We start from the raw sequence: 72,089 nt of genomic DNA, 5'->3' as shown, positions 1-72,089 counted from the left end.
GAGCGTATTGTGGCTTACATGTTCACTAGTAAGCGTCAAAATGATCTTACTAGTGAACTAGTGGGCACATTTATGGCCTAACATGTTCACTAGTAAGCGTCGAAATGATCTTACTAGTGAACTAGTAGGCGTTTTGCGGCTTACATGTCAACTAGTAAGCCTCAAAATGATCTTACTAGTGAACTAGTGTGCGTTTTGCGGCTTACATGTCAATTATTAAGCCTCAAAATGATCTTACTAGTGAACCAGTGGGCACATTTATGGCCTTACATGTTCACTAGTAAGCGTCAAAATGATCTTACTAGTGAACTAGTAGGCGTTTTGCGGCTTACATGTCAACTAGTAAGCCTCAAAATGATCTTACTAGTGAACTAGTGTGCGTTTTGCGGCTTACATGTCAATTAGTAAGCCTCAAAATGATCTTACTAGTGAACTAGTGGGCACATTTATGGGCTGACATCTTCACTAATAAGCGTCAAATTGATCTTACTCGTGAACTAGTGGGCGTTTTGCGGCTTACATGTCAACTAGTACGCCTCAAAATGATCTTACTAGTGAACTAGTGGGCGTTTTGTGGCTTACATGTCAATTAGTAAGCCTCAAAATGATCTTACTAGTGAACCAGTGGGCACATTTATGGCCTTACATGTTCACTAGTAAGCGTCAAAATGATCTTACTAGTGAACTAGTGGGCACATTTATAGCCTTACATCTTCACTAGTAAGCCTCAAAATGATCTTACTAGTGAACTAGTGGGCATTTTGTGGCTTACATGTCAACTAGTAAGCCTCAAAATGATCTTACTAGTGAGCTAGTGAGCGTTTTGTGGCTTACATGTTCACTAGTAAGTGTGAAAATGACCTTACTAGTGAACTAGTGAGCGTTTTGTGCCTTACATGTTCACTAGTAAGCGTCAAAATGATCTTACTAGTGAACTAGTAGGCGTTTTGTGGCTTACATCTTCACTAGTAAGCCTCAAAATGACCTTACTAGTGAGCTAGTGAGCGTTTTGTGGCGTACATGTTCACTAGTAAGCGTCAAAATAACCTTACTAGTGAACTAGTGGGCATTTTGTGGCTTACATGTTCACTAGTAAGCGTCAAAATGACCTTACTAGTGAGCTAGTGGGCGTTTTGTGGCTTACATCTTCACTAGTAAGCCTCAAAATGACCTTACTAGTGAGCGTTTTGTGGCTTACATGTTCACTAGTAAGCGTCAAATTGATCTTACTCGTGAACTAGTAGGCGTTTTGCGGCTTACATGTCAACTAGTAAGCCTCAATATGATCTTACTAGTGAACTAGTGGGCACATTTATGGGCTTACATCTTCACTAGTAAGCGTCAAATTGATCTTACTCGTGAACTAGTGGGCGTTTTGCAGCTTACATGTCAACTCGTAAGCCTCAAAATGATCTTACTCGTGAACTAGTGGGCGTTTTGTGGCTTACATGTTCACTAGTAAGCATCAAAATGACCTTACTAGTGAACTAGTGGCGTTTTGCGGCTTACAAGTCAACTAGTAAGCCTCAAAATGATCTTACTAGTGAACTAGTAGGCGTTTTGCGGCTTACATGTCAACTAGTACGCCTCAAAATGATCTTACTAATGAACTAGTGGGCGTTTTGTGGCTTACATGTCAATTAGTAAGCCTCAAAATGATCTTACTAGTGAACTAGTGGGCACATTTATGGCCTTACATGTTCACTAGTAAGCGTCAAAATGATCTTACTAGTGAACTAGTAGGCGTTTTGCGGCTTACATGTCAACTAGTAAGCCTCAAAATGATCTTACTAGTGAACTAGTAGGCGTTTTGCGGCTTACATGTCAACTAGTACGCCTCAAAATGATCTTACTAATGAACTAGTGGGCGTTTTGTGGCTTACATGTCAATTAGTAAGCCTCAAAATGATCTTACTAGTGAACTAGTGGGCACATTTATGGCCTTACATGTTCACTAGTAAGCGTCAAAATGATCTTACTAGTGAACTAGTAGGCGTTTTGCGGCTTACATGTCAACTAGTAAGCCTCAAAATGATCTTACGAGTGAACTAGTGGGCGTTTTGCGGCTTACATGTCAATTAGTAAGCCTCAAAATGATCTTACTAGTGAACTAGTTGGCACATTTATGGCCTTACATGTTCACTAGTAAGCGTCAAAATGATCTTACTAGTGAACTAGTGGGCGTTTTGTGGCTTACATGTCAACTAGTAAGCCTCAAAATGATCTTACTAGTGAACTAGTGGGCGTTTTGCGGCTTACATGTCAATTAGTAAGCCTCAAAATGATCTTACTAGTGAACCAGTGGGCACATTTATGGCCTTACATGTTCACTAGTAAGCGTCAAAATGATCTTACTAGTGAACTAGTAGGCGTTTTGCGGCTTACATGTCAACTAGTAAGCCTCAAAATGATCTTACTAGTGAACTAGTGTGCGTTTTGCGGCTTACATGTCAATTAGTAAGCCTCAAAATGATCTTACTAGTGAACTAGTGGGCACATTTATGGGCTGACATCTTCACTAATAAGCGTCAAATTGATCTTACTCGTGAACTAGTGGGCGTTTTGCGGCTTACATGTCAACTAGTACGCCTCAAAATGATCTTACTAGTGAACTAGTGGGCGTTTTGTGGCTTACATGTCAATTAGTAAGCCTCAAAATGATCTTACTAGTGAACCAGTGGGCACATTTATGGCCTTACATGTTCACTAGTAAGCGTCAAAATGATCTTACTAGTGAACTAGTGGGCACATTTATAGCCTTACATCTTCACTAGTAAGCCTCAAAATGATCTTACTAGTGAACTAGTGGGCATTTTGTGGCTTACATGTCAACTAGTAAGCCTCAAAATGATCTTACTAGTGAGCTAGTGAGCGTTTTGTGGCTTACATGTTCACTAGTAAGTGTGAAAATGACCTTACTAGTGAACTAGTGAGCGTTTTGTGCCTTACATGTTCACTAGTAAGCGTCAAAATGATCTTACTAGTGAACTAGTAGGCGTTTTGTGGCTTACATCTTCACTAGTAAGCCTCAAAATGATCTCACTAGTAAACTAGTGGGCACATTTATAGCCTTACATCTTCATTAGTAAGCCTCAAAATGATCTTGCTAGTGAACTAGTGGGCATTTTGTGGCTTACATGTCAACTAGTAAGCCTCAAAATGATCTTACTAGTGAACTAGTGGGCATTTTGTGGCTTACATGTCAACTAGTAAGCCTCAAAATGATCTTACTAGTGAACTAGTGGGCGTTTTGTGGCCTACATGTTCACTAGTAAGCGTCAAAGTGACCTTACTAGTGAGCTAGTGGGCGTTTTGTGGCTTACATGTTCACTAGTAAGCGTCAAAATGACCTTACTAGTGAACTAGTGAGCGTTTTGTGCCTTACATGTTCACTAGTAAGCGTCAAAATGATCTTACTAGTGAACTAGTAGGCGTTTTGTGGCTTACATCTTCACTAGTAAGCCTCAAAATGACCTTACTAGTGAGCTAGTGAGCGTTTTGTGGCTTACATGTTCACTAGTAAGCGTCAAAATGATCTTACTAGTGAACTAGTGGGCACATTTATGGCCTAACATGTTCACTAGTAAGCGTCAAAATGATCTTACTAGTGAACTAGTAGGCGTTTTGCGGCTTACATGTCAACTAGTAAGCCTCAAAATGATCTTACTAGTGAACTAGTGTGCGTTTTGTGGCTTACATGTCAATTAGTAAGCCTCAAAATGATCTTACTAGTGAACCAGTGGGCACATTTATGGCCTTACATGTTCACTAGTAAGCGTCAAAATGATCTTACTAGTGAACTAGTAGGCGTTTTGCGGCTTACATGTCAACTAGTAAGCCTCAAAATGATCTTACTAGTGAACTAGTGTGCGTTTTGCGGCTTACATGTCAATTAGTAAGCCTCAAAATGATCTTACTAGTGAACTAGTGGGCACATTTATGGGCTGACATCTTCACTACTAAGCGTCAAATTGATCTTACTCGTGAACTAGTGGGCGTTTTGCGGCTTACATGTCAACTAGTACGCCTCAAAATGATCTTACTAGTGAACTAGTGGGCGTTTTGTGGCTTACATGTCAATTAGTAAGCCTCAAAATGATCTTACTAGTGAACCAGTGGGCACATTTATGGCCTTACATGTTCACTAGCAAGCGTCAAAATGATCTTACTAGTGAACTAGTGGGCACATTTATAGCCTTACATCTTCACTAGTAAGCCTCAAAATGATCTTACTAGTGAACTAGTGGGCATTTTGTGGCTTACATGTCAACTAGTAAGCCTCAAAATGATCTTACTAGTGAGCTAGTGAGCGTTTTGTGGCTTACATGTTCACTAGTAAGTGTGAAAATGACCTTACTAGTGAACTAGTGAGCGTTTTGTGCCTTACATGTTCACTAGTAAGCGTCAAAATGATCTTACTAGTGAACTAGTAGGCGTTTTGCGGCTTACATGTCAACTAGTAAGCCTCAAAATGATCTTACGAGTGAACTAGTGGGCGTTTTGCGGCTTACATGTCAATTAGTAAGCCTCAAAATGATCTTACTAGTGAACTAGTTGGCACATTTATGGCCTTACATGTTCACTAGTAAGCGTCAAAATGATCTTACTAGTGAACTAGTGGGCGTTTTGTGGCTTACATGTCAACTAGTAAGCCTCAAAATTATCTTACTAGTGAACTAGTGGGCACATTTATAGCCTTGCATGTTCACTAGTAAGCGTCAAAATGATCTCACTAGTAAACTAGTGGGCACATTTATAGCCTTACATCTTCATTAGTAAGCCTCAAAATGATCTTGCTAGTGAACTAGTGGGCATTTTGTGGCTTACATGTCAACTAGTAAGCCTCAAAATGATCTTACTAGTGAACTAGTGGGCATTTTGTGGCTTACATGTCAACTAGTAAGCCTCAAAATGATCTTACTAGTGAACTTGTGGGCGTTTTGTGGCCTACATGTTCACTAGTAAGCGTCAAAGTGACCTTACTAGTGAGCTAGTGGGCGTTTTGTGGCTTACATGTTCACTAGTAAGCGTCAAAATGACCTTACTAGTGAACTAGTGAGCGTTTTGTGCCTTACATGTTCACTAGTAAGCGTCAAAATGATCTTACTAGTGAACTAGTAGGCGTTTTGTGGCTTACATCTTCACTAGTAAGCCTCAAAATGACCTTACTAGTGAGCTAGTGAGCGTATTGTGGCTTACATGTTCACTAGTAAGCGTCAAAATGATCTTACTAGTGAACTAGTGGGCACATTTATGGCCTAACATGTTCACTAGTAAGCGTCGAAATGATCTTACTAGTGAACTAGTAGGCGTTTTGCGGCTTACATGTCAACTAGTAAGCCTCAAAATGATCTTACTAGTGAACTAGTGTGCGTTTTGCGGCTTACATGTCAATTAGTAAGCCTCAAAATGATCTTACTAGTGAACCAGTGGGCACATTTATGGCCTTACATGTTCACTAGTAAGCGTCAAAATGATCTTACTAGTGAACTAGTAGGCGTTTTGCGGCTTACATGTCAACTAGTAAGCCTCAAAATGATCTTACTAGTGAACTAGTGTGCGTTTTGCGGCTTACATGTCAATTAGTAAGCCTCAAAATGATCTTACTAGTGAACTAGTGGGCACATTTATGGGCTGACATCTTCACTAATAAGCGTCAAATTGATCTTACTCGTGAACTAGTGGGCGTTTTGCGGCTTACATGTCAACTAGTACGCCTCAAAATGATCTTACTAGTGAACTAGTGGGCGTTTTGTGGCTTACATGTCAATTAGTAAGCCTCAAAATGATCTTACTAGTGAACCAGTGGGCACATTTATGGCCTTACATGTTCACTAGTAAGCGTCAAAATGATCTTACTAGTGAACTAGTGGGCACATTTATAGCCTTACATCTTCACTAGTAAGCCTCAAAATGATCTTACTAGTGAACTAGTGGGCATTTTGTGGCTTACATGTCAACTAGTAAGCCTCAAAATGATCTTACTAGTGAGCTAGTGAGCGTTTTGTGGCTTACATGTTCACTAGTAAGTGTGAAAATGACCTTACTAGTGAACTAGTGAGCGTTTTGTGCCTTACATGTTCACTAGTAAGCGTCAAAATGATCTTACTAGTGAACTAGTAGGCGTTTTGTGGCTTACATCTTCACTAGTAAGCCTCAAAATGACCTTACTAGTGAGCTAGTGAGCGTTTTGTGGCGTACATGTTCACTAGTAAGCGTCAAAATAACCTTACTAGTGAACTAGTGGGCATTTTGTGGCTTACATGTTCACTAGTAAGCGTCAAAATGACCTTACTAGTGAGCTAGTGGGCGTTTTGTGGCTTACATCTTCACTAGTAAGCCTCAAAATGACCTTACTAGTGAGCGTTTTGTGGCTTACATGTTCACTAGTAAGCGTCAAATTGATCTTACTCGTGAACTAGTAGGCGTTTTGCGGCTTACATGTCAACTAGTAAGCCTCAATATGATCTTACTAGTGAACTAGTGGGCACATTTATGGGCTTACATCTTCACTAGTAAGCGTCAAATTGATCTTACTCGTGAACTAGTGGGCGTTTTGCAGCTTACATGTCAACTCGTAAGCCTCAAAATGATCTTACTCGTGAACTAGTGGGCGTTTTGTGGCTTACATGTTCACTAGTAAGCATCAAAATGACCTTACTAGTGAACTAGTGGCGTTTTGCGGCTTACAAGTCAACTAGTAAGCCTCAAAATGATCTTACTAGTGAACTAGTAGGCGTTTTGCGGCTTACATGTCAACTAGTACGCCTCAAAATGATCTTACTAATGAACTAGTGGGCGTTTTGTGGCTTACATGTCAATTAGTAAGCCTCAAAATGATCTTACTAGTGAACTAGTGGGCACATTTATGGCCTTACATGTTCACTAGTAAGCGTCAAAATGATCTTACTAGTGAACTAGTAGGCGTTTTGTGGCTTACATGTCAACTAGTAAGCCTCAAAATGATCTTACTAGTGAACTAGTAGGCGTTTTGCGGCTTACATGTCAACTAGTACGCCTCAAAATGATCTTACTAATGAACTAGTGGGCGTTTTGTGGCTTACATGTCAATTAGTAAGCCTCAAAATGATCTTACTAGTGAACTAGTGGGCACATTTATGGCCTTACATGTTCACTAGTAAGCGTCAAAATGATCTTACTAGTGAACTAGTAGGCGTTTTGCGGCTTACATGTCAACTAGTAAGCCTCAAAATGATCTTACGAGTGAACTAGTGGGCGTTTTGCGGCTTACATGTCAATTAGTAAGCCTCAAAATGATCTTACTAGTGAACTAGTGGGCACATTTATGGCCTTACATGTTCACTAGTAAGCGTCAAAATGATCTTACTAGTGAACTAGTGGGCGTTTTGCGGCTTACATGTCAACTAGTAAGCCTCAAAATGATCTTACTAGTGAACTAGTGGGCGTTTTGTGGCTTACATGTCAACTAGTAAGCCTCAAAATGATCTTACTAGTGAACTAGTGAGCGTTTTGTGGCTTACATATTCACTAGTAAGCCTCAAAATGATCTTACCAGTGAACTAGTGGGCGTTTTGCGGCTTACATGTCAACTAGTAAGCCTCAAAATGATCTTACTAGTGAACTAGTGGGCATTTTGTGGCTTACATGTCAACTACTAAGCCTCAAAATGATCTTACTAGTGAACTAGTGGACACATTTATGGCCTTACATGTTCACTAGTAAGCGTCAAAATGATCTTACCAGTGAACTAGTGGGCGTTTTGCGGCTTACATGTCAACGAGTAAGCCTCAAAATGATCTTACTAGTGAACTAGTGGGCATTTTGTGGCTTACATGTCAACCAGTAAGCCTCAAAATGATCTTACTAGTGAACTAGTGGGCACATTTATGGCCTTACACTATAAATCACTACACTATAAATGGGCTATAGTGTTGACGGTGAGTCTTTGTAAATGGTTGTCTGTCTCTGAGTCCTAAAACAGTGTATGGTTTATGAAATAAATATATTTTTTCCCAATTGCAAAGCAGAGAATCTTTTTTTTTTACAACTGAGACTGTTACGGCTTTGTAATACACATTTCCCTTTGTCTATGGGGAGTCACTATTTTTCATGTCATCAAAGGGATTAAGGCCTACTCCAATAATTTAGTCATTCAAACTTGCATCATAAACTGAACTTTCTTGTGGTAAAAAAAATACCACAAACCACAGGCAGCATTGTGACTTTCCTAATTTTCTTTTCATAAAACGACAACTAGTCAAACTAAAACAATGCCCTAAGAAAGAAAATTGTAAATAGTACTGAGATTTATCCATTGTGTTCATATTATATTTAATTGAAAGATGTTTGTTGTTTTTTTTTTCTTTCGCCTTTCTTCTTTCTACATACATTCTTGCTGCTGGAGGCTGTAAATTTCCCCAGTGTGGGACGAATAAAGGATATCTTATCTTATCTTAAGTAATTGGAATGCCATTGTCATTAAACCAAAAGATAGGTTTAGAGTAGGTAGAGTGGTTTCTGGTAGCGGTGGGTGTGTGTGGGAAATGGGGGTGTCCTTTTCAAATCGGCAGAAAAACATGTTTAGTTCATTAGCAAGACCCTTATTGTTCACTGTTTGGGGGGGGGGCATTCTATAGTTAGTGATTCCTTTCAGTCCATTCCATACAGATGCAGAGTCTTTAGCAGAGAACTGTTTTTTCAGACTCTCTGCATAGCTTCTCTTAGCGATGTTAATTTCCTTTGTCAATTGGTTTCGGGCGTGTTTGTACAGTGCCCGATCTCCACTTCTAAATGCAGCCTCTTTCTCTTTCCTGAGTTGCCCGAGTTTGGGAGTAAACCATGGCGGAAGAACTTCGTTGGTACACACATGTCCTCACAGAAACTGATGTATGATGTTACAGTGTCTGTGTATTCATCCAGTGTGCCCGTTGAAGTTTCAAAGACGCCCCAATCAGTGCAGTCTAAGCATTCTTGTAGAGCTAGCTTTGCTTCATCCGTCCATTTTTTTCACAGTCTTAACAACCGGTTTAACACATTTGAGTTTCTGTCTGTATGCAGGTATTAAGTGGATTACATTGTGGTCAGAAAGACCCAATGCTGCACGGGCGACCGATCGGTATGCATTTTTGATTGTTGTATAGCAGTGGTCTAGAATGTTGCCTTCTCTGGTGAAACAGTCGATGTGCTGCTTATATCTGGGAAGTTCACGGTTAAGATGTGCTCTATTAAAATCGCCCAAAATGATCAGGGGTGACTCTGGGTATTTTAGTTCGAGTTTGTTTACTTGTTTGGCTAGCGTTTGTATCGCCGTGTTAGCGTTAGCTTGTGGCGCAATGAAAACACCGACTAGTAAAAAGGAGGTGAACTCACGTGGCGAGTAGAATGGCTTGCAGTTTAAAGAAAGCGACTCCAGGTCCGGGCTGCAGTGTGCGTCGAGCTTCGTGACATCAGTGCACCATTCTTCGTTGATATAGAAACAAATCCCACCACTTCTCGATTTCCCTGATAGCTGCGTGTCGCGGTCGGCTCGGAGAAGGCGGAAGCTGGGTAGATGTAGCGTGCAAAGGTTTTGTTGGTCTTTGTGAGAAGAAGTTCATCCATCTTAGTTGGCAGAGATCGTAGATTAACAAGATGGATCGATGGGAGCGGGGTTCGAAATCCGCGCTGCCGGAGCTTAACGAGCACGCCGGCTCGCTTCCCCCTCCTCCGGCGGCGTTTCCATGCTCCGTACAGCGCAGCCGCTCCGCTCGCGATTAGCTCCGAAAAACCTTGTGGATTTTCGTGTGCTGGTGAAAAAAGACCTAGCGTAGCCTCCTCAATGCGCAGCAACTTTTCCCTCGTGTAAGTAAGCCGCTCAGGGTCGCCAAAAACAAACGAAAATGACAAAAACAGGGATAATACTAGGGAGCGTGTGACTGAGGCTGCCATACCTGTCGGCGCCTGATGCCGTTTATTATCCGTTGTATTCTTTTCGTGCACTAACAGATGTAATGCAGAGGACCGCAGCAGCACGACTTTGTGTGTATAATGTTTGACTAAGTGGAGACCCTGTCTGAGGACGGCATGTGGCGATAACGATGCGCTGATTGGCTCCTCTGAAATGAAAGTGTGCCCATACATAAGCGTCGGCATAGACGATGCGCTGATTGGCTCATTTGAATTTAAGGTGTGCCCATACCTAAGCGTCAGCATATACGATGCGCTGATTGGTCCATTTGAATTAAAGGGTGCCCATACCTAAGCGTCAGCATATACGATACGCTGATTGGCTCATTTGAATTTACGGTGTGCCCATAAGTAACCGTCAACACGCGTCTATCCCAATACACACGCATTCAAAATGCCTCGGACGAGTAGAGAGAGGGGGGCGGCGGGAGGGCAAATGATTTTATTTTTCATTTCAGACGGCAACACAAGGTGAGTACATTTCGAATCCCGGCTTTCGCGCACATGGCTAATTTGCATGCGCGCTGGGACGTTCCGAGCCCTTGTCTGACAGTGCGTTGCAAGCTAGCGCGGTCGGAGCCGGGCAGCGGCGGCCGTCGACCCGCCGCGTGCACCGTCGAACCCGAGCGTCGCGGGGAGCAAAAAGGAGACGGCCCTACACGCCCATAGTGCGCAGGATTTTCCAACAAACTGCAAGCCATTCTACTCGCTACGTGAGTTCACCTCCTTTTTACTAGTCGGTGTTTACATTGCGCCACAAGCTAACGCTAACACGGCGATTCAAAATGGAGGATTGTGTCCGGAAACAGACGCATGCGCGACGCCACAGTGTGCTCACAGCTTCAGCCCAGGAGAGCCGCACATAGACAATTGGACAAAACGAATCGCTGGAGGTTTCCATTGTGTGCAGTTCTGCTCCCGTCTACCCAGGGTTATTTTCATGCACCCCATTATTGATTGGTTGTGAGGAGTGTTGATTTGTATAAGCTTGGCTTTACCATACTAAATGGGCATATAGCCCTGCTACTCATGATTCCCGTGCATGAAATCGGACCTTGTTCTTATTAAAAAAAACAAAAGTGGACCTTCAGCATTTCTAGTTGAGGACCACTGGCCCATTAGATCATGCTGCAACAGCGGATAGAGGTAACCTAATAAATAAATAAATAAATAAATAAATAAACTTGAGTAACTTTTTAATGCCTTTGAAAATTATACATTTTTTAAAAAGTATTTACAGTATTTGAACTGAATAAAAAAGTTACTCATTAAGGTCAAAGTAAAATTATATATAATATGTTGTGGTCACTTAACAGTCCTGAGGTTGGTTGTTAGAATCCAAGCTTGGGCCTCCAGAAGTTTGCATGCACTCTCCATGCTTTTCGGGATTTTATGCCAGTACTCTGGTGTACATTTGGAGGTGGTTGTGGTAAGTCTGCCATGTATATGTTGAATAGTGTTGGTGAAAGTACTCCCCCCTGTGGTACCCCCGTTTTCGTGTTTCTGTGTTCTGATGTTTCCCCCCGGTATTGAGTGTATTGTCTGCGTCCCCTTATGTAGTTGAAGATGTATTTGATGATGATGTTTGGGGTGTTAGTGTTGTTGAGTTTGTTTGTGAGTGTGTGTAGGTTTACCGTGTCAAAGGCTTTGGACATGTCTAGGGCTATGGCAACTGTTCGTTGTGGTGGTTTTTGTTGATTGAAACCTGTGGCTATGATGTTGTGTATGTGGTGTAGTGTTGTGGAGTGTTGTTTTCGGAAGCCGTGTTGGTGAGAGGGTAGTTGAGTGTTGTTGGTAATGAAGGGTAGTATTACCTTTTCCATTGTTTTGGCTATTGGGCTGAGTAGTGCTATTGGTCTGTAGGATGGGCCGAGTGCATGGTTTTTGTTGGGTTTTGGTATTGGGATTATTTTTGCAGTCTTCCATATTGCGGGGATGGTGTTGGTGTTGAGTGATGTGTTGTAAGTGTGTGTGAGTAGTGTTATTGCTTTGGGGCCTAGGTGTTTCAGATGTCTGATGTTTATGTTGTCTGGGCCTGTGGAGTTGTTGTTTTTGGAGCGTTGTAGTGCTTGTTTGACTTGTTGTTCTGTGATGGTTATGGGCGTGGTGTTGAGTTTTCGTATTTTGCGTTGTAGTTGTCTGTATGTTCTGTTGGTTTTGTGTTGTATTATGTTGGTGAATTGTTTGTTGAATGCTCGTGCTTTCTGTTTGTTGGATATTGCCGTGTGTTGTCCGAACTGTATTGTGGTGTTTTCTGGTGCTTTTTGTTCTTTGTTAGATAGTCTTGTTACTGTGTTCCAGAGTATGTATTGTTTGTGTCTGTGGTTCCATGCATCCGTTAAGTGTTCTTTCCATAGCTCTTGTTTGTGTTTTTGGATTTGTTTGTCTATTTCTTTGTTTAGGTCTGTGATGCGTGGGTCTTGGTGGTTTTGGTGTCTGATGTCGTTTCTTTGGCTGATGAGTGTTCTGATGTGTTGTTGTAGGACAGGAATGTCCAAAGTCCGGCCCGGGGGCCAAATCCGGCCCGCGGTCGAATTTCATCCGGCCCTCGGCCCCAGTCATAAAATCAGTGCCGTCTGGCCCGCAGGTTGTCCGCAATGGAACACGTGTTGCATTAACTGAGGTCTCGTAGACTGGTGAGTGATGTTTCATAGAGTACTGCTTCCCTCTAGTGGCTAAATGAGTAATAGCATTCACTAAATGAGTAATAGCATTTAGATACTAGAGGGCATCACTCACGAGTTAACAAGACATCATTCCGTGTTTATATTGACTGATATGTCATATTTCAAATGATCCTTGCAGTTGTGGATATGTGTATTGCTTGTTCATTTCCCTGTTGTTCGAGTCAAAGGTTTTGTGACTATTGAAAAGTCATGGTGATACATTTTATGTTTCAAATCAATCAATTTGCACTCAGGAGACTTCTGTTTAAGAAAAAGTCAAGTGAATAATAAGTTGCATGTGATATACCTGTTTCAAATGAACCAAAAGAAATTCTTAAGATTGTTGAAATTAAAATAAAAATGGAAACGTGAAACAGACTGGCTTACTAAAATTTGTTGAACAATATTGTTGTTCAATGTAAAGAATGTCAGCCAAGGTCGGCCCCCCGACATTTTACCACATAAAATCTGGCCCCCTTGGCAAAAAGTTTGGACACCCCTGTTGTAGGAGAAGTGATTTGCTTTTTATTTTTCCGTGGGGTATGTGGTGTTTGTCTGCTGTAAGTATGAGGTTTGTGAGCATGGTGTTGGCTGTGTGGATGTTGTCAGGTATGGTTAAGTTCTCCAGTGCTGATTCTATTTCAGAGGTGTATCCTTCCCAGTCTGCTTTCCTGTAATTTGTGTAAGTTTGAAGGTGTTGTTGTAGGCGGAAAGGAGCACGCGTGTTGTGTGTGATTTTGATAGGAAGGTGGTCTGAACTGAGTGCGTGTATTGTGGTCCATGTTGTTCTGTTTGTGATGCTGTTGCTGGCTGTTGTGATGCCCGGTGATGTTGGTTGTTGGTTGATGTTTGTAGGTTTTCTGGTAGGTGTGTTTGCGTTTAGAGTGATTTGTTGGGAGTTCTGTAGTATGTCTGCAATGAGGGTGCCTCTGTGGTCGTCGTAGGGAGAGTGCCATTGTGTTGAGTGAGCGTTGATGTCTGCGGTTAGAATGGTGTTGTTCAGCGAGTTTATGTATTGGAAGGTGTTGGTGATGTCTGTGTCTTCTGTGGCGTGGTCTGGTCGGGTGGTATCTCTGGGGGGTATATACATGTTGCATATGTGTAGTCTTTTGTGGTTGGTTATGTGAATCTTTACGGTTTGAATTTCTGTAGTGTTGGTGTTAATGTTGTTGGGGATGTTCATGGGAGTGAATGTGACTGATTTGTGAATGTATGTGAGCAGTCCTCCTCCTCCCTTGTGTTCTCTGTCTTTCCTAATGCTGGTGTAGTTGGTGAGACGAGGTGTGTTGTGTTGTTTTTCTAGTTTGGTTTCTTGTATGGTGATGATGTCTGCGTGCTGTTGTGAGGCGAGTTCTTCTAGTTCTGTTTTCTTGTTTTGGATGCCGTTGATGTTTATTTGTAGTATGGTCAGTGTGTGTTTGTTGTTTTTGTTGGTGGGTGTTGTTCTTTGTGGGTTGTTCGGGGGTTGTGGTGTTGGGGTGTTTGATGTTTGCGTGTGTGTTCTGCATGTCCACGTGTTTGTGTATTGGCGGGTGGTGATGCCGGAGCAATGTCTGTGTATCCAGTGTGGGTGTGTTGAGTTGCATCTGAGTGAGGTTTGTCTGCGTGTGATGATTCTATTGCAGCTATTGCAGGTCCAGGTTTGGGGGGGTGGTCTTGTGTTTGTTGTATCTCTGTTGGAGTTGTCTGTCCGTGTTGCCTTTGAGGGTAGTGTTGGTGAGGCGAGTGTGTTGTTTTGGTCTGTTTGTGCTCTGCTGCCTGTTGGTGTCCTACGAGGTGTTGTTGTTCGTGGTGGTGTTTTGGGATGTAGTCTGCATTTCCATGTTATGTTGTATTGTCTAGTGTTTATGTTTGTGCAATGTTTGTGTACCCAGTGTGGTGTGTGGTGGTTGCATCTGAAGGATGTCTGTCTTCTTGTAATCTGTTGTGTGCAAATGTCGCATGTCCAGGTAGTTTGTTGTGTGTGTGTTTGTTGCGTGCGTGAGAGTGTCTGTGTGGGCCCCGGATTTGTCTCTATGTCCCCCGCCTGGAGCAAAAGGTCCGCCCGCCACCCTGCCAGGTTCAGGGGGCGGTTAGCCGAAAAAAAAAAAAACGGCCGTAAGGGCACCCCGTTCGGGGTGCAGGGATTGGTTCCTTGATTTGTCCCCCCGTTCGGGGGGAACCCTCCAACTGCGAGTAAGCCAAGGAGTTTGGAGGTACAGCAGGTTGACAGCAGTGTGATCGAGCAGATTTTATAGAGTAGAATTTGAATGGGGCTTCACTGATTTATTTCATACAATTCATATCTAAAACACAGTTGAAAAATATTTGATTGTTAAAATATTTAAATACAAGAACTATATCAAGAAATTAACAAAACATAGTTTTTTTAGTTAGGAGAAAAGTCTAAAAACATATCACAAATGACAAACGTTGTGCCTCTCCTCCTCCTGTTCTTCAATGAAGCTGATCACCCTCCAGCTCCCGTTAGAAACATCGTGCTGCTGAAGGTGTGCCGGCAGAATGGTTGTGATACAGGAGGTGCTGTGGACTCTCCCAGAAACGAGGACCTAGTTTAGTTGTAGATCCAGTAAAACATAGTGCAAATGTGACATTATTTATAATGCACAGTTACAGTCTAGTGAATATTAAAAAATGTACTTCATGTAATGCAGGAAGCGAATATTTCAAACGAACTAAGGCAGCAAACAGTAAGAGCAAAATCGTGTTCCAAACATTAACTCTTTTTTTAAATGTCAATTAGCTTGTGAGTAATAAGACAAAATGTGACTGTCAGACAGAGAACTGTCAGAGCAAACGGCAGATTTTAGAAAGTCCTGCCGAAATAAATCTGCACCCGACTGCGACTGTCAGCGTTGAACTGCCGCCATTGCTGTCAAAGTCAGACACATCTCCAAAATTGTTGGAGCAAATTTTTAAGCAGGCTTCATCTTGATAAATTGACCACGTATTTGACATTTACACCATAACGTTACCGCCTAAAATAATCGTAAAACAAAATTTTGTGTAACAACAAGAGTAATATGTACCCCAAAAGCTTTCAAAGCGTCTGAAAGTTTTCTCCTCCGTTTTTGTTGGGGCTTGGCTCGAAATGCATCATGATTGGCCGCCCGAAGTCCACGTGTCTGTCGGACGTGGTCTCATTGGTCTACAATACCATCACGGATGAATAAATACTCAAAGGGCTTGCCAGGCAAGCCCTTTGAACCCTTTAAATACTCAATGGGCTTGCCTGGCAAGCCCTTTGAGTATTTATTCCATATTGCCCACTAGTTCACTAGTAAGGCCATTTTGACGCTTACTAGTGAACATGTAAGGCCATAAATGTGCCCACTAGTTCACTAGTAAGATCATTTTGAGGCTTACTAGTTGACATGTAAGCCACAAAACGCCCGCTAGTTCACTAGTAAGATAATTTTGAGGCTTCTAGTGAACATGTAAGCCACAGAACGCCCACTAGTTCACTAGTAAGATCATTTTGACGCTTACTAGTGAACATGTAAGCCACAAAACGCTCATTAGTTCACTAGTAAGGTCATTTTGACGCTTACTAGTGAACATGTAAGCCACAAAACGCTCACTGGTTCACTAGTAAGGTAATTTTGACGCTTACTAGTGAACATGTAAGCCACAAAACGCCCACTAGTTCCCTAGTAAGATCATTTTGACACTTATTTATGAACATGTCAGCCACAAAACGCTCACTCGTTCACTAGTAAGATCATTTTGACGCTTACTAGTGAACATGTAAGCCACAAAACGCCCACTAGTTCACTAGTAAGGTCATTTTGACGCTTACTAGTGAACATGTAAGGCCATAAATGTGCCCACTAGTTCACTAGTAAGTTCATTTTGAGGCTTACTAGTTGACATGTAAGCCACACATCGCCTACTAGTTCACTAGTAAGATCATTTTGAGGCTTACTAGTGAACATGTAAGCCACAAAACGCCCAATAGTTCACTAGTAAGATCATTTTGACGCTTACTAGTGAACATGTAAGCCACAAAACGCTCACTAGTTTACTAGTAAGGTCATTTTGACGCTTACTAGTGAACATGTAAGCCACAAAACGCTCACTAGTTCACTAGTAAGGTCATTTTGACGCTTACTAGTGAACATGTAAGCCGCAAAACGCCCACTAGTTCACTAATAAGATTATTTTGACGCTTACTACTGAACATTTAAGGCCATAAATGTGCCCACTAGTTCACTGGTAAGATGATTTTGACGCTTACTAGTGAACATGTAAGGCCATAAGTGTGCCCACTTGTAGTGCTAGTGACATTACACTGTACTTGCATTAAATGCAAATAAGGATGATTACGAAAACATGTAACGGTATCCTATTGGCTGTACGTTTCAAAATAGTGTCATCCCACCAGTCAGGGCTCATGATTTTGGAAATTCTGTGCCCACTTAGTTTTTTAAAACAACAATGGCGGACAGTGTCCTGAGACGTATTCGGCGAAGGTGCAGGGCAATAGAGAGTGCCTGTCATCAAGGGTCTGCCGGTGAAAGTGAAGCACGCGCGATAAACATTTCAATTGCTAATTTAAGAAGAGTTAGTGACCAGTTTAGCGCTGATACTATTCAAAGTTTGATTCAAAGTCCAATAGATCTCCGATCTGTCATCATTGCGGGACCCACTCCTAATGGTGGACGTGTTTGTTCCCATGTGGCACATCGTTTGCACACAGGTAAAATGGCTACCATTTTTTGTCATTGGTTTTTCGTATGTATTTTTATATGAACTACACACGGGTTTTACTGACGACTTGCTGTGACTTACCTTCTATCACCCTGTCAAACGTCGTTTTGTACCAGTGGTTTTCCTGCAAATCAGTAGACTATTAAGTAACGCGATGGCTGTACACTTTTAAGCAATAACTAGTGATCTTTTAGTTATTCAATTATAAGTTTGAATTATTTTTTTCTTGAGTAAAATGGTTAGAGAAAATAGCTGCTCGTGGTTTTGAAGCTGCATATACTTTTATGTACATCTGTGTCTATATGCCTGTACTGTATACAGTATATAAAAAACACGTAGTGATTCGTTTGCTTGAATTCCTTAATCCTTTTATTTCCATACTTTAGGTAGACGAGGAAGACCAGCACTTGACATTACAAGGGATCAAATTGAACTGCTCCCCACTCAGGGCTTTACAGTGAGAGCCATCACTGAGATGTTGTGTTGTTCCTCTTCATACCTGCATAAAAAAATGAAGTTTTTTCAGATTTCAGCCAGAAATAGATTTACTCCCATTCATGATGTTGACCTGGAAGAGCATGTCAGAAGATTGCACAGCCAATTTCCCAGATCAGGCTCGGAAGCAAGTGTTCTGCTACATACTCTTGTCCCTTCATGTATATATCATTATATTCATTGTGAAAGTGTACTTTCTTTATTGTGTTGTTTTATGAACCTGTTGCAGATGATGAGGGCATACCTGCGTGCTGATGGTATTGTAGTACAAAGAAAAAGAGTTCGAGAAATCCTCAACCGTATTGAGCCAGCTGCTGCAGCCCAGAGATGGAGCCAGACTGTGGCTAGAAGAACATACTATGTGCCATTCCCCAATAGTTTATGGCACATAGATGGGCATATGCGTCTCATTCGGTAATAAGGGATCATCTTATATTTGTACTCGTGGGAGCATTAGAAAGCCATATTGTATGGACAGCACAGATTAAATTGAATTTTATCATTTGTATATCCAAGTTACACAAACTCCAAATTGCCTCCATGTAGTCTTAAGTGCACAGCAATACCTTCTCTACCGAGATGATATTTCAAACAAGATATGAAACTTGATTGTTTTCTTGTATTTAATCATTATTCTTTTCATGTTTGTTTTACAGGTGGGTGTTTGTGACGCATGCCGGCATTGATGGGAATTCCAGGCTAATAACGTACCTTCAACTGGAGCACAGACAACACAGCTTTGACAGTGTTGAAATATTTTGTCCAAGCCACCTGCCTGTATGGGTTACCCTCCAGAGTAAGATCCGACCATGGTGGTGAAAACACTGGTTGCTCTTTTAATGAACCTACTGCAGGGACAAGACACCAAAATTTTTTCTAGCTCCAGCCAACACCCCCTCACAATTTACTCACACCTCCCATGGCCTGATTATCCACCAACAGGGGCCCTTTTTGGATTATCATTTTGGCATAGGAACTTTCCTTTCCTATCCTAACCGAGTGAGATGAGCCGGTAGCACCTGGAGCAAAGATCGTCTAAATTTTAATAATGCTTAGGAAAGGTTCTGACCATCCTTTACGAAAGGAAAGGAGATATATTATGCAGCAGGAATATTTAAAGGGGAAGTCTTTTTTTATGTTGTTGTTGTTGTTGTCGACCCCACCCGTGCCCCGACATTGGGGGACCGGGCCCTCACTCCGTCTCCCGGATCCCCAGACCCCCCTCCTCCGCCCAGCGGGCGAGCAGGGCCGCCACTCCGCTTGGGTTTCGCCAGAGGTCCTCCGGAGTCAGTGTGGTGGGTATGTTTGTGCAGGTGAACAGGTGTTGTGTGTCGTGCACTTGCGTGCCGCATAGCGCACAGAGTGGTGTTGGGTGTGTGTCCGGTGTAATGTTGTGTAGGTAGGAGTGGAGGGCTGGTGATTTGTTGGTTCGGAGTTGTGCTAGGAGTTGTCTGGTTCTGTGTGGTAGGTCTTGCTCTGATGGGTCTATTTCTGGTGCTGGTGCATGTATTACTTTGTTGTGTTGTCTGGTGTCCAAGTGTGTTTGTACAAAATGGGTGTGTATGTCTTTCATGTTCTGTTTTATGGTGTCGTTGTTGGTGTCCTGTGGTGCTGTGTCTTTGTTGTGTGTGTAGTTGTTGTTGTGGAAGATTGTTTGTTTCTTTTGTCTGGGTGGTGGTGGTTGTTGAGTGAGTGGGTGTAGTGGGTGGGTTGGGTGTTGGGCTTTTTGTCTGATTTGCGATGCGTGTAGTTTTAGATGGATGTTCAGTGGGAGAGTTTTTGTTTCCTCATGCAAGTGTTGTATGTTTGTGTCTTGTGTGCATCCTGTTGCTATTCTGAGTGCTGTGTTCTGTGTGGTCTGGAGTTTTGTGTTGTTTGTGTCCGATAGTGTTGGTGACCATATAGTGTTTGCGTATTCGAGGCGTGTGAGTGTGGTTGCTTTGTATGTGGTGAGTATAGTTTCTTTGGATTTTCCCCAGTGAGTGGTTGTTAAGGCTTTAAGTATTTTGTTTGATTGCTTGGCGCGGGTTAGAGTGTGTTGTGTGTGTTTTGAGAAGGTGAGTTTGGGGTCCCATGTTAATCCCAGTATTTTGGGTTCGCGGACTGTGGGTAGGGTGGTGTTATCTATTTGTAAAGTGAGCCTGTTGCTGTATTCTGCCGGATCCGGTGTGAACAGAGTGGTGGTGGTTTTGTCTGCGTTGAGTGTGAGTTGGTTCTGTTTTGTCCAGTTGTATATGTCGTGGAGATATTTTTGTACTTGTTGTTGTGCCTGTTGTGGTTTGACATGTGTGGATAGAATGGTGATGTCGTCTGCATATGTAACTGTGTGTACATTTGGAGGTGGTTGTGGTAAGTCTGCCATGTATATGTTGAATAGTGTTGGTGAAAGTACTCCCCCCTGTGGTACCCCCGTTTTCGTGTTTCTATGTTCTGATGTTTCCCCCCGGTATTGAGTGTATTGTCTGCGTCCCCTTATGTAGTTGAAGATGTATTTGATGATGATGTTTGGGGTGTTAGTGTTGTTGAGTTTGTTTGTGAGTGTGTGTAGGTTTACCGTGTCAAAGGCTTTGGACATGTCTAGGGCTATGGCAACTGTTCGTTGTGGTGGTTTTTGTTGATTGAAACCTGTGGCTATGATGTTGTGTATGTGGTGTAGTGCTGTGGTTGTGGAGTGTTGTTTTCGGAAGCCGTGTTGGTGAGAGGGTAGTTGAGTGTTGTTGGTAATGAAGGGTAGTATTACCTTTTCCATTGTTTTGGCTATTGGGCTGAGTAGTGCTATTGGTCTGTAAGATGGGCCGAGTGCGTGGTTTTTGTTGGGTTTTGGTATTGGGATTATTTTTGCAGTCTTCCATATTGCGGGGATGGTGTTGGTGTTGAGTGATGTGTTGTAAGTGTGTGTGAGTAATGTTATTGCTTTGGGGCCTAGGTGTTTCAGATGTCTGATGTTTATGTTGTCTGGGCCTGTGGAGTTGTTGTTTTTGGAGCGTTGTAGTGCTTGTTTGACTTGTTGTTCTGTGATGGTTATGGGCGTGGTGTTGAGTTTTCGTATTTTGCGTTGTAGTTGTCTGTATGTTCTGTTGGTTTTGTGTTGTATTATGTTGGTGAATTGTTTGTTGAATGCTCGTGCTTTCTGTTTGTTGGATATTGCCGTGTGTTGTCCGAACTGTATTGTGGTGTTTTCTGGTGCTTTTTGTTCTTTGTTTGATAGTCTTGTTACTGTGTTCCAGAGTATGTGTTGTTTGTGTCTGTGGTTCCATGCATCCGTTAAGTGTTCTTTCCATAGCTCTTGTTTGTGTTTTTGGATTTGTGTGTCTATTTCTTTGTTTAGGTCTGTGATGCGTGGGTCTTGGTGGTTTTGTTGTCTGATGTCGTTTCTTTGGCTGATGAGTGTTCTGATGTGTTGTGGTAGGAGAAGTGATTTGCTTTTTATTTTTCCGTGGGGTATGTGGTGTTTGTCTGCTGTAAGTATGAGGTTTGTGAGCATGGTGTTGGCTGTGTGGATGTTGTCAGGTATGGTTATGTTCTCCAGTGCTGATTCTATTTCAGAGGTGTATCCTTCCCAGTCTGCTTTCCTGTAATTTGTGTAAGTTTGAAGGTGTTGTTGTAGGCGGAAAGGAGCACGCGTGTTGTGTGTGATTTTGATAGGAAGGTGGTCTGAACTGAGTGCGTGTATTGTGGTCCATGTTGTTCTGTTTGTGATGCTGTTGCTGGCTGTTGTGATGTCCGGTGATGTTGGTTGTTGGTTGATGTTTGTAGGTTTTCTGGTGGGTGTGTTTGCGTTTAGAGTGATTTGTTGGGAGTTTTGTAGTATGTCTGCAATGTGGGTGCCTCTGTGGTCGTCGTAGGGAGAGTGCCATTGTGTTGAGTGAGCGTTGATGTCTGCGGTTAGAATGGTGTTGTTCAGCCAGTTTATGTATTGGAAGGTGTTGGTGATGTCTGTGTCTTCTGTGGCGTGGTCTGGTCGGGTGGTATCTCTGGGGGGTATATACATGTTGCATATGTGTAGTCTTTTGTGGTTGGTTATGTGAATCTTTACGGTTTGAATTTCTGTAGTGTTGGTGTTGATGTTGTTGGGGATGTTCATGGGAGTGAATGTGACTGATTTGTGAATGTATGTGAGCAGTCCTCCTCCTCCCTTGTGTTCTCTGTCTTTCCTAATGCTGGTGTAGTTGGTGAGACGAGGTGTGTTGTGTTGTTTTTCTAGTTTGGTTTCTTGTATGGTGATGATGTCTGCGTGCTGTTGTAAGGCGAGTTCTTCTAGTTCTGTTTTCTTGTTTTGGATGCCGTTGATGTTTATTTGTAGTATGGTCAGTGTGTGTTTGTTGTTTTTCTTGGTGGGTGTTGTTCTTTGTGGGTTGTTCGGGGGTTGTGGTGTTGGGGTGTTTGTTGTTTGCGTGTGTGTTCTGCATGTCCACGTGTTCGTGTATTGGCGGGTGGTGATGCCGGAGCAATGTCTGTGTATCCAGTGTGGGTGTGTTGAGTTGCATCTGAGTGAGGTTTGTCTGCGTGTGATGATTCTATTGCAGCTATTGCAGGTCCAGGTTTGGGGGGGTGGTCTTGTGTTTGTTGTGTCTCTGTTGGAGTTGTCTGTCCGTGTTGCGTTTGAGGGTAGTGTTGGTGAGGCGAGTGTGTTGTTTTGGTCTGTTTGTGCTCTGCTGCCTGTTGGTGTCCTACGAGGTGTTGTTGTTCGTGGTGGTGTTTTGGGATGTAGTCTGCATTTCCATGTTATGTTGTATTGTCTAGTGTTTATGTTTGTGCAATGTTTGTGTACCCAGTGTGGTGTGTGGTGGTTGCATCTAAAGGATGTCTGTCTTCTTGTAATCTGTTGTGTGCAAATGTCGCATGTCCAGGTAGTTTGTTGTGTGTGTGTTTGTTGCGCGCGTGAGAGTGTCTGTGTGGGCCCCGGATTTGTCTCTATGTCCCCCGCCTGGAGCAAAAGGTCCGCCCGCCACCCTGCCAGGTTCAGGGGGCGGTTAGCCGAAAAAAAACGGCCGTAAGGGCACCCCGTTCGGGGTGCAGGGATTGGTTCCTTGATTTGTCCCCCCGTTCGGGGGGAACCCTCCAACTGCGAGTAAGCCAAGGAGTTTGGAGGAGTCTTTTTACAGCGCCCCCTATATGTCGGGGGACAGCAGTAAACTGGGCTTCCGGGACAGGATCCGGATGAACAACTCCCGCTCGGCGCAGGTGATCCGGAACAAGGCATCGCCCCAGGCGCCCGGCCTGGCCGTGAGGCACTCGCCCAACCAGGAGAACGTCCCTGAGGCGGCCAGCCCCGGGAAGGTGCAGAAGAGCTGGAGCTTCAATGACCGCACTCGCGTTCGGACCTCGCTGCGGCTCAAAGCCAGGCCTCCCGTTGACGTGGAGGGTCTGGGAGAGGACAGCGTGGATGACAGAGGCTACTGCGACATTGCCATGGACGAGGTCATTCCCGCCGTCAAGACGCTCATACGAGCCGTCAGGATTTTGAAGTTCCTGGTGGCCAAGAGGAAGTTCAAGGAGACGCTGCGTCCGTACGACGTGAAGGACGTCATCGAGCAGTACTCGGCGGGACACCTGGACATGCTGGGCCGTATCAAGAGCCTGCAGATGCGGGTGGACCAGATCATCGGGCAAGGCGCCATCCAGGCCGATAAGAAGGCACGACCAGAAAAGGGCGAGAAGACGCCGCCGGAACTGGAGTCTCTGGATGAGCTGAGCATGATGGGACGTGTGGTCAAAGTGGAGAAACAGATTCAGTCCATCGAGAAGTCTTTTTTTATTTTCAATGCCTTTACAATCATACATTCTATGCACATACACTGGTCTAAACATGGTATTCAGATGAATTTTACCTTTGTGGAATATGAATTATGTAGAAAATCTCACTTGTTTTTATCCAAATCAGGATAACATTTTGTACTTGCTATTGACCGAACAGTACATCACAGTTTCTGTGAGGACAAAATTTCTGGTTCTGTCACAGTCCACCGGAAGCAGAAATTGCTTTCACATCGCGCAGCTGTAACTTGGGCCGATCACAAGTGCTGCTTAACTTGTTAAACTAAATGAAGAGATGCCTCCGTGCAATACTCAGAGTAAGATGACGTTGTGTAAAGGAAGTGGCATGATTTATAGAAGCTAATGGAGTGCTGTGTCTGTCTCCTAAATACAATAAGATCTTTTTAAATGGCTTTTCAATTTTTCTTGCAGGGAAAAATGTACATCTATATATCTACTGTATATCTATAAAAAAAATCCTCGTCTCACCCCTCAGGTGGTGTCCATCCCTCATTCAGCTGGGGTCCTCTACCAGAGGCCAGGAAGCTTGAGGGTTCTGCGCAGTATCCTTGCTGTTCCCAGCACTGCACATTTCTGGACTGAGATGTCCGATGTTGTTCCCGGGATCTGTTGCAACCACTCATCATCTAGTTTGGGGGTCACTGCCCCGAGTGCTCCGACCACCACAGGCACGACTGTCCCCTTTACCTTCCAGGCTCTCTCCAGCTCCTCTCTGAGCCCTTGGGATTTCTCGAGTTTCTCGTGTTCCTTCTTTCTGATGTTTCCAGCACTTGGGACCGCTACATCCACTACAACGGCTTTCCTCTGCCCTTTATCTATCATCAGGATATCTGGTTGGTTCGCCATTACCATCTTGTCAGTCTGGATCTGGAAGTCCCATAGGATCTTCGCTCTGTCATTCTCCACCACCTTCGGAGGTGTTTCCCATTTTGACCTTGGGGTGTCCAGTCCATACTCCGCACAGATGTTTCGGTAGACTATGCCAGCCACCTGGTTATGGCGTTCCATATAGGCTTTCCCTGCCAGCACCTTACACCCTGCAGTTACGTGTTAGATCGTCTCAGGTGCCTCTTTGCACAACCTACACCTTGGGTCTTGGCTGGTGTGGTAGAGCCTCGATGGCTCTGGTGCTCAGGGCCTGCTCCTGAGCAGCCAGGATGAGTGCCTCTGTGCTGTCCTTCAGGCCAGCCCTCTCTAGAACTCTGATAGAACTTCTTGAGATTGGCCACGGCAGTTATTGTCCGGTGGTACATCCCGTGTAGGGGCTTGTCCTCCCATGATGGTCCCTCTTCCAGCACCTCATCTTCTGTTCCCCATTGTCTGAGACATTCTCTGAGTACATCATCCGTTGGTGCCTTCTCCTTGATGTATTTGTGGAGCTTGGATGTTTCATCCTGGACAGTGGCTCTCACACTCACTAGTCCCCGGCCTCCTTCCTTTCGGCTTGTGTACAGTCTCAGGGTGCTGGATTTGGTATGGAACCCTCCATGCATGGTAACGAGCTTTCGGGTCTTAACATCCGTGGTCTGAATCTCTTCCTTTGGCCACCTTATTTTTCCTGCAGGGTATCTGATCACTGGAAAGGGCATAGCTGTTTATTGCCCGGGTCTTATTCTTGCCATTGAGCTGGCTTCTTAGGACTTGCCTCACTCGCTGGAGGTATTTGGCCGTAGCCGCTTTCCTTGTTGCCAGTTTGAGGTTGCCATTGGCTTGTGGTATACCGAGGTACTTGTCGCTGTCCTCAATGTCTGCTATTGTTCCTTCAGGGAGTGAGACCCCTTCAGTGCGGACTACCCTTCCTCTCTTAGTCACCATCCGACTACATTTCTCCAGCACGAATGACATCCCAATGTCGCTGCTGTAGATCTTGATTGTGTGGATCAGGGAGTCTATGTCCCTTTCGCTCTTAGCAAACAGCTACATGTCATCCTTGTAGAGGAGGTGACTGATCGTAGCTCCATTTCTGAGGCGGTATCCATGGCCTGTCTTGGTGATTACTTGGCTTAGGGTCTTCAGTCCTATGCAGGACAGCAGTGGGGAGAGTGCATCACCTTGGTATATGCCACATTTGATGGACACTTGGGTAAGGGGCTTGCCATTGGCTTCAAGTGTGGTTTTCCACATCCTCATCAAGTTCGCAACGAAGGCTCTTAGGGTCCTGTTCACCTTATACACATCCAAGCATTCAGTGATCCATGTATGTGGCATCGAGTCATAGGCTTTCTTTTAATCAATCCAGGCTGTGCACAGGTTGGTACATCGGGACCTGTAGTCTTGTGCGACTGTTCTGTCAACCAGGAGCTGATGTTTGGCTCCCCTGGTATCTCTACCAATGCCCTTCCGTGCTTCGCTCATGTATTGATCCATGTGTGCACTTATCTTAGCCGCAACATGAGCTTCCAAAATTGTGGAGGGACAGGTTATTGGCCGATAGTTGGATGCGACTGCACCCTTTGAGGGATCTTTCATGATAAGGATCGTTCGCCCTTCGGTTAGCCATCCTGGGTGAGTCCCATCCCTAGGCAGCTGGTTCATTTGTGCTGCTGGGCGCTCATGGAGTGCTGTGAGTCTCTTTAGCCAGTAAGTGTGGACCATGTCCGGGCCTGGTGCTGTCCAGTTCTTCATATTTGAGACTATTTCCTTTATGTCTGCCACTGTTATGGTAATTGGGTTCTGTTCAGGGAGGTGTCTGTGCTCCTCTCTTTGGGTGACCAGCCATTGTGCACTGCTGTTATGTGCAACCTCCTTCTCCCATCTGCCTCTCCAGTACCTTTCAGTTTCCAGTCTTGGTGGATCAGCTCTGTTGTTAGGACCCTGCCACTGAGCGTACACTTTCGCAGGTTGTGTTGCAAACAGCCTGTTTATTCGTCTGGCCTCATTCTCTTTCGTGTACCGCTTTAGGCGGCTGGACAAGGCTTGGAGCCTTTGTTTCGAGTGCTTCATATATGGTCATCTGGATGTACCTCTCAGGATCGGCCTTTTCATCACACCTCTCTGGACCTCAGTCAATTGACTCACATCTTTCCGAGCCGCCTTGATCTTAGCCTCCAACCGTCTTTTCCATGGTCGGTAATGTATCTCATGGCTTCCATGGTTGCTCTTATAGCCAAGCATCTCAAGGATCACTGATGCTGAAGCGTATATCAGTTCATTTCCGTGATCGTTACGGTAAGGATCGCCCTCACTGCTGCATTCACACTTTCCAAGAGACTTTCAGGTGGTACTTCACATAGCCGTTGTAATCGGATTCTAGGTTTCCCAGCTTTCATTCTTGCCATGATCTTAGCTTTCAGGTCAGTTGCTGCCTCGCTCAGCATTTCATTCATTGGGGCTGGCCTCCCAATCTCATCATCTGCATTCACTCTGGTATGAACTCCTCCTCTGATCTGGCAGCCTGGGGCCCCTCACCATGGAACCTGCGTTGTACCTCATCAATCTCAAGTTGTGACAGCAGTTGCCGTTTGTGGATGTTGGAACACTGAGTTACGAGTTGTTTCGTGGCCACCCGTGACTGTGGGTTTCGAAGTAACCATTTAGCCCACATTCTCTCCATGTAACCTCTCTGACTAGGCTTGCTTGAGTAGTAGCATTCCAACAGAGCCATGTTATTGCATCTTGCCCATCTCTGCTCCATTTTTCATCAAGGTGCTCTGGTTCCCCAGCACCTGACGCAGACCTTGTTTGGCCGGGCGACGTCTGAGCTGGCATGTCATTCATTTTATTGTCTCTCATCATTGTATGAGGTACGCATTAGCGTGAAGGCTCTTGCCCAAGGACCCACACTGGATGGTGTTATGTGCTCATTTTTTGCCCCAAGTGGGGAGCGGAGGGACGGGCGCTGGGGGGGGGACCATCGTGGTGGGGCGGGCCCCTACGCGGGATGTGCCACCGGACCGTGGCTGAGGTGGCTGATCTCAAGAAGTCCTATCGGTGGCTGGAGGGGACTGGCCTGGGGGACAGCGCAGGGGCGCTCATCCTGGCTGCTCAGGAGCGGGCCTTGGGCGCCGGAGCCGTCGAGGCCCGGATGTGCCGCGCCGGACAGGACCCGGGGTGTGGGTTGTGCGGGGAGGCGCCTGGGACGATCCGGCACGTGGCTGCGAGGTGTGGGATGCTGGCAGGTGGGGCCTGCGTGGAGCGCCATGGCCAGGTGGCTGGCGTGGTCTGCCGAGGCATCTGTGCGGAGTGTGGACTGGGGGCCCCGGGGTCGGAGTGGGGGGCACCTCCGAGGGTGGTGGAGGGTGGCGGAGCGGGGATCCTGTGGGACTTCCGGATCCAGACTGGCGGGATGGTGGTGGCGAGCCAGCCAGATGTCGTGGTCGTGGATGGGGGGCGGAGGAGGGCCGTTGTGGTGGATGTGGCGGTCCCAGGTGGTGGAGGCATCGGGAGGGGGGAGCATGGGGGGCTCGGGGGGTACCAGGGGCTCGGGGAGGGGCTGGGGAGGGCCTGGGGGGTGGGGGTGGCGGTCGTGCCTGTGGTGGTCGGGGCGCTCGGGGCAGTGACCCCCGGACTGGATGGGTGGTTGCGACAGATCCCGGGACCAGCGTCGGACATCTCGGTCCGGAGGTGTGCGGTGCTGGGAGCGGCGGGGGTACTGCGCGGGGCCCTCGGGCTTCCTTGCCTCTGGTGGAGGACCCGAGCTGAATGAGGGACGGACACCACCCGAGGACACCTCCTATTGGCTCCATGATAAGAGCTCCACCCAGCAAAGAATTAACCCTTTAAAACCTGATTCTGAGCTTTCACAATTATTTACCACCATTTGCGTAATATCTACAGTATACAGAAGGAATCAAGCAATTTTTACCAATGTATCTGTAGGTGATGTTTATTTATTATGTACACAGAGATAAAGAGTAATGGCACAGCTCTGCAGTATCTTTCCACTTTTATATATGTATGCTATACTAAATAAAATGAATAGGGCACCATATAATGCAACAGTTATGCAACTCACTAAATAATGATGTGAATTTTCAGTTGTTGCTAAATCAGTTAGGATGTTATAATTTGTGGTGTAGATGCGAATTTAGGAGAGCAGGACAATATATCGCATTGCAATTGGAGCAGCAGCTTGGTTGATGATGTCCCCAAACCGGCTCATCTATTATATTTGTCGTGCAATACAATGAAAATGAGCACAATTGCAAAACATAGGCTTCTTATATTTTAAAATAAAATAATCACATGTTTACTGTTCTGGGTTTTCTACAATCATGAATGGAGGCATTATTTACAGCAGGTTGACAGCAGTGTGATCGAGCAGATTTTATAGAGTAGAATTTGAATGGGGCTTCACTGATTTATTTCATACAATTCATATCTAAAACACAGGTGAAAAATATTTGATTGTTAAAATATTTAAATACAAGAACTATATCAAGAAATTAACAAAACATACAGTTTTTTTAATTAGGAGAAAAGTCTAAAAACATATCACAAATGACAAACGTTGTGCCTCTCCTCCTGTTCTTCAATGAAGCTGATCACCCTCCAGCTCCCGTTAGAAACATCGTGCTGCTGAAGGTGTGCCGGCAGAATGGTTGTGATACAGGAGGTGCTGTGGACTCTCCCAGAAACGAGGACCTAGTTTAGTTGTAGATCCAGTAAAACATAGTGCAAATGTGACATTATTTATAATGCACAGTTACAGTCTTGTGAATATTAAAAAATGTACTTCATGTAATGCAGGAAGCGAATAATTCAAACGAACTAAGGCAGCAAACAGTAAGAGCAAAATCGTGTTCCAAACATTAACTTTAACTCTTTTTAAATGTCAATTAGCTTGTGAGTAATAAGACAAAATGTGACTGTCAGACAGAGAACTGTCAGAGCAAACGGCAGATTTTGGAAAGTCCTGCCGAAATAAATCTGCACCCGACTGCGACTGTCAGCGTTGAACTGCCGCCATTGCTGTCAAAGTCAGACACATCTCCGAAATCGTTGGAGCAAATTTTTAAGCAGGCTTCATCTTGATAAATTGACCACGTATTTGACATTTACACCATAACGTTACCGCCTAAAATAATCAGAATGGGAATCAGAATCATCTTTATTGGCCAAGTATGTAGAACACACAAGGAATTTGTCTCCGGTATAACACGCTGCACTAGTATCATCGTAAACAACAAAATCATTGAACCATTTTAGAGTATACCAGTAGTTTTGTAGTACCATTTTGTGGTGCAAGAAGAGTGACTATGTCAGTGACTGTTTAAGGAGTTAATGGCTAGAGGGACAAAATTTTGTGTAACAACAAGAGTAATATGTACCCCAAAAGCTTTCAAAGCGTCTGAAAGTTTTCTCCTCCGTTTTTGTTGGGGCTTGGCTCGAAATGCATCATGATTGGCTGCCCGAAGTCCACGTGTCTGTCGGACGTGCTCTCATTGGTCTACAATACCATCACGGATGAATAAATACTCAAAGGGCTTGCCTTTAAATACTCAATGGCCTTGCCTGGCAAGCCCTTTGAGTATTTATTCCATATTGCCCACTAGTTCACTAGTAAGGTCATTTTGACGCTTACTAGTGAACATGTAAGCCACAAAACGCTCACTGGTTCACTAGTAAGGTCATTTTGAGGCTTACTAGTTGACATGTAAGCCAATAAACGCCCACTAGTTCACTCGTAAGATCATTTTGAGGCTTACTAGTTGACATGTAAGCCGCAAAACGCCCACTAGTTCACTAGTAAGATCATTTTGACGCTTACTAGTGAACATGTAAGGCCATAAATGTGCCCGCTAGTTCACTAGTAAGTTTAATTTGAGGCTTACCAGTTGACATGTAAGCCACAAATCGCCTACTAGTTCACTAGTAAGATCATTTTGAGGCTTACTAGTGAACATGTAAGCCACAAAACGCCCACTAGTTCACTAGTAAGATCATTTTGACGCTTACTAGTGAACATGTAAGCCACAAAACGCTCACTAGTTCACTAGTAAGGTCATGTTGACGCTTAATAGTGAACATGTAAGCCACAAAACGCTCACTAGTTCACTAGTAAGGTCATTTTGACGCTTACTAGTGAACATGTAAGCCGCAAAACGCCCACTAGTTCACTAGTAAGATCATTTTGAGGCTTACTAGTTGACATGTATGCCGCAAAACGCCCACTAGTTCACTAGTAAGATCATTTTGACGCTTACTAGTGAACATGTAAGCCACAAAACGCTCACTAGTTCACTAGTAAGGTCATTTTGACGCTTAAAAAAAAGCCGGGCCGTCTTTTTTTTTAATCTCTCAATCTGCTGCTCGGCCGCCGAGCCGGCCCGCTCTCCGCCGCCCATTAAAATTAATGGCCTTTTGCCTACTACACCGCCCTCTGGCGGACACAAGCGCTATTGCCGAGAATGAATGACGGTATTTTTCAATTTCATCTGCAAACTAAATACATGTTGAAATGTGTGCATAAGTCCTTTGGTTTAGGCGTGACACTCATTTTGAGTATTTATTGCTTTAAATGCATTTTCAGGCCGAGCTGAGAAGGTTTTCAAAAGATGTCCTGATTCGTGTTATGGTCTGTGTCGCCCTCTATTGACCAATATCCGATATTGTCTCCGAGGCCTGAAACTATTTTCATTTATATGACTGTATAACTGTACTCTTCAGCCAATTATTCCATGACTCTTTGTTCTTGAACTAATTATAACTCAACGCGGGTACCATGACTATACTCAATTTCAGTTTTTTTTTGCTTTAAGTGCAGTTTGAGTCGGAGCTGAGCTCGTTTTCTGAGTTTGAATGTTTTTTAATAGGAATGAGTTGTGTGGTCAAATTAATGCTCATTTAGCCTTCAGGAGGTCATCCTGAACTAAATTCATGTTGAAATGTGTGCATAAGTCCTTTGGTTTAGGCGTGACACTCAATTTGAGATTTTATTGCTTTAAATGCATTTTCAGGCCGAGTTGAGCACGTTTTCTGCGTTTGAATGTATCTTCATAGAAATGAGTTGTGTGGTCAAATTAATGCTCATTTAGGCTTCAGGACGTCAACCTGAACTAAATACATGTTGAAATGTGGCCATAAGTCCTTTTGTTTAGGCGTGACACTCAATTTGAGTTTTTATTGCTTTAAATGCATTTTCAGGCCGAGCTGAGCGTGTTTTCTGAGTTTGTATTTATCTGCAGAGGAATGAGTTTTGTAGTCAAATTAATGCTCATTTAGGCTTCAGGAGATCATCCTGAACTAAATTCATGTTGAAATGTGTGCACAAGTCCTTTGGTTTAGGTGTGACACTCAATTTTAGTTTTTATTGTTTTAAATGCATTTTCAGGCCGAGTTGAGCACGTTTTCTGACTTTGAATGTGTCTTCATAGGAATGAGTTGTGTGTTCAAATTAATGCTCATTTAGGCTTCAGGAGGTCATCCTGAACTAAATAAATGTTGAAATGTGTGCATATGTCCTTTGGTTTAGGCGTGACACTCAATTTCAGGCCGAGCTGAGAAGGTTTTCAAAAGATGTCTTGAATCATGTTATGGTCTGTGTCGCCCTCTACTGACCAAATTCCGATATTGTCTCTGAGGCCTGAAACCATTTTCATTTATATGACTGTATAACTGTACTCTTCAGCCAATTATTCCATGACTCTTTGTTCTTGAACTAATTATAACTCAACGCGGGTACCATGACTATACTCAATTTCAGTTTTTATTGCTTTAAGTGCAGTTTGAGTCGGAGCTGAGCTCGTTTTCTCAGTTTGAATGTTTTTTAATAGGAATGAGTTGTGTGATCAAATTAATGCTCATTTAGGCTAAAGGAAGTCTCCTGAACTAAATACATGTTGAAATGTGTGCATAAGTCCTATGGTTGAGGCGTGACACTCAATTTGAGTTTTTATTGTTTTAAATGCATTTTCAGGCCGAGTTGAGCACGTTTTCTGACTTTTAATGTATCTTCATAGGAATGAGTTGTGTGGTCAAATTAATGCTCATTTAGCCTTCAGGAGGTCATCCTGAACTAAATTCATGTTGAAATGTGTGCATAAGTCCTTTGGTTTAGGCGTGACACTCAATTTGAGATTTTATTGCTTTAAATGCATTTTCAGGCCGAGTTGAGCACGTTTTCTGCGTTTGAATGTATCTTCATAGAAATGAGTTGTGTGGTCAAATTAATGCTCATTTAGGCTTCAGGACGTCAACCTGAACTTAATACATGTTGAAGTGTGTGCATGAGTTGTCTGATCAAATTAATGGTCATTTAGGCTTCAGGTGGTCATCCTGAACAAAATACATGTTGAAATGTTTACATAATGTTTTGGTTTAGCCGTGACACTCAATTTGAGTTTTTATTGCTTTAAATGCATTTTCAGGCCGAGCTGAGCACGTTTTCTGAGTTCAAATGTATCTTCATGGGACTGAGTTGTGTGATCAAATTAAAGGTGAGTTAGGCTTCAGGGAGACATCCTGAACTAAATTCATGTTGAAATGTGTGCATAAGTCCTTTGGTTTAGGCGTGACACTCAATTTGAATTTTTATTGCTTTAAATGCATTTTCAGGCCGAGCTGAGCACGTTTTTTCACTTGGAATGTTTGGTTTGGTTTGGTTTGGGTTGTTTATTGAACATAAAACATATACAGTAATAATTTGACAGAAAATAAGGTAGATAAAAAAGTAAAAGAAAGAAATCAGTCTTCATTCAACAGTTATTATGTTCAAAGGAGTAGGATGAAGTAAAAAAACTTATCTAGTCCTACCCCTTTATGTGTTTATATCTACTAAATCATTTTTATATCAATCAGAAAAGAAAAAGTAAGAAGTTGTATCTTCATAGGAATGAGTTGTGTGATCAAATTAATGGTCATTTAGGCTTCCGGTGGTCATCCTGAACAAAATACATGTTGAAGTGTGTTCATAAGTCCTTTGGCTTAGGCGTGACACTCAATTTGAGTTTTTATTGCTTTAAATGCATTTTCAGGCCGAGCTGAGCACGTTTTCAGAGTTTGAATGTATCTTCATAGGAATGAGTTCTGTGGTCAAATTAATGCTCATTTAGGCTTCAGGGGGTCATCCTGAACAAAATACATGTTGAAGTGTGTGCATAAGTCCTTTGGTTTACACGTGACACTCAATTTGAGTTTTATTTGTTTTAAATGCATTTTCAGGCCGAGCAGAGCACGTTTTCTGACTGTGAATGTATCATCATGTGAATGAGTTGTGTGATCAAATTAATGGTCATTTAGGCTTCAGGAGGTCAACCTGAACTAAATACATGTTGAAATGTGTGCATAAGTCCTTTGGTTTAGGCGTGACACTCAATTTGAGTTTTTATTGCTTTAAATGCATGTTCAGGCCGAGCTGAGCACGTTTTCAGAGGTTGAATGTATCTTCATAGAAATGAGTTCTGTGGTCAAATTAATGCTCATTTAGGCTTCAGGATGTCAACCTGAACTAAATACATGTTGAAATGTTTACATAGTGTTTTGGTTTAGGCGTGACACTCAATTTGAGTTTTTATTGCTTTAAATGCATTTTCAGGCCGAGCTGAGCACATTTTCTGAGTTTGAATGTATCTTCATAGGAATGAGTTGTGTGGTTAAATTAATGCTCATTTAGGCTTCAGGGGATCATCCTGAACAAAATACATGTTGAAGTGTGCGCATAAGTCCTTTGCTTTAGGCGTGACACTCAATTTGAGTTTTTATTGCTTAAAATGCATTTTCAGACCAAGTTGAGCACATTTTCTGAGTTTGAATGCATCTTCATAGGAATGAGTTGTTTGGTCAAATTAATGCTCATTTAGGCTTCAGGAGGTTAACCTGAACTAAATATGTGTTGAAATGTGTACATAAAACCTTTGGTTTACGCGTGACACTCAATTTGAGTTTTATTTATTTTAAATAATGCTAATTATTTTTATTATTATATTATAATTATTTTTATTTTTATTATTATTTTAAATTTAATGCTCATTTAGGCTACAGGAGGTCATTTGCAAACTAAATACATTTTGAAATGTCCGCATAAGTCCTTTGGGTTAGGCGTGACACTCAATTTGACTTTTATTGCTTTAAATGCATTTTCAGGCCGAGCTGAGCACGTTTTCTGACTTTGAATGTATCTTCATAGGAATGAGTCGTGTAGTCAAATTAATAGTCATTTAGGCGTCAGGTCAACCTGAACTAAATACATGTTGAAATGCATAAGTGCATAAGTCCTTTGGTTTAGGTGTGACACTCAATTTGAGTTTTATTTATTTTAAATGCATTTTCCGGCCGAGCTGAGCACATTTTCTGAGTTCGAATGTATATTCATAGGAATGAGTTGTGTGGTCAAATTAATGCTCATTTAGGCTTCAGGAGGTCATCCTGAACTAAATTCATGTTGAAATGTGTGCATAAGCCCTTTGGTTTAGGCGTGACACTCAATTTTAATTTTTATTGCTTTAAATGCATTTTCAGGCCGAGCTGAGCATGTTTTTTGACTTGGAATGTATCTTCATAGGAATGAGTTTTGTGGTCAAATTAATGCTCATTTAGGCTTCGGGGGATCATCCTGAACGAAATACATGTTGAAATTTGTGCATAAAACCTTTGGTTTACACGTGACACTCAATTTGAGTTTTATTGGTTTTAAATGCATTTTCAGGCCGAGCTGAGCACGTTTTTTGACTCTGAATGTATCTTCATGGGAATGAGTTGTGTGATCAAATTAATGGTCATTTAGGCTTCCGGTGGTCATCCTGAACAAAATACATGTTGAAGAGTGTTCATAAGTCCTTTGGTTTAGGCGTGACACTCAATTTGAGTTTTATTGCTTTAAATGCATTTTCAGGCCGAGCTGAGCACGTTTTTTGATTTTGAATGTATCATCATAGGAATGAGTTCTTTGGTCAAATTAATGCTCATTTAGGCTTCAGAAGGTCAACCTGAACTAAATACATGTTGAAATGTTTACATAGTGTTTTGGTTTAGGCGTGACACTCAATTTGAGTTTTTATTGCTTTAAATGCATTTTCAGGCCGAGCTGAGCACATTTTCTGAGTTTGAATGTATCTTCATAGGAATGAGTTGTGTTGTCAAATTAATTGTCATTTAGGCTTCGGGAGGTCAACCTGAACAAAATACATGTTGAAGTGTGTGCATAAGTCCTTTGCTTTAGGCGTGACAGTCCATTTGAGTTTTTATTGCTTTAAATGCATTTTCAGACCGAGCTGAGCACATTTTTTGACTTTGAATGTATCTTCATAGGAATGAGTTGTGCGGTCAAATTAATGCTCGTTTAAGCTTCAGGAGGTCAACCTGAACTAAATACATGTTGAGTGTGTGCATAAGTCCTTTGGTTTAGGCGTGACACTCAATTTGAATTTTTATTGCTTTAAATGCATTTTAAGGCCGAGCTGAGCACGTTTTTTTTACTTTGAATGTATCTTCATAGGAATAAGTTGTGAGGTCAAATTAATGCTCATTTAGGCTTCAGGGGGTCATCCTGAACAAAATACATGTTGAAGTGTGTGCATAAGTCCTTTGGTTTAGGTGTGACACTCAATTTGAGTTTTATTGCTTTAAATGCATTTTCAGGCCGAGCTGGGCACGTTTTTTGATTTTTAATGTCTCTTCATAGGAATGAGTTGTGTAGTCAAATTGTCATTTAGGCTTCAGGAGGTACACCTGAACTAAATACATGTTGAAATGTGTGCATAAGTCCTTTGGTTTAGGCGTGACACTCATTTTGAGTTTTTATTGCTTTAAATGCATTTTCAGGCCGAGCTGAGCACATTTTTTGACTTTGAATGTATCTTCATAGGAATGAGTTGTGCGGTCAAATTAATGCTCATTTAGGCTTCAGTAGGTCAACCTGAACTAAATACATGTTGAGTGTGTGCATAAGTCCTTTGGTTTAGGCGTGACACTCAATTTGAGTTTTATTGCTTAAAATGTATTTTCAGGCCGAGCTGAGCACATTTTCTGAGTTTGAATGTATCTTCATAGGAATGAGTTGTGTGGTCTAATTAATGCTAAGCTGAGCACGTTTTCTGACTTTGAATGGATCTTTGTAGGAATGAGTTGTGTGGTCAAATTAATGCTCATTTAGGCTTCAGGAGGTCAACCTGAACTAAATACATGTTGAAGTGTGTGCATAAGTCATTTGGTTTAGGCGTTAAACTCAATTAGAATTTTTATTGCTTTAAATGCATTTTCAGGCCGAGCTGAGCACGTTTTTTGATTTTGAATGTATTTTCATAGGAATGAGTTGTGTAGTCAAATTAATTGTCATTTCGGCTTCAGGAGGTCAACCTGAACTAAATACATGTTGAAATGTCTGCATAAGTCCTTTGGTTTAGGCGTGACACTCAATTTGAGTTTTATTTATTTTGAATGCATTTTCAGGCCGAGCTGAGCACATTTTATGAGTTTGAATGTATCTTCATAGGAATGAGTTGTGTGGTCAAATTAATGCTCATTTAGGCTTCAGGAGGTCAACCTGAACTAAATACATGTTGAAATGTGTGCATAAGTCCTTTGGTTTAGGCGTGACACTCAATTTGAGTTTTTATTACTTTAAATGCATTTTCAGACCGAGCTGAGCACATTTTCTGAGTTTGAATGCATCTTCATAGGAATGAGTTGTGTAGTCAAATTAATTGTCATTTAGGCTTCAAGAGGTCAACCTGAACTAAATACGTGTTGAAATGTGTGCGTAAGTCCTTTGGTTTAGGCGTGACACTCAATTTGAGTTTTTATTGCTTTAAATGCATTTTCAGACCGAGCTGAGCACATTTTTTGACTTTGAATGTGTCTTCATAGGAATGAGTTGTGCGGTCAAATTAATGCTCATTTAGGCTTCAGGAGGTCAACCTGAACTAAATACGTGGAATGAGTTGTGTGGTCAAATTAATGCTGAGCTGAGCACGTTTTATGACTTTGAATGTATCTTCATAAAAATGAGTTGTGTGATCAAATTAATTGTGATTTAGGCTTCAGGAGGTCAACCTGAACAAAATACATGTTGAAGTGTGTGCATAAGTCCTTTGCTTTAGGCGTGTCACTCAATTTGAGTTTTTATTGCTTTAAATGCATTTTCAGACCGAGCTGAGCACATTTTTTGACTTTGAATGTATCTTCATAGGAATGAGTTGTGCGGTCAAATTAATGCTCATTTAGGCTTCAGGAGGTCAACCTGAACTAAATACATGTTGAGTGTGTGCATAAGTCCTTTGGTTTTGGCGTGACACTCAATTTGAGTTTTATTGCTTAAAATGTATTTTCAGGCCGAGCTGAGCACATTTTCTGAGTTTGAATGTATCTTCATAGGAATGAGTTGTGTAGTCAAATTAATGCTGAGCTGAGCACGTTTTCTGACTTTGAATGTATCTTTATAGGAATGAGTTGTGTGGTCAAATTAATGCTAATTTAGTCATCAGGAGGTCAACCTGAACAAAATGCATGTTCAAATGTGTGCATAAAACCTTTGGTTCATGCGTGACACTCAATTTGAGTTGTATTTGTTTTAAATGCATTTTCAGGCCGAGCTGAGCACGTTTTCTGACTGTGAATGTATCATCATGGGAATGAGTTGTGTGATCAAATTAATGGTCATTTAGGCTTCAGGAGGTCAACCTGAACTAAATACATGTTGAAGTGTGTGCATAAGTCATTTGGTTTAGGCGTTACACTCAATTAGAATTTTTATTGCTTTAAATGCATTTTCAGTCCGAGCTGAGCACGTTTTTTGATTTTGAATGTATCTTCATAGGAATGAGTTGTGTAGTCAAATTAATTGTCATTTAGGCTTCAGGAGGTCAACCTGAACTAAATACGTGTTGAAATGTGTGCATAAAACCTTTGGTTTACGCGTGACACTCAATTTGAGTTTTATTTATTTTAAATGCATTTTCAGGCCGAGTTGAGCACATTTTCTGAGTTTGAATGTATCTTCATAGGAATGAGTTGTGTGGTCAAATTAATGCTCATTTAGTCTTCAGGAGGTCAACCTGAACTAAATACATGTTGAAATGTGTGCATAAGTCCTTTGGTTTAGGCGTGACACTCATTTTGAGTTTTTATTGCTTTAAATGCATTTTCAGGCCGAGCTGAGCACATTTTCTGAGTTTGAATGTATCTTATAGGAATGAGTTGTGTGGTTAAATCAATGCTCATTTAGGCTTCAGGGGATCATCCTGAACAAAATACATGTTGAAGTGTGCGCATAAGTCCTTTGCTTTAGGCGTGACACTCAATTTGAGTTTTTATTGCTTAAAATGCATTTTCAGACCGAGTTGAGCACATTTTCTGAGTTTGAATGCATCTTCATAGGAATGAGTTGTGTGGTCAAATTAATGCTCATTTAGGCTTCAGGGGGTCAGCCTGAACTAAATACATGTTGAAATGTGTGCATAAGTCCTTTGGTTTAGGCGTGACGCTCAATTTGAGTTTTATTTATTTTAAATGCATTTTCAGGCCGAGGTGAGCACATTTTCTGACTTTGAATGTATCTTCATAGAAATGAGTTGTGTGGTCAAATTAATGCTCATTTAGGCTTCAGGAGGTCAACCTGAACTAAATACGTGTTGAAATGTGTGCATAAAATCTTTGGTTTACGTGTGACACTCAATTTGAGTTTTATTTATTTTAAATGCATTTTCAGGCCGAGGTGAGCACATTTTCTGACTTTGAATGTATCTTCATAGAAATGAGTTGTGTGGTCAAATTAATGCTCATTTAGTCTTCAGGAGGTCAACCTGAACTAAATACATGTTGAAATGTGTGCATAAGTCCTTTGGTTTAGGCGTGACACTCATTTTGAGTTTTTATTGCTTTAAATGCATTTTCAGGCCGAGCTGAGCACATTTTCTGAGTTTGAATGTATCTTATAGGAATGAGTTGTGTGGTTAAATCAATGCTCATTTAGGCTTCAGGGGATCATCCTGAACAAAATACATGTTGAAGTGTGCGCATAAGTCCTTTGCTTTAGGCGTGACACTCAATTTGAGTTTTTATTGCTTAAAATGCATTTTCAGACCGAGTTGAGCACATTTTCTGAGTTTGAATGCATCTTCATAGGAATGAGTTGTGTGGTCAAATTAATGCTCATTTAGGCTTCAGGGGGTCAGCCTGAACTAAATACATGTTGAAATGTGTGCATAAGTCCTTTGGTTTAGGTGTGACGCTCAATTTGAGTTTTATTTATTTTAAATGCATTTTCAGGCCGAGGTGAGCACATTTTCTGACTTTGAATGTATCTTCATAGAAATGAGTTGTGTGGTCAAATTAATGCTCATTTAGGCTTCAGGAGGTCAACCTGAACTAAATACGTGTTGAAATGTGTGCATAAAATCTTTGGTTTACGTGTGACACTCAATTTGAGTTTTATTTATTTTAAATGCATTTTCAGGCCGAGCTGAGCACATTTTCTTACTTTGAATGTATACTCATAGGAATGAGTTGTGTGGTCAAATTAATGCTCATTTAGGCTTCAGGAGGTCAACCTGAACTAAATACGTGTTGAAATGTGTGCATAAAATCTTTGGTTTACGTGTGACACTCAATTTGAGTTTTATTTATTTTAAATGCATTTTCAGGCCGAGGTGAGCACATTTTCTGACTTTGAATGTATCTTCATAGAAATGAGTTGTGTGGTCAAATTAATGCTCATTTAGGCTTCAGGAGGTCAACCTGAACTAAATACGTGTTGAAATGTGTGCATAAAATCTTTGGTTTACGTGTGACACTCAATTTGAGTTTTATTTATTTTAAATGCATTTTCAGGCCGAGCTGAGCACATTTTCTTACTTTGAATGTATACTCATAGGAATGAGTTGTGTGGTCAAATTAATGCTCATTTAGGCTGCAGGAGGTCAACCTGAACTAAATACATGTTGAAGTGTGTGCATAAGTCATTTGGTTTAGGCGTTACACTCAATTAGAATTTTTATTGCTTTAAATGCATTTTCAGTCCGAGCTGAGCACGTTTTTTGATTTTGAATGTATCTTCATAGGAATGAGTTGTGTAGTCAAATTAATTGTCATTTAGGCTTCAGGAGGTCAACCTGAACTAAATACGTGTTGAAATGTGTGCATAAAACCTTTGGTTTACGCGTGACACTCAATTTGAGTTTTATTTATTTTAAATGCATTTTCAGGCCGAGTTGAGCACATTTTCTGAGTTTGAATGTATCTTCATAGGAATGAGTTGTGTGGTCAAATTAATGCTCATTTAGTCTTCAGGAGGTCAACCTGAACTAAATACATGTTGAAATGTGTGCATAAGTCCTTTGGTTTAGGCGTGACACTCATTTTGAGTTTTTATTGCTTTAAATGCATTTTCAGGCCGAGCTGAGCACATTTTCTGAGTTTGAATGTATCTTATAGGAATGAGTTGTGTGGTTAAATCAATGCTCATTTAGGCTTCAGGGGATCATCCTGAACAAAATACATGTTGAAGTGTGCGCATAAGTCCTTTGCTTTAGGCGTGACACTCAATTTGAGTTTTTATTGCTTAAAATGCATTTTCAGACCGAGTTGAGCACATTTTCTGAGTTTGAATGTATCTTCATAGGAATGAGTTGCGTGGTCAAATTAATGCTCATTTAGTCTTCAGGAGGTCAACCTGAACTAAATACATGTTGAAATGTGTGCATAAAACCTTTCGTTTACGCGTGACACTCAATTTGAGTTTTTATTGCTTTAAATGCATTTTCAGGCCGAGTTGAGCAAGTTTTTTGATTTTTAATGTCTCTTCATAGGAATGAGTTGTGTAGTCAAATTGTCATTTAGGCTTCAGGAGGTACACCTGAACTAAATACATGTTGAAATGTGTGCATAAGTCCTTTGGTTTAGGCGTGACACTCAATTTGAGTTTTTGTTGCTTTAAATGCATTTTCAGACCGAGCTGAGCACATTTTTTGACTTTGAATGTATCTTCATAGGAATGAGTTGTGCGGTCGAATTAATGCTCATTTAGGCTTCAGGAGGTCAACCTGAATTAAATACATGTTGAGTGTGTATAAGTCCTTTGGTTTAGGTGTGACACTCAATTTGAGGTTTATTGCTTTAAATGCATTTTCAGGCCGAGCTGAGCACATTTTCTGAGTTTGAATGTATCTTCATAGGAATGAGTTGTGTGGTCAAATTAATGCTGAGCTGAGCACGTTTTCTGACTTTGAATGTATCTTTATAGGAATTAGTTGTGTGGTCAAATTAATGATCATTTAGTCATCAGGAGGTCAACCTGAACAAAATGCATGTTCAAATGTGTGCATAAAACCTTTGGTTTATGCGTGACACTCAATTTGAGTTGTATTTGTTTTAAATGCATTTTCAGGCTGAGCTGAGCACGTTTTTTGATTTTGAATGTATCTTCATAGGAATGAGTTGTGTAGTCAAATTAATTGTCATTTAGGCTTTAGGAGGTCAACCTGAACTAAATGCGTGTTGAAATGTGTGCATAAAACCTTTCGTTTACGCGTGACACTCAATTTGAGTTTTATTTATTTTAAATGCATTTTCAGGCCGAGCTGAGCACATTTTCTGAGTTTGAATGTATCTTCATAGGAATGAGTTGTGTGGTCAAATTAATGCTCATTTAGGCGTCAGGAGGTCAACCTGAACTAAATACATGTTGAAATGTGTGCACAAGTCCTTTGGTTTAGGCGTGACACTCAATTTGAGTTTTTATTGCTTTAAATGCATTTTCAGGCCGAGCTGAGCACGTTTTAAGAGTTTGAATGTATCTTCATAGGAATGAGTTCTGTGGTCAAATTAATGCTCATTTAGGCTTTAGGGGGTCATCCTGAACAAAATACATGTTGAAGTGTGTGCATAAGTCCTTTGCTTTAGGCGTGACACTCAATTTGAGTTTTTATTGCTTTAAATGCATTTTCAGACCGAGCTGAGCACATTTTTTTACTTTGAATGTATCTTCATAGGAATGAGTTGTGCGGTCAAATTAATGCTCATTTAGGCTTCAGGAGGTCAACCTGAACTAAATACATGTTGAGTGTGTGCATAAGTCCTTTGGTTTTGGCGTGACACTCAATTTGAGTTTTATTGCTTAAAATGTATTTTCAGGCCGAGCTGAGCACATTTTCTGAGTTTGAATGTATCTTCATAGGAATGAGTTGTGTGGTCAAATTAATGCTGAGCTGAGCACGTTTTCTGACTTTGAATGTATCTTTATAGGAATGAGTTGTGTGGTCAAATTAATGCTCATTTAGTCATCAGGAGGTCATCTTGAACAAAATGCATGTTCAAATGTGTGCATAAAACCTTTGGTTTATGCGTGACACTCAATTTGAGTTGTATTTGTTTTAAATGCATTTTCAGGCCGAGCTGAGCACGTTTTCTGACTGTGAATGTATCATCATGTGAATGAGTTGTGTGATCAAATTAATGGTCATTTAGGCTTCAGGAGGTCAACCTGAACTAAATACATGTTGAAATGTGTGCATAAGTCCTTTGGTTTAGGCGTGACACTCAATTTGAATTTTTATTGCTTTAAATGCATTTTCAGGCCGAGCTTAGCACGTTTTTTTGACTTTGAATGTATCTTCATAGGAATAAGTTGTGAGGTCAAATTAATGCTCATTTAGGCTTCAGGGGGTCATCCTGAACAAAATACATGTTGAAGTGTGTGCATAAGTCCTTTGGTTTAGGCGTGACACTCAATTTTGAATTTTATTGCTTAAAATGTATTTTCAGGCCGAGCTGAGCACAATTTCTGAGTTTGAATGCATCTTCATAGGAATGAGTTGTTTGGTCAAATTAATGCTCATTTAGGCTTCAGGAGGTTAACCTGAACTAAATACATGTTGAAATGTGTGCACAAGTCCTTTGGTTTAGGCGTGACACTCAATTTGAGTTTTTGTTGCTTTAAATGCATTTTCAGACCGAGCTGAGCACATTTTTTGACTTTGAATGTATCTTCATAGGAATGAGTTGTGCGGTCGAAATAATGCTCATTTAGGCTTCAGGAGGTCAACCTGAATTAAATACATGTTGAGTGTGGATAGGCCCTTTGGTTTAGGTGTGACACTCAATTTGAGGTTTATTGCTTTAAATGCATTTTCAGGCCGAGCTGAGCACATTTTCTGAGTTTGAATGTATCTTCATAGGAATGAGTTGTGTGGTCAAATTAATGCTGAGCTGAGCACGTTTTCTGACTTTGAATGTATCTTTATAGGAATTAGTTGTGTGGTCAAATTAATGATCATTTAGTCATCAGGAGGTCAACCTGAACAAAATGCATGTTCAAATGTGTGCATAAAACCTTTGGTTTATGCGTGACACTCAATTTGAGTTGTATTTGTTTTAAATGCATTTTCAGGCTGAGCTGAGCACGTTTTTTGATTTTGAATGTATCTTCAAAGGAATGAGTTGTGTAGTCAAATTAATTGTCATTTAGGCTTTAGGAGGTCAACCTGAACTAAATGCGTGTTGAAATGTGTGCATAAAACCTTTCGTTTACGCGTGACACTCAATTTGAGTTTTATTTATTTTAAATGCATTTTCAGGCCGAGCTGAGCACATTTTCTGAGTTTGAATGTATCTTCATAGGAATGAGTTGTGTGGTCAAATTAATGCTCATTTAGGCGTCAGGAGGTCAACCTGAACTAAATACATGTTGAAATGTGTGCACAAGTCCTTTGGTTTAGGCGTGACACTCAATTTGAGTTTTTATTGCTTTAAATGCATTTTCAGGCCGAGCTGAGCACGTTTTAAGAGTTTGAATGTATCTTCATAGGAATGAGTTCTGTGGTCAAATTAATGCTCATTTAGGCTTTAGGGGGTCATCCTGAACAAAATACATGTTGAAGTGTGTGCATAAGTCCTTTGCTTTAGGCGTGACACTCAATTTGAGTTTTTATTGCTTTAAATGCATTTTCAGACCGAGCTGAGCACATTTTTTTACTTTGAATGTATCTTCATAGGAATGAGTTGTGCGGTCAAATTAATGCTCATTTAGGCTTCAGGAGGTCAAACATAACTAAATACATGTTGAGTGTGTGCATAAGTCCTTTGGTTTTGGCGTGACACTCAATTTGAGTTTTATTGCTTAAAATGTATTTTCAGGCCGAGCTGAGCACATTTTCTGAGTTTGAATGTATCTTCATAGGAATGAGTTGTGTGGTCAAATTAATGCTGAGCTGAGCACGTTTTCTGACTTTGAATGTATCTTTATAGGAATGAGTTGTATGGTCAAATTAATGCTAATTTAGTCATCAGGAGGTCAACCTGAACAAAATGCATGTTCAAATGTGTGCATAAAACCTTTGGTTCATGCGTGACACTCAATTTGAGTTGTATTTGTTTTAAATGCATTTTCAGGCCGAGCTGAGCACGTTTTCTGACTGTGAATGTATCATCATGGGAATGAGTTGTGTGATCAAATTAATGGTCATTTCGGCTTCAGGAGGTCAACCTGAACTAAATACATGTTGAAATGTGTGCATAAGTCCTTTGGTTTAGGCGTGAAGCTCATTTTGAGTTTTTATTGCTTTAAATGCATTTTCAGGCCGAGCTGAACACATTTTCTGAGTTTGAATGTATCTTATAGGAATGAGTTGTGTGGTTAAATCAATGCTCATTTAGGATTCAGGGGATCATCCTGAACAAAATACATGTTGAAGTGTGCGCATAAGTCCTTTGCTTTAGGCGTGACACTCAATTTGAGTTTTTATTGCTTAAAATGCATTTTCAGACCGAGTTGAGCACATTTTCTGAGTTTGAATGCATGTTCATAGGAATGAGTTGTGTGGTCAAATTAATGCTCATTTAGGCTTCAGGAGGTCAACCTGAACTAAATACATGTTGAAATGTGTGCACAAGTCCTTTGGTTTAGGCGTGACACTCAATTTGAGTTTTTATTGCTTTAAATGCATTTTCAGACCGAGCTGAGCACATTTTTTGACTTTGAATGTATCTTCATAGGAATGAGTTGTGCGGTCAAATTAATGCTCATTTAGACTTCAGGAGGTCAAACTTAACTAAATACATGTTGAGTGTGTGCATAAGTCCTTTGGTTTTGGCGTGACACTCAATTTTAGTTTTATTGCTTAAAATGTATTTTCAGGCCGAGCTGAGCACATTTTCTGAGTTTGAATGTATCTTCATAGGAATGAGTTGTGTGGTCAAATTAATGCTGAGCTGAGCACGTTTTCTGACTTTGAATGTATCTTTATAGGAATGAGTTGTGTGGTCAAATTAATGCTCATTTAGTCATCAGGAGGTCATCTTGAACAAAATGCATGTTCAAATGTGTGCATAAAACCTTTGGTTTATGCGTGACACTCAATTTGAGTTGTATTTGTTTTAAATGCATTTTCAGGCCGAGGTGAGCACGTTTTCTGACTGTGAATGTATCATCATGTGAATGAGTTGTGTGATCAAATTAATGGTCATTTAGGCTTCAGGAGGTCAACCTGAACTAAATACATGTTGAAATGTGTGCATAAGTCCTTTGGTTTAGGCGTGACACTCAATTTGAATTTTTATTGCTTTAAATGCATTTTCAGGCCGAGCTTAGCACGTTTTTTTGACTTTGAATGTATCTTCATAGGAATAAGTTGTGAGGTCAAATTAATGCTCAATTAGGCTTCAGGGGGTCATCCTGAACAAAATACATGTTGAAATGTGTGCATAAGTCCTTTGGTTTAGGCGTGACACTCATTTTGAGTTTTTATTGCTTTAAATGCATTTTCAGGCCGAGCTGAGCACATTTTCTGAGTTTGAATGTATCTTATAGGAATGAGTTGTGTGGTCAAATTAATGCTCATTTAGGCTTCAGGAGGTTATCCTGAACTAAATACATGTTGAAGTGTGTGCATAAGTCCTTATGTTTAGGCGTGACACTCAATTTGAGTTTTTATTGCTTTAAATGCACTTTCAGGCCGAATTGAGCACGTTTTCTGAGTTTGAATGTATCTTCATAGGAATGAGTTGTGTGGTCAAATTAATTCTCATTTAGTCTTCAGGAGGTCAACCTGAACTAAATACATGTTGAAATGTGTGCACAAGTCCTTTGGTTTAGGCGTGACACTCAATTTGAGTTTTTATTGCTTTAAATGCATTTTCAGGCCGAGCTGAGCACGTTTTATGACTTTGAATGTATCTTCATAAAAATGAGTTGTGTGATCAAATTAATTGTCATTTAGGCTTCAGGAGGTCAACCTGAACTAAATACGTGTTGAAATGTGTGCATAAAATCTTTGCTTTAGGCGTGACACTCAATTTGGGTTTTTATTGCTTTAAATGCATTTTCAGACCAAGCTGAACACATTTTTTGACTTTGAATGTATCTTCATAGGAATGAGTTGTGTGGTCAAATTAATGCTCATTTAGGCTTCAGGAGGTCAACTTGAACTAAATACGTGTTGAAATGTGTGCATAAACCCTTTGGTTTATGCGTGACACTCAACGTGCCCGAAGACAGCTGAGATAGGCTCCAGCACCCCCCGCGACCCTAGTGAGGATCAAGCGGCTCGGAAGATGAATGAATGAATGAATGTATTTCAGTGATCGTCAAAGGGTTAATATTCCAAAAGTAGCAACATAATCCTTTATTAATCGGACACAGTTTTTTTTTCTCAACAGAATATGGTCAAATGTCATTAATACACTCATGGAATTACCGTATATACTTCAGCTCATGTGTCATGGAAATGTGTAAAATTGATTAAGAGGCCACAGCCCATTAAAGTTCACAAAGAGACAGCTAAATGTGTCAAGTAATTTAACACCAAATTATGAAACTGTCACAGCACCATCCATTATTTATACTAATTTTGGAAAGCTTTCACTAAAGGCATTATTTCTTGCGTCAACGTATAACAGGTCAAGTACACACAACATTGACCTATTCCAAAGTCATGCAGTTTTCCATTGACTTGAAGGTTCCATGCCACAATTAATTTTATTTTTAATATCTTTGATTTAATCTTTGGAAAATTCCAGGGTGCCTCTTTTCAAGCTATTCTGGTTGGTCAAAAGCACCTGCCAGACGGTTGGATTTATCATTAATATTGGCTATGTCAATAAGCTTTGTTCTGATTGGCTCACTGTTCCCCTGAAAATAAACAGTGGGTAGAGTTTAGCTCCAATAGGTAGCATGCAATATGTTGGAATTTTGTGGCACACAAGCATTCATTAGGACATCAAGTCAATCCTTCAATGTCTTCTCTTACTATTATTGTGAAACAAAAAGTGTTGGATTGTTAACCCGCTAATCAGGACTGTGAACTAACTGTGTCTTATGAAAGTTGCTGAGATAGACCGTATACATCTAAATACAGATACCATAGTTACTTGGTAAAATTGCTATATTGACTAGTCATGCTCGTGTTTCCAAATGTGCTCGTGATGTGAAGGAGTAAAATATTACTTTCAGAATATGAGGTCTGTTGAGGGAACCTGCGTGATGATTACAAAGTGCTCCTCTTTGCAATGTGCCAAAAACACAGCACGATGGCTCCGAAAAATAATTTCTTCAAGACAATCCCACCATTCTTCAGCTCCTCTGAGTTTTGCAAGTGATGCAAAGTTTTAGCTTTGCACAAGTCACGTTGTTGTTCAGCCATTTTTGCTGAGTTGAACAAAAGGGCTTGGATCGCATGCGACGTTGAGGAACACAGTTACAAATTTACTGAAGCTGTTAAAAGCGTTGATAACAAAGAAGCACGGTCCTGTATGAAGTTTTTATTTGGCTGATCATCACCAACAATCACTAAATTATGAAATACTATCTACTACTTGATCCCAAAAAAATAACATGATCTCTGGCCAACGTACCTCAGGTATTGTGCTAGTTCAAAAGCATCAAGTTTTAGCTTTGACATCAACATTAAGAATTGTTGTACATGGTGGTTGGTGATTTTAATCACCGAGTTGGTTTTGTTTTTCCTTTTATGATTATTTGATTTTTTTTTCCACAAAAAAAATTTGCTTTGGGTTCCATCCATCAGAGTGGTACCATCCTCACTAATAATAATATTGTTGTAATGTTGAATATCGAACCATTATCTGAAATGTGGCGGCACGGTGACCAACTGATTAGAATGTCCGCCTCACAGTACAGAGGTGCATGGTTCAATTACAGCTCCGGCCTTCCTGTATGAAGTTTGCATGTTCTTCCCGTGCCTGTGCGGGTTTTCTTCGGGTACCCCGGTTATATCCCACATTCAAAAAACATGCATAGCATGTCAGTGGAACACTCAAAATTGTCCCCCAAATTGTCCCTCGTCTATGTGTGTCCTGTGATTGGCTGGCAACCAGTTCAGCAGGTACCACACCTACTCTCCGAAGACAGCTGGGATAGGTTCCAGCACGCCTCGTGAGGATTAACGGATTAGAAAATGGATTGATGGATGGATATCCAAAGGGCCCACCTTCACAAGGGTTGCAGGCATGATGGAACCTATCCCAGCTGTCCTTGGGCGTTAGGCGGGTTAAACTCTGAACTGGTTGTCAGCCAATTTCATATATTGAATAGAAATACAAAAACTAAAGAATTCAATATCTAATGCTTGTCATTTTCACATTACATTACCAAGAAAGAAAGAGAGAGAGAGAGACAGACAGACAGACAGACAGACAGACAGACAGACAGACATTAATTTCTGGTAGTGCAATCTCATATTTTGTTACTTTTGTATTAGTTGTGAACAGAAAACGAATGTCATCAAACATTTCTATGTTGCAGAATGTGACACCTCCCTGCTTCCAGTCCGAGTCCAACTCCGAACAATGAAGCCCCTCTGCAATACATGAGCACTTTAATACTATACTGCACAACAACAACAAAATACATTTATACAAGCCCACCAAGGACATCGTTTTAAAACAGGACTGCCCAGCTATCAAAGAATATGATTGCATTTCCCCAGCTGTGGAGGATGTGATATTGCATCCTGCAGATGCACTGCGGCAGGGTTGAGCATTTGCGAAATGTTATTCCATGGCGTCATCTTGTGGTCGAATAGCGATTCACATAAACGTCTGCGTGGTGGCTGGCGTCCGACGTGCCTGCCTCGCTGCCACATGATACATTTTCCCCCTCTGTGGGTGTTAAGAGGTAGGTGGGTTGTCGCTATCTGCTGATTTTCATGACCTAAGCGGTTCTCTCTTTTTTTCCTCCAATAAAAGCGGGTAAGCACATCAAGTATGTTCAGTGTAAAATAGTTTTAACTCAATTTGAACAAAGAATATTCAACAAAAGAGTTCAGCCTAATGCAAGGCAAAGGCAAAACTTTTTCACGTGGATAGAGGACAGGCAGTACAATCTATCCACAATGGGAGAAGTGTTTTTATACCATCCATCCATCCTCCGATCCACTTATCCTCACTCAGCTATTACAAGCCACTGAGGAGCAGCATGCAGAGATTTGAAACTACTGGTTTCTCTCGAGTCCCAAGAAATTCTCCATGCAGGATCCTCGTGCATAAATCTGTCTTACGGCAAACCCTAACACATCTCACAAAGAAAAGGTTTTGGCTCATAATACCAAAGACGATTTTTCAAGACTTTTTCTCATTGATGAACACCTACTTGGGATGGTTGGATGGTCCATTTTCGTGTCAAACGGAAAAAAGACACATCTGCTATCATCAATGACCTCAATGGCATTTGAGAAGCTGCATCACATCCTGAAATGGAAGAACTATGAAAGTACAAGTACTGTAAATCAAAACTAGTGGCTTATACAGACATAGCCCTCCTATTATCCTCAAATATTACAAACAAATTTAACCCTTGGGGTCAAATTGACCCCAGGGATATTTGGTACCAGAAAATTATGTACATTTTTCTGCCCAGGTTTTTGTGTCAGGCACTTGGATAATATGTCTGCTGCACAAACAAATATCCCCTTGGTCATAAGTTTTTTTGTTGACCTGTCCTCTAGTGCTACCATCAGGTCAAACTTTTAAATTAAAATGACTGTCAATTCAAAATAATCTTCTGAAATTTACTGACAACATCAATATGTGTTCAAGACATGGAGAAAATTAGCTTCATGATAATTGTATCCGTAATCGGTTGCCCCCATCAAAAAAAGGAAAAGCCATGAAATATGGAACAACAAAAGTAATCTATTATTTTTCGATTGATAATCATTGAATGGAGTCAAACTGGCCCCAAGGATAAAATGATTGAATTATTTAATTACTTAATTGTATCTTGAGTTGCATTTGACATGAGCAATGACTCATCAATAGAGGGCGCTATGGCGCCAATCTCCTGCTCAGATGAGTCACCATGAAAGGTACAAAAATTAAGTCATGAAAATTAAATTGTATAATTAAAAATATACTTGTTTCATTTGTTTCCCTCTGACATCTGAAACGATGGCACCAAAATTGTTTTGTGGAGTTGTCAGTAGTTGTGTTTTTTTTTTCCGTGAAGGTGGCCGTTTTTCAGGTGTCACTTCGATCCCTAGCTCCAGTAAATTTGCGTTTACTTACTTAAAAAATAAGAAAAAAATAAACACTGAACATTATTTATACAGCACTGCGCAACAACCACAGCTGTAAAACATACACGACGAAATACATAAATACCAAAAGAAATAGTTATACTGTGATTAAAATATCCAACAACTTTATAAAGCAACCCGTCGGTGCAGTTTTAGTTCTTCCTCCCTTGACACGTTGTACTCACAGATGATGACCACTCACACACACACACAAAATTAGTTTCATGACTTGTGTCCAGCATCTTTTTTCAGAGCACTTTACCACTGTTCAGTAACTCGTTGATGTTGACTCAAAGTATAACTGTTGGCTAAGTGTCATTTTAAAGTCCAAAGTAAAGACCAAATCCTTTAAAAAAAGCATTCCTTCGAATAACTGCATTTCTATCATACACACATACCATTTTATTGCTCTCATCTATTTCTTTACAGTGAACATGCACATTGGTGGAATTTATTAACAAATGGTTAAGCAGAACAATATCTAGATCTTTATAGTGCGACAGTAGAAATATAGTTGACATGAAAACGTCCCAGGTTGGTCATCAACATAACCATGAGGTATTATTTGACAAGTTCTATAACATGAAAGGAAAAAGGGTTCATCCATCTCTGGGAAATGTGTCCATTTGGATCTGTGCTCCACAGCCATCTCCTGGCATTTTTGTCCTTGTCACCAAGTGGTGTCCATGATTGAGTGGCAGCTTTTGATGCCTGCCTAAAAAAAGCACTTATCTTAAATCATATGACCATCTTTACTATGACAAAGAGTTAAGAATCTTCCGTAGTTTCTCTTCTGTCACTGTGGCTCAATACATAAGCATCAATTTCCAATCCTTTTCACGCGATAACTGTCCATTTTAAGAGAGAGGTGCTCTATATATAAAACCTGACCGAGTTAAATCATTTCTGTGATCTGTGATCCGTTTCAATCTCTCACTGTTTGCCTGCTTCCACGGGACACAGTTCCGTCCAATACTGTTGCAATTCTGAGGCTGAAGATGAGAACGGATCCCGAAAGAACCCTACCTTTTGGAATGAGATACAGCGACAATCAAAGCATCGGGTTTTTGTTTTTCTCCCCCCCATATTTAACCCAAGCAAATCAAGCAAAGCATGCACGCAGGGAGAACAAAGGTTATAAATGAAATTATTTGTTAGCGTTATCATCAGAAAAGGAGGGCTGAGTCAGTCTATTTAAAACTCATTCAGTACGAGCCAATTCAGGACCAAGTCTGAAAAGACGTTTAAAAACGTCTTTGGGAGTGAATGAGTTAAAACAGAGAAACAATGCAGCCGAAATAGTTTCTGAAGGCAATGAAGTTATATACCCACTTCATTCATCTCAATGCACATCATGGAAGAAACTTGCCATCTGAATAAATCAACTCACTCCAGTCTATGTGAGAGCATATTATAGCGGTATAGAACACAACAACAAAATTAACAGGCAGATTTGCCCCATTGTCTGACATAGGAGCTGTCACGTTAATCTGCAGACCGACAGCATGCCGCCATGGTACTTGAGAATGCACTCCTCAAAACTTGACTTGACTTGACTTTTAAATCTGATTATAATCTTTGGTCGACATATTCAGCCCATGGCCATCATAAATGTTGCTTCCTCGGACAAAGGTAGCAAACAGACTGTACAACAAACCGTACCGTCTAGGTTGTGGTCTACGTATGTGTCTTTCAAACACATCACCTTGTCAAATGCATTGACAGTAAGTTTGAACTGAATAGTACCGGTAGTTTGCTTAAATGAAAACATTTCCATCTTGCATCTGTTCTTTTTCTACTCCTTCTTTCTGCTTTTCTCTAACTCTAGTGTGCTTTTTCCAGACTTGTTGGCGTAAGCAGTTATTAAATGTCATGTAGTATTTCTATATTTCAGTGTAAACTTATTTTACAGCGACCTCCTGATACAGTCCAGAAGATTCCATCATTTTGGAGCTGTTAAGAAGGTAAAGAGCATTGCCAGTAATAACATCTTCCAAAAACAGATCAATGGAAATGACATTTTCGACTCAGCTCTAAATAGCTGAAAAATTGAAATGACATATCTGGCGAAGATAAGCACTTCAGTACTAACCTACACCAACATCTGATAACATCACATGACCGTATTTTAAAAGAAATATTCCAGTAAGACAGCCAGCCAGAGTTGGTTAGCTGATAAGAAAGCATAGGCTTGGTGTGCTGTCTAAGGAATGTGAATTGTGACACCGAACAAAAACGGGTGAATGAATGGTGTAATTTTCTGATTTCGTTACAATCTGAACTATTCATAGCAGCCCCATTAAATGATGTATTTATCTGCTGTAATTTAGGTAGTATTGAGAGTTTTTGTGTAAAAGACAATTACATAAACTGTTTGTGATATTTCCCGGAACTGAAGTTTCCATCATGTTATTCTTTTGCATTGGGTCTTTTTCTTTTTTTCTTTTTATTTTATTTCTGCCACTGCCTATTCATATTAGCCAATTGTACTGAAGATGTGAACATTCAGGCAGAAAAGAACAATTAATAAAATATCACTTGGAAAAAGTCAGACAACGAGTAAGCCCATTCGCCCGTGCACAGCACCCCTGGATGTTTTGGCCAGCATAAATTACAGCTCCATCTTCTGTGTATTCGCCACTTACAAGCTGAACGAGACACAATTACAATAAATGAGCTACAGTGGGAAATATGCAAACGGAATGGTTTTCATCTTTGGAAGCAATTACTCCTCTTCATGTCGAGCTTTGTAGTCTACCAGACCTCACCAGTCAGCATTAAGTATGCTAAAAGAGTGACGTTGAATTACAATAATGACACTTTTTTTTTCTTCCTGAAAAACAATCTTTCTCATTCTCATTATGCTGCTGCTTAGAAATAGTAAAAACTCACCTCAGAACCACACCTAAGTCACACTTATTGTACATTGAGTGAAATAAACTCCCTGTCTAAATACTAGGGATAAATGCTAAAAGTACAAATAATACGTCCAATAAAGAAGATTAACAAGGACTAATGACAAAGGGAAAGTGACTCTTGAGTAGTTGTCTATGTGGTGTGGATTTTTTATGTGACAGCAGCTTATGAAACTGAGAAGTTTGCGAAAGGTGGCCAGAGCAATGAAACACCAGTTGGTGGGTTCTGGAGGAGAAGCCTCGGGCTTGGGCTCGCTGCCTGTCTGGCTGGATGGATCGACTGCCAATTCGCTGGTGGCGGGAGCAGCGGCGGGACCTGCGTCAGGTTCCTTGCGTCTCTTGGCCCTGTCACAGGGGCTGGAGATGGTGGTGACGATGCCGTTTATTTCGTCATCAAAGTTATGCAATTGGTGGCCATACTGTAGCAAAGTAAATGAGAATGTTAGCTGCGCTTGAAACAACAATAACACATATCATTGTTGATAACATTATCTTATTGATTAAGTGACGGGCTGACTAACTAACGACTGGTGTACTTTAATGGGAAATACTCTAGATATACAGTACTACAATATATTTTATGTTGCCCCACTACAATCTCAACACAGCATTCTTATTAATATTGCATTTGTAGGATGTGAATTAAGCATTAAAATCCACCCTCTTTTATCCATCTCAGGAGCGGCCATTTTGTCATTCGACTGAAAATGACATCACCGTTGCTCAAATGACCAAACCCAGAAAAGTGTGAGCCACAGTTGGTCGTTAATTGATCCCTGATCAACTCTGATGTGATTTTAAGTCAATGCCCGCCCCCTGAGATGGATAAAAACAGGTGCATTTCATAGCTTAATTCGTATTACACAGATCCAATATTAATCAGAATGCCGTGTTTATTCGAGTGGAGGCGCATAGAACAATATTAAAGTAAAGAATATTTTTGCCTCGCTTCCTTTTAGGATTTGGTTTGTGAGTAAATAGATACAGTACCTAAAAATGAAAAAAAAAAACAACGCTCAAGCACAGTATCGAAAAACATCTTAATGATCGGTGAACAAAGAGCAACGACCACAACAATGGAAACAGAATAATAACAGGAGTGTCTCACCACCAGCATATGCGGGTCGCTGTAAGTGAGGGTGCAGAAATGAGCCACAGCATACTCAATGAGGGCTCCAAAAATAAAGCTGAAGCAGATTCCTAAGTACACATCAATCGCCTTGATGAAACAGTTGGCATTCGGAAGCGACGTGCGAGCTCCCATCATCAGAGTGGTCATGGTCAGTACTGTGGTCACTCCTGCCATGGAACACATACACGGACAAATGACAAAGGGAACACATTCTTTAATAAACAAGGTAAGCTAGAAACATTGTGGAAGGACGAGCCCCGCATTCCAAGCATGTGTGCAATGTCTTGAGCCAGAAGCCTGAATTCCCGTTCCCTTGAGATCAAGATTTTTTTCGAAATACAATGGCAGTGGACCAGTACAATGGAGGTGGATTACTTGAGCCCACAGGATCTTTTATTTTAAAAATGATCAATCTAGCTTGTCTCTGTGTCACTTGAACATGTTTGCCTCTTTGCCACAATGTCTTTGCCTGGTAAATTAAATCCATGATCTAAGCTTCCTTAAAATGAAGAAAATAATGAAGAAACAAATGTTTCTGGACAACTTTGAAAAAAGGACAATGTCAGAAAAAGAGACAGTAAAACACTGTTACTCCCAACCACTGGTCGTTCTAGACAATTTTGCCTCGGGTGGTGAGGGGGGAGCAGAAGGTTCAGTTAGGAGGGCGGATATTATAACATGCACACACGCACACACGCACACACACACACACACACACACACACACACACACACACACACACAAAAACAACAAAATCTCATATTGTTAAATTGTCCCCCGCCCACAGTCTACACACTCCGCCAACACTTCCTCACCTCGCAATTGCCAGTTCCGTGTTGATATATTTTCCACTTCATTCTTGCTTTCACTGATGAAAAATCAAATAGAACAACAACCAATCCTTCTGACTTGACATCAGTCAGATCATGTCACAGGTGACCAGTGTTGCTTGACTTGTCTTGTGCTTGAATGTTTGCACAGCTTCACATTTGACAGGTTTGCTTTGACTGATAAAATAAATAAATCTATCTATCTATCTATCTATCTATCTATCTATCTATCTATCTATCTATCTATCTATCTATCTATCTATCTATCTATCTATCTATCTATCTATCTATCTATCTATCTATCTATCTATCTATCTATCTATCTATCTATCTATCTATCTGTCTATCTAGCTATCTATATATATTATATATTATATATGTATATTATATATATATACACATATGTCAAACGATTACAATATTTAATCTAATTAAAAATGCAACTGTCATAATTAACTCGAATGAACTAAAAAATTAATCGTGATTACTTACACATTTTTTATCGTTTCTGAATTTCCTTTTACATTTTTGTCCTATTTTCCCCCCCATTTTAATGCTCTCATCAACATGGAATCATGAATCAGTTTTCTACGTGCCAAATGCAAATATTTACTGAAATAACAATTTCGATTTTCAATTTTACATGAACATTTTTCACTTTGTGCAGTTATTCACACAATCTCTCACACAATATTACTGTCCATCAATAACGGTGAAAAAAATATTTTGTCACACAACAGCTGTTTTAACAGCTTTTTTAATGAAATCAAAACAGAGCAATATAATATTATAAAGTGCACATCTAAGGCACACTAGTACTCAGCCTATAGTGTATTTAAACCATGGTTGCATACTTCATTTTTCTCAAGTTTGCTTTCAACACAGCAGTCTGTTTCTTGTTTGTTGAAGAATAACAAGACACCGGACACTAGTGTTCATTATGTGCCGCTGTATTGGAAACTGCCGGCCATACAAACAAGCACACGCACTTCCCCCGTGCTGCAAGGGCAAACCATTCTGAAAGGGGGTGGGAGATTTCACTCCCCTTAGCACAGTCAGGCTATGTTGATTGTGTTGGTCCTTCTTGCGCGGAAGTCTCTCTACGGTTTTGTGTAGACCTCATTTCGAATGACTACACTTGGTTCGATGACAACACTGGAGACGTTTGATTTTCGCTAGGTCGCTAACACTGTAGCGCACTGTCACTGTCAGACTAACACAGAGAAGCTCCACCCGCTCTATTTATATGGACACGGAACGCTGTAACCTTCCACACAAAATAGTTCCAAACAAGTAACAATCGCGTTAGTGGCATACATCGTATACCTGTACGATACAGAGAGAGAGAGAGAAGAACAGATAACTTTGGTCTTGTCAGTGGAGCAATATGGCAACTTTTTAAAAGTAAACTTTCCATTCATAAACTCTTTAAGTATCAGTTTTCGGTGTCTCGCACTGCCGTGGCTGGCAAAACGGACATGGGCGTGGATTTCTGCAGCGCGCTTGTTGTTTTGTTTCTGGTGTATTTATAGAGCAACGTAACATCCGCTTGTGACGTGTGCCGCGTTAATCTCGCGAGAAAAATTTTAATCCCGTTAAAATTCATTTAAATTAATGCCAATAAAAACGCGCTAAACTGACAGCTCTAATATATATATATATATATATATATATATATATATATATATATATATATATATATAGCTGGATAGCTCAGTTGGTAAGGCATCGGTTTGGCATACGGGAGACGGTGGTTCGAATCCCGCTTGGGGCAAAAATGAGCACATAACACCATCCAGTGTGGCAAGATCCTTCACGCTAATGCCTACCTCATACAATGATGAGAGACAATAAAACGAATGACATGCCGGCTCAGACGTCGCCCGGCCAAACAAGGTCTGCGTCAGGTGCTGGGGGACCAGAGCACCTTGATGAAAAATGGGCTACTGGAACAAAGCGGAGATGGGCGAGATGCGATAACATGGCTCTGTTGGAATGCTACTACTCAAGCAACCCTAGTCAGAGGGGTTACATGCAGAGAATGTGGTCTAAATGGTTACTTCGAAACCCACAGTCACGGTTGACCAAGAAACAACTAGTAGCTCAGTGTTCCAACATCCACAAACGGCAACTGCTGTCACAACTTGAGATTGATGAGGTACAACGCAGGTTCCATGGTGAAGGGCCCCAGGCTTTCAGATCAGAGGAGGAGGTCATACAAGAGGCAAGCCCCAATGAATGCAGATGATGAGATTGGGTGGCCAGCCCCAATGAATGAAATGCTGAGCGAGGCAGCAACTGACCTGAAAGCGAAGATCATGGCGAGAATGAAAGCTGGGCAACCTAGAAACCGATTACAACGACTATGTGAAGTACCATCTGAAAGTCTCATAAAAAGTGTGAATGCAGCACTGAGGGCGATCTCTACCGTAACGATCACAGAAACCAATGAGCTGATATACGCTTCAGCATCAGTGATCCTGGAGACTCTGGGCTATAAGAGCAACCATGAGATACGTTACCCACCATGGAAAAGACGGTTGGAGGCTAAGATCAAGGCGGCCCGGAAAGATGTGAGTCAATTGACGGAGGCCCAGAGAGGTGTGATGAAAAGGCCGATTCCCGAGAAGTACATCCAGATGACCATACCTGAAGCACTCGAAACTGCCAAACAAAGGCTCCAAGCCTTGTCCAGTCGCCTAAAGCGGTACACAAAAGAGAATGAAGCCAGACGAATAAACAGGCTGTTCGCAACACAACCTGCGAAAGTGTACGCTCAGTGGCAGGTTCCTAACAACAGAGCTGACCCACCAAGACTGGAAACTGAAAGGTACTGGAAAGGCATATGGGAGAAGGAGGTTGCACATAACAGCAGTGCACAATGGCTGGTGACCCTGAGAGAGGAGCACAGCAACCTGCCTGAACAGAACCCAGTTACCATAACAGTGGCAGACATACAGGAACGAGTCTCAGATATGAAGAACTGGACAGCACCAGGCCCGGACATGGTCCACACCTACTGGCTAAAGAAACTCACAGCACTCCATGAGCGCCTAGCAGTACAAATGAACCAGCTGCTGAGTGATGGGACTCACCCAGAATGGCTAACCGAAGGGCGAACAATCCTGATCATGAAGGATCCCTCGAAGGGTGCAGCCCCATCCAACTATCGGCCAATAACCTGTCTCTCCACAACATGGAAGCTCATGTCAGGAATCATCGCGGCTAAGATAAGTGGACACGTGGATCAATACATGAGCGAAGCGCAGAAGGGCATTCGTAGAGATACCAGAGGAGCCAAACATCAGCTCCTGGTTGACAGAACAGTCGCACAAGACTGCAGGTCCCGACGTACCAACCTGTGCACAGCCTGGATTGATTACAAGAAAGCCTATGACTCGATGCCACATACATGGATCACTGAATGCTTGGAGTTGTATAAGGTGAACAGGACCCTAAGAGCCTTCGTTGCGAACTCGATGAGAATGTGGAAAACCACACTTGAAGCCAATGGCAAGCCACTTACCCAAGTGTCCATCAAATGTGGCATATACCAAGGTGATGCACTCTCCCCACTGCTGTTCTGCATAGGACTGAACCCCCTAAGCCAAGTAATCACCAAGACAGGCTATGGATACCGCCTCAGAAATGGAGCTACAATCAGTCACCTCCTCTACATGGATGACATAAAGCTGTATGCTAAGAGCGAAAGGGACATAGATTCACTGATCCACACAACCAGGATCTACAGCAGCGACATCGGGATGTCATTCGGGCTTGAGAAATGTAGTCGGATGGTGACTAAGAGAGGAAAGGTAGTCTGCACTGATGGGGTCTCACTCCCTGAAGGAACAATAGCAGACATTGAGGACAGCTACAAGTACCTTGGTATACCACAAGCCAATGGCAACCTCGAACTGGCAACAAGGAAAGCGGCTACGGCCAAATACTTCCAGCGAGTGAGGCAAGTCCTAAGAAGCCAGCTCAATGGCAAGAATAAGACCCGGGCAATAAACAGCTATGCCCTGCCAGTGATCAGATACCATGCAGGAATAATAAGGTGGCCAAAGGAAGAGATTCAGACCACGGACGTTAAGACCCGAAAGCTCCTAACCATGCATGGAGGGTTCCATCCCAAATCCAGCACCCTGAGACTGTACGCAAGCCGAAAGGAAGGAGGCCGGGGACTAGTGAGTGTGAGAGCCACTGTCCAGGATGAAACATCCAAGCTCCATGAATACATCAAGGAGAAGGCTCCAACGGATGACGTACTCAGAGAATGTTTCAGACAATGGGGAACAGAAGATGAGGCGCTGGAAGAGGGACCATCATGGGAGGACAAGCCCCTACACGGGATGTACCACCGGACCATAACTGAAGTGGCTGATCTCAAGAAGTCCTATCAGTGGCTAGAGAGGGCTGGCCTGAAGGACAGCACAGAGGCGCTCATCCTGGCTGCTCAGGAACAGGCCTTGAGCACCAGAGCCATCGAGGCCCAGATATACTACACCAGACAAGACCCAAGGTGTAGGTTGTGCAAAGAGGCACCTGAGACGATCCAACACATAACTGCAGGGTGTAAGATGCTGGCAGGGAAAGCCTACATGGAACGCCATAACCAGGTGGCTGGCATAGTCTACCGAAACATCTGTGCGGAGTATGGACTGGAAACCCCAAGGTCAAAATGGGAAACACCTCCGAAGGTGGTGGAGAATGACAGAGCGAAGATCCTGTGGGACTTCCAGATCCAGACTGACAAGATGGTAATGGCGAACCAACCAGATATCGTGATCATAGATAAAGGGCAGAGGAAAGCCGTTGTAGTGGATGTAGCTGTCCCTAGTGATGGAAACATCAGGAAGAAGGAACATGAGAAACTCGAGAAATACCAAGGGCTCAGAGAAGAGCTGGAGAGAGCCTGGAAGGTAAAGGTGACAGTCGTGCCTGTGGTGGTCGGAGCACTCGGGGCAGTGACCCCCAAACTAGATGAGTGGTTGCAACAGATCCCAGGAACAACATCGGACATCTCAGTCCAGAAATGTGCAGTGCTGGGAACAGCAAGGATACTGCGCAGAACCCTCAAGCTTCCTGGCCTCTGGTAGAGGACCCGAGCTGAATGAGGGACGGACACCACCCGAGGGGTGAGATGAGGATTTTTATATATATATATATATATATATATATATATATATATATATATATATATATATAAATGGATTTCTCGAAATATGTGGTGCATTTGGGCAATCATGAACATCACGGTCCGAATCTTGTTGCACTTCAAACAAACAGACTGAGAGCTCTTGGCAAGGATGTGGTCTAAAAGATGTGCCTGACAACGACCAGAGTGGTGTCACGATGTCCGGAAGGTTCCAGATAGAATTGGACTCTACAAATATAAACTCAGATGAAGATTGCAACAAAAAAATATTTATTTACAGAAAAATGGGGCGATGCAGAAAGGTCAAAATCATGACGTTGGTCGACAAAACAGGATAAAACACACACACACACACACACACACACACACACACACACACACACACACACACACACACACACACACTTCTAATTCAGGTTTCATTTTCTGCTTTCCATGGCATATTTTATGCATGTCATGTGATGTTGAGCAGTAAACCAGTCTGTGTAGGCTATGCAATAATAATTTTCACAGAGGGATCTCGCAATTATTTTGCTAGTCAATTAGTCACTGATAATATCTGTAATAAGTTGACAAATCAGATGAGATGTAAACTGCAGCATATCGCACCAGCTGCCGTTACATAACCATCATTTGCTGAGAGCCCGAATTCTTTTCGGTATCCATCCCTCCATTATCTGAAATACTTATCCTCACGAGGTAGCTATCTTCGGGCAGTTGGTGGTGTACACCCTGAACTTGTTGACAGACAATCGCAAGGCTCACAGAAACAACCACCGATTTATACTCATAAACAGACAGAGTGTTCCATTAACCTACCACACATGTCTTCGGGATGTCAGGGAAAACAAGAGCAACCAGAGAAAATCCACGCTGGCACAGGAAGAACATGCAAACTCCACACTGGAAGGCCAGAGCTTGGAATCAAACCCTGGACCTCTGTGCTGGGAGGTGGACATGCTAACCGGTTGAGCACCTTAATGCCATTCTTTAAGGTACCGGTATGTACAAACTAAAAATTAAGATGATACGACATTCAACTTAAATAAAACTTTGGATCATGGACCAGGATTCCTGAAATGTTGGTGCTATTTAAAATCAAAGGTGATACTGTGGCCTGAAAACATTTTTAGGGATAACGGTTTAGTGAATTATAACATGGAGCCAAAACTACTGTATACACTATGCACATTTGTCCTTTGAATATTATGAAATTAATGATAAATACATCAATAAAATCTTGCAAACATAGTTCACTCTTCTCAGGTATCAAGCATTTTTTTTACATGTGTAAGACAGTGAAATCATGAGTAAAACGTGCAATAAGCATGTGCTAAGGAAAATTAAAATAATCATATGTACTGGTTTTTATTTTGTGTTTTACGTGACCTTAATTCATTCAAAACATTTTGCTTTGCTTCATAGGATGTATAATTTAAAGGCATCGCTAGACTCGCAAAGCATCACGGGGCCTTCTTTCCTCACCCCCAGCGCATCTGCAAATGTGTTTACCAAAAGCAGACGAGATTTTAGCTGAGCTAAAAGGAGGTTTATTGTGCAGGACAGGTCATGCTATGTGATTTTATTGATTTGATTGAGGCGCAGGCAGACAAATGCGTCTGCGACGGATTTCATTCATAAATATGAGACCAGCGTGGGACAATCTCTCTGAATCTTATAGAAATCAATTCATTGAATGAATTACAAATATTAGCATCTTCAAAATATTTCCACACTGTCAAGCACGGCGTACTCGGGTGTATGCTGACTGCCTTGATTTTAAGGAAAATGAGGAATGCCTTCACGATTGGCCGAGAACAGGCTCATTTCACAACGACATGCTACAGCACAAAAGCACTATGTTGCTCCCAATTCGAGCAAGATGCCAAAAGAAAGAAAAGTCCACCCATGTGCAGTTTGAATCTGCTTTGTGCTAGACTTGCACTGTGAATGAAAATAGGACCCTTGGTTTTATGTAATTGTTCTAAATTGTTTGCATTGTGTAAAATGAAATGTGTTGTTGTGATGCTGTACATAATTCTAAGACATGGTTACATGCTTCTCTGCTTATAATTGAAAAATGGTGTACTTTCCTCATGTGTTGTATTGTTATGCATAATATATAATATGCTTGGCATATTGTGTTTTTACACATTCATTACTTCTGACTGGTACATACCTATACAAATTCGTGCTGGAACAGAGGACAGCGAAATCCAGAAGGAGACCCAAGAAAGAACCACCAATAGGCTTGATGGGACATATGTCTCCAGGATGAAGTACAGAATGCTCCTCTTCAGCTCAAAGTGGAAGACCAGCTTGGGGTAGTGACCTTTTAGACAAAAGGCAGCAAGCATGCCAATCTCCTTAGCAAATACATTGAATATAACAATTGAGTACCTCTGGGCGAGCAGCAGCTTCATCTTTATGAAGGGCTTATGTGTTTGTTATTTATTAGGGTGTTTACATGGAAAACACATCTCTACTTACAACATTTTCTAGTTAAAACATTTCTTCCAGAACCAATTTTGTAAGAGGTACCATATATATACATATATACTAGCTCATCAGCTAGTTCCTTCGGAGGGCTGGTAAGGTGGGCCTTCGGCCCACAAAAGTGTTGTTGCTTGGTTCAACTTTTTGTTCATCTCGCGCAGCGGTGCGGTGAAGTAGGTACGTTTTGAAAAGGGACAGACGGAAGGACAGACCGCGTGCGGGACGACGCGCAATATATATATATATATATATATATATATATATATATATATATATATATATATATATATATATATATAGTGATAATTCAGTAGTCCCAGGGACTTGCTGATCAGAAAAGTATGAGTCCCGTTATGCATTTAGAGAGTCCCAAATTTCGAATTCTGAAATGGTCTACTTATTCAATTGCATATGATAATAACACAAGCAACAACAATATACATCGATAATAGGTTTATTCCTTATAAACAAACAAGCTGGTGTGCCGCCCTCTGGGCGGCGCATCAGCTAGTTCCTGCGGAAGGCTGGTAAGGTGGGCCTTCGGCCCACAAAAGTGTTGTTGCTTGGTTCAACTTTTTGTTCATCTTCATTGCTTATCGCGAAAATAAAGAGATGTTTAGCTCTACTAAATAACTAACAATTTTATTGCAATGCTTGTGGGTAGACAACATTTTTTCGCTAAGATGCCCGCGCGATCGTAGTGAGCCACTGCCTTCGCTCGTAAGCCTCAAAATGATCTTACTAGTGAACTAGTGGGCGTTTTGTGGCTTACATCTTCACTAGTAAGCCTCAAAATGATCTTACCAGTGAACTAGTGGGCATTTTGCGGCTTACATGTCAACTAGTAAGCCTCAAAATGATCTTACTAGTGAACTAGTGGGCGTCACAATGACCTTACTTGTGAACTAGTGAGCGTTTTGTGGCTTACATGTTCACTAGTAAGCATCAAAATGATCTTACTAATGAACTAGTGGGCGTTTTGTGGCTTACATGTTCACGAGTAAGCGTCAAAATGATCTTACTAGTGAACTAGTGGCCGTTTTGCGGCTTGCATGTCAACTAGTAAGCGTCAAAATGATCTTACTAGTGAACTAGTGGGCGTTTTGTGGCTTACATCTTCACTAGTAAGCCTCAAAATGATCTTACTAGAGAACTAGTGGGCATTTTGTGGCTTACATGTCAACTAGTAAACCTCAAAATGATCTTACGAGTGAACTCGTGGGCACATTTATGGCCTTACATGTTCACTAGTAAGCCTCAAAATGATCTTACCAGTGAACTAGTGGGCATTTTGCGGCTTACATGTCAACTAGTAAGCCTCAAAATGATCTTACTAGTGAACTAGTGGGCGTTTTCCGGCTTACATGTCAACTAGTAAGCCTCAGAATGATCTTACGAGTGAGCTAGTGGGCGTTTTGCGGCTTACATGTTCACTAGTAAGCGTCACAATGACCTTACTTGTGAACTAGTGAGCGTTTTGTGGCTTACATGTTCACTAGTAAGCGTCAAAATGATCTTAATAGTGAACTAGTGGGCGTTTTGTGGCTTACATCTTCACTAGTAAGCCTCAAAATGATCTTACTAGAGAACTAGTGGGCATTTTGTGGCTTACATGTCAACTAGTAAGCCTCAAAATGATCTTACTAGTGAACTAGTGGGCACATTTATGGCCTTACATGTTCACTAGTAAGCGTCAAAATGATCTTACTAGTGAACTAGTGGGCACGTTTATGGCCTTAGATGTTCACTAGTAAGCGTGAAAATGATCTTACTAGTGAACTAGTGGGCGTTTTGCGGCTTACATGTCAACTAGTAAGCCTCAAAATGATCTTACGAGTGAGCTAGTGGGCGTTTTGCGACTTACATGTTCACTAGTAAGCGTCACAATTACCTTACTTGTGAACTAGTGAGCGTTTTGTGGCTTACATGTTCACTAGTAAGCATCAAAATGATCTTACTAGTGAACTAGTGGGCGTTTTGTGGCTTACATGTTCACTAGTAAGCCTCAAAATGATCTTACTAGTGAACTAGTGGGCGTTTTGTGTCTTACATGTCAAATAGCAAGCCTCAAAATGATCTTACTAGTGAACTAGTGGGCGTTTTGCGGCTTGCATGTCAACTAGTAAGCGTCAAAATGATCTTAATAGTGAACTAGTGGGCGTTTTGTGGCTTACATGTTCACTAGTAAGCCTCAAAATGATCTTACTAGAGAACTAGTGGGCGTTTTGTGTCTTACATGTCAAATAGCAAGCCTCAAAATGATCTTACTAGTGAACTAGTGGGCGTTTTGCGGCTTGCATGTCAACTAGTAAGCGTCAAAATGATCTTAATAGTGAACTAGTGGGCGTTTTGTGGCTTACATCTTCACTAGTAAGCCTCAAAATGATCTTACTAGAGAACTAGTGGGCATTTTGTGGCTTAAATGTCAACTAGTAAGCCTCATAATGATCTTACTAGTGAACTAGTGGGCACATTTATGGCCTTACATGTTCACTAGTAAGCGTCAAAATGATCTTACTAGTGAACTAGTGGGCACGTTTATGGCCTTAGATGTTCACTAGTAAGCGTGAAAATGATCTTACTAGTGAACTAGTGGGCGTTTTGCGGCTTAGATGTCAACTAGTAAGCCTCAAAATGATCTTACGAGTGAGCTAGTGGCCGTTTTGCGGCTTACATGTTCACTAGTAAGCGTCACAATGACCTTACTTGTGAAGTAGTGAGCGTTTTGTGGCTTACATGTTCACTAGTAAGCATCAAAATGATCTTACTAGTGAACTAGTGGGCGTTTTCTGGCTTACATGTTCACTAGTAAGCCTCAAAATGATCTTACTAGTGAACTAGTGGGCGTTTTGTGGCTTACATGTCAAATAGCAAGCCTCAAAATGATCTTACTAGTGAACTAATGGGCACATTTATGGCCTTACATGTTCACTAGTAAGCCTCAAAATGATCTTACCAGTGAACTAGTGGGCATTTTGCGGCTTACGTGTCAACTAGTAAGCCTGAAAACGATCTTACGCGTGAGCTAGTGGGCGTTTTGCGGCTTACATGTTCACTACTAAGCGTCACAATGACCTTACTTGTGAACTACTGTGCGTTTTGTGGCTTACATGTTCACTAGTAAGCGTCAAAATAATCTTACTAGTGAACTAGTGGGCGTTTTGTGGCTTACATGTCAAATAGCAAGCCTCAAAATGATCTTACTAGTGAACTAATGGGCACATTTATTGCCTTACGTGTTCACTAGTAAGCGTCAAAATGATCTTACTAGTAAACTAGTGGGCGTTTTGTGGCTTACATCTTCACTCGTAAGCCTCAAAATGACCTTACTAGTGAACTAGTGGGCGTTTTGTGGCTTACATGTCAACTAGTAAGCCTCAAAATGATCTTACTAGTGAACTAGTGGGCACATTTATGGCCTTACATGTTCACTAGTAAGCCTCAAAATGATCTTACCAGTGAACTAGTGGGCATTTTGCGGCTTACATGTCAACTAGTAAGCCTCAAAATGATCTTACTAGTGAACTAGTGGGCGTTTTGTGTCTTACATGTCAAATAGCAAGCCTCAAAATGATCTTACTAGTGAACTAGTGGGCGTTTTGCGGCTTGCATGTCAACTAGTAAGCGTCAAAATGATCTTAATAGTGAACTAGTGGGCGTTTTGTGGCTTACATGTTCACTAGTAAGCCTCAAAATGATCTTACTAGAGAACTAGTGGGCGTTTTGTGTCTTACATGTCAAATAGCAAGCCTCAAAATGATCTTACTAGTGAACTAGTGGGCGTTTTGCGGCTTGCATGTCAACTAGTAAGCGTCAAAATGATCTTAATAGTGAACTAGTGGGCGTTTTGTGGCTTACATCTTCACTAGTAAGCCTCAAAATGATCTTACTAGAGAACTAGTGGGCATTTTGTGGCTTACATGTCAACTAGTAAGCCTCAAAATGATCTTACTAGTGAACTAGTGGGCACGTTTATGGCCTTAGATGTTCACTAGTAAGCGTGAAAATGATCTTACTAGTGAACTAGTGGGCGTTTTGCGGCTTAGATGTCAACTAGTAAGCCTCAAAATGATCTTACGAGTGAGCTAGTGGGCGTTTTGCGGCTTACATGTTCACTAGTAAGCGTCACAATGACCTTACTTGTGAACTAGTGAGCGTTTTGTGGCTTACATGTTCACTAGTAAGCATCAAAATGATCTTACTAGTGAACTAGTGGGCGTTTTGTGGCTTACATGTTCACTAGTAAGCCTCAAAATGATCTTGCTAGTGAACTAGTGGGCGTTTTGTGGCTTACATGTCAAATAGCAAGCCTCAAAATGATCTTACTAGTGAACTAATGGGCACATTTATGGCCTTACATGTTCACTAGTAAGCCTCAAAATGATCTTACCAGTGAACTAGTGGGCATTTTGCGGCTTACGTGTCAACTAGTAAGCCTGAAAACGATCTTACGAGTGAGCTAGTGGGCGTTTTGCGGCTTACATGTTCACTACTAAGCGTCACAATGACCTTACTTGTGAACTACTGTGCGTTTTGTGGCTTACATGTTCACTAGTAAGCGTCAAAATAATCTTACTAGTGAACTAGTGGGCGTTTTGTGGCTTACATGTCAAATAGCAAGCCTCAAAATGATCTTACTAGTGAACTAATGGGCACATTTATTGCCTTACGTGTTCACTAGTAAGCGTCAAAATGATCTTACTAGTAAACTAGTGGGCGTTTTGTGGCTTACATCTTCACTCGTAAGCCTCAAAATGATCTTACTAGTGAACTAGTGGGCGTTTTGTGGCTTACATGTCAACTAGTAAGCCTCAAAATGATCTTACTAGTGAACTAGTGGGCACATTTATGGCCTTACATGTTCACTAGTAAGCCTCAAAATGATCTTACCAGTGAACTAGTGGGCATTTTGCGGCTTACATGTCAACTAGTAAGCCTCAAAATGATCTTACTAGTGAACTAGTGGGCGTTTTGTGGCTTACATGTTCACTAGTAAGCCTCAAAATGATCTTACTAGTGAACTAGTGGGCGTTTTGTGTCTTACCTGTCAAATAGCAAGCCTCAAAATGATCTTACCAGTGAACTACTGGGCACGTTTATGGCCTTAGATGTTCACTAGTAAGCGTGAAAATGATCTTACTAGTGAACTAGTGGGCGTTTTGCGGCTTACATGTCAACTAGTAAGCCTCAGAATGATCTTACGAGTGAGCTAGTGGGCGTTTTGCGGCTTACATGTTCACTAGTAAGCGTCACAATGACCTTACTTGTGAACTAGTGAGCGTTTTGTGGCTTACATGTTCACTAGTAAGCATCAAAATGATCTTACTAGTGAACTAGTGGGCGTTTTGTGGCTTACATGTTCACTAGTAAGCCTCAAAATGATCTTACTAGTGAACTAGTGGGTGTTTTGTGGCTTACATGTCAAATAGCAAGCCTCAAAATGATCTTACTAGTGAACTAATGGGCACATTTATGGCCTTACATGTTCACTAGTAAGCCTCAAAATGATCTTACCAGTGAACTAGTGGGCATTTTGCGGCTTACGTGTCAACTAGTAAGCCTGAAAACGATCTTATGAGTGAGCTAGTGGGCGTTTTGCGGCTTACATGTTCACTAGTAAGCCTCAAAATGATCTTACTAGTGAATTAGTGGGCGTTTTGTGTCTTACCTGTCAAATAGCAAGCCTCAAAATGATCTTACTAGTGAACTAGTGGGCGTTTTGTGGCTTACATGTTCACGGGTAAGCGTCAAAATGATCTTACTAGTGAACTAGTGGGCGTTTTGTGGCTTGCATGTTCACTAGTAAGCGTCACAATGACCTTACTTGTGAACTAGTGAGCGTTTTGTGGCTTACATGTTCACTAGTAAGCATCAAAATGATCTTACTAGTGAACTAGTGGGCGTTTTGTGGCTTACATGTTCACTAGTAAGCCTCAAAATGATCTTACTAGTGAACTAGTGGGCGTTTTGTGGCTTACATGTTCACGAGTAAGCATCAAAATGATCTTACTAGTGAACTAGTGGGCGTTTTGCGGCTTGCATGTCAACTAGTAAGCGTCAAAATGATCTTAATAGTGAACTAGTGGGCGTTTTGTGGCTTACATCTTCACTAGTAAGCCTCAAAATGATCTTACTAGAGAACTAGTGGGCATTTTGTGGCTTACATGTCAACTAGTAAGCCTCAAAATGATCTTACTAGTGAACTAGTGGGCACATTCATGGCCTTACATGTTCACTAGTAAGCGTCAAAATGATCTTACTAGTGAAATAGTGGGCACGTTTATGGCCTTAGATGTTCACTAGTAAGCGTGAAAATGATCTTACTAGTGAACTAGTGGGCGTTTTGCGGCTTACATGTCAACTAGTAAGCCTCAAAATGATCTTACGAGTGAGCTAGTGGGCGTTTTGCGGCTTACATGTTCACTAGTAAGCGTCACAATGACCTTACTTGTGAACTAGTGAGCGTTTTGTGGCTTACATGTTCACTAGTAAGCATCAAAATGATCTTACTAGTGAACTAGTGGGCGTTTTGTGGCTTACATGTTCACTAGTAAGCCTCAAAATGATCTTACTAGTGAACTCGTGGGCGTTTTGTGGCTTACATGTCAAATAGCAAGCCTCAAAATGATCTTACTAGTGAACTAATGGTCACATTTATGGCCTTACATGTTCACTAGTAAGCCTCAAAATGATCTTACCAGTGAACTAGTGGGCATTTTGCGGCTTACGTGTCAACTAGTAAGCCTGAAAACGATCTTACTAGTGAACTAGTGGCTTCTTTTGTGGCTTACATGTTCACTAGTAAGCGTCACAATGACCTTACTTGTGAACTAGTGAGTGTTTTGTGGCTTACATGTTCACTAGTAGGCGTCAAAATGATCTTACCAGTGAACTAGTGGGCGTTTTGTGGCTTACATCTTCACTAGTAAGCCTCAAAATGATCTTACTAGAGAACTAGTGGGCACATTTATGGCCTTACATGTTCACTAGTAAGCCTCAAAATGATCTTACTAGTGAACTAGTGGGCGTTTTGTGGCTTACATGTTCACGAGTAAGCGTCAAAATGATCTTACTAGTGAACTAGTGGGCGTTTTGCGGCTTGCATGTCAACTAGTAACCGTCAAAATGATCTTACTAGTGAACTAGTGGGCGTTTTGTGGCTTACATCTTCACTAGTAAGCATCAAAATGATATTACTAGTGAACTAGTGGGCGTTTTGTGGCTTACATGTTCACTAGTAAGCCTCAAAATGATCTTACTAGTGAACTAGTGGGCGTTTTGTGGCTTACATGTCAAATAGCAAGCCTCAAAATGATCTTACTAGTGAACTAATGGGCACATTTATTGCCTTACGTGTTCACTAGTAAGCGTCAAAATGATCTTACGAGTAAACCAGTGGGGGTTTTGTGGCTTACATCTTCACTCGTAAGCCTCAAAATGATCTTACTAGTGAACTAGTGGGCGTTTTGTGGCTTACATGTCAACTAGTAAGCCTCAAAATGATCTTACTAGTGAACTAGTGGGCACATTTATGGCCTTACATGTTCACTAGTAAGCCTCAAAATGATCTTACCAGTGAACTAGTGGGCATTTTGCGGCTTACATGTCAACTAGTAAGCCTCAAAATGATCTTACTAGTGAACTAGTGGGCGTTTTGTGGCTTACATGTTCACTAGTAAGCCTCAAAATGATCTTACTAGTGAACTAGTGGGCGTTTTGTGTCTTACATGTCAAATAGCAAGCCTCAAAATGATCTTACTAGTGAACTAGTGGGCGTTTTGCGGCTTGCATGTCAACTAGTAAGCGTCAAAATGATCTTAATAGTGAACTAGTGGGCGTTTTGTGGCTTACATCTTCACTAGTAAGCCTCAAAATGATCTTACTAGAGAACTAGTGGGCATTTTGTGGCTTACATGTCAACTAGTAAGCCTCAAAATGATCTTACTAGTGAACTAGTGGGCACATTTATGGCCTTACATGTTCACTAGTAAGCGTCAAAATGATCTTACTAGTGAACTAGTGGGCACGTTTATGGCCTTAGATGTTCACTAGTAAGCGTGAAAATGATCTTACTAGTGAACTAGTGGGCGTTTTGCGGCTTACATGTCAACTAGTAAGCCTCAAAATGATCTTACGAGTGAGCTAGTGGGCGTTTTGCGGCTTACATGTTCACTAGTAAGCGTCACAATGACCTTACTTGTGAACTAGTGAGCGTTTTGTGGCTTACATGTTCACTAGTAAGCATCAAAATGATCTTACTAGTGAACTAGTGGGCGTTTTGTGGCTTACATGTTCACTAGTAAGCCTCAAAATGATCTTACTAGTGAACTAGTGGGCGTTTTGTGGCTTACATGTCAAATAGCAAGCCTCAAAATGATCTTACTAGTGAACTAATGGGCACATTTATGGCCTTACATGTTCACTAGTAAGCCTCAAAATGATCTTACCAGTGAACTAGTGGGCATTTTGCGGCTTACGTGTCAACTAGTAAGCCTGAAAACGATCTTACTAGTGAACTAGTGGCTTCTTTTGTGGCTTACATGTTCACTAGTAAGCGTCACAATGACCTTACTTGTGA

General features: G+C 41.4%; 2 protein-coding genes across 2 annotated transcripts; one reads left to right on the top strand and one right to left on the bottom strand.

Moving 5' to 3' along the window:
- The first annotated feature begins 22,913 nt into the window (after positions 1 to 22,913).
- On the top strand, positions 22,914 to 49,254 carry LOC127593456 (potassium voltage-gated channel subfamily KQT member 4-like). The gene is made up of 2 exons (XM_052054914.1): positions 22,914 to 23,516; positions 49,207 to 49,254. The coding sequence occupies exons 1-2, from the start codon at positions 22,914 to 22,916 to the stop codon at positions 49,252 to 49,254; spliced, it is 651 nt and encodes a 216-aa protein (XP_051910874.1).
- Positions 49,255 to 52,676: 3,422 nt separating this feature from the next.
- LOC127593082 (gamma-aminobutyric acid receptor subunit pi-like) lies at positions 52,677 to 63,453 on the bottom strand. The gene is made up of 3 exons (XM_052054307.1): positions 63,195 to 63,453; positions 55,001 to 55,191; positions 52,677 to 54,311 (listed from the first exon to the last, which is right to left on the bottom strand). The coding sequence occupies exons 1-3, from the start codon at positions 63,436 to 63,438 to the stop codon at positions 53,946 to 53,948; spliced, it is 801 nt and encodes a 266-aa protein (XP_051910267.1). The 5' UTR covers positions 63,439 to 63,453; the 3' UTR covers positions 52,677 to 53,945.
- Positions 63,454 to 72,089: the final 8,636 nt, after the last annotated feature.

The sequence above is a fragment of the Hippocampus zosterae genome, chromosome 20 (assembly GCF_025434085.1).
Source record: "Hippocampus zosterae strain Florida chromosome 20, ASM2543408v3, whole genome shotgun sequence".
Lineage (NCBI taxonomy): Eukaryota > Metazoa > Chordata > Actinopteri > Syngnathiformes > Syngnathidae > Hippocampus > Hippocampus zosterae.
This window is presented reverse-complemented; position numbering and strand designations above follow the sequence as displayed.

Excerpts from the sequence above, each read along its gene's own strand:
- LOC127593456 (XM_052054914.1), top strand. The coding sequence starts at position 22,914 with ATGTCGGGGGACAGCAGTAAACTGGGCTTCCGGGACAGGATCCGGATG. Across the intron at positions 23,517-49,206 it reads TGATGGGACGTGTGGTCAAA|AATGTGACACCTCCCTGCTT; the intron begins GTGGAGAAACAG and ends TCTATGTTGCAG.
- LOC127593082 (XM_052054307.1), bottom strand. The coding sequence starts at position 63,438 with ATGAAGCTGCTGCTCGCCCAGAGGTACTCAATTGTTATATTCAATGTA. Across the intron at positions 55,192-63,194 it reads TCCAGCACGAATTTGTATAG|GAGTGACCACAGTACTGACC; the intron begins GTATGTACCAGT and ends GTTCCATGGCAG. Across the intron at positions 54,312-55,000 it reads GCGACCCGCATATGCTGGTG|TATGGCCACCAATTGCATAA; the intron begins GTGAGACACTCC and ends ACTTTGCTACAG.